Source organism: Nicotiana tabacum, chromosome 11, assembly GCF_000715075.1.
Source record: "Nicotiana tabacum cultivar K326 chromosome 11, ASM71507v2, whole genome shotgun sequence".
NCBI classification, from domain to species: domain Eukaryota; kingdom Viridiplantae; phylum Streptophyta; class Magnoliopsida; order Solanales; family Solanaceae; genus Nicotiana; species Nicotiana tabacum.
The window spans coordinates 175,722,034-175,794,122 of NC_134090.1; the positions used below are offsets into that span (position 1 = coordinate 175,722,034).

Here is a 72,089-nt window from a genome sequence, read left to right on the forward strand (position 1 = left end):
ATATAGCGTACGAGAGCCAGAAGCTGCAGAGCGACACTATGCCGCCCATGAGAAAGAATTATTAGTTGTCGTCCATTGCTTACGCCTTTGGAGGAACTACCTATTGGGGACCCCGTTCGTGGTCAAGACAGACAATACAGATGTTAGCCATTTCATGACCCAGCCAAAGCTGAATGGTCGACAGGCTAGGTGGCAGGAACTCCTAGCTGAATTCCACTTCAACCTGGAGTACCGAAGTGGGAAGACCAATCATGTTGCTGATGCGCTCAGTCGGAGAGCTGATCTAGCATCGGTGTGCCTACTCGCCACCCTAAGGGGAAGAGAAATAGCCACCACCATCAAGGACCAGATACAGGATCTACTCATCAAGGATCATGTTGCATAGTATTTGGTTGATTTGGTAGGACAGGGCAAGACTCACCAGTTCTACATGGAAGATGGTTTCCTGAAAGTGAAAGGGAACCGGCTTTATGTTCCTAAAGGAGGAGATCTACGAAGGACTCTTCTGGCAAAATGTCATGATACTCTGTGGGCCAGCCATCCCGGTGAAGAACGCACCATGGCGTTACTTCACTTATTGGCCGATGACGTCGCTCAGTATGTGAAGACTTGTCTAGTATACCAGAAGGACAAGTCGGACCGCTTGACACAAGCGAGACTCTTGGAACCACTAGCTGTCCCAAAGAGACCTTGGGAAAGCGTTTCCCTGGATTTCATTGCCGGATTGCCCAAGGTCGGAGATCTCACAATTATCTTGGTTGTGGTGGATTGATTTTCCAAGTAAGCTACCTTTATAGTAGCCTCACAATATATATCAACAGAAAATACAATTCGACTCATCTTCTCTCATATCGTCAAATATTGGGGCCTGCCCAACATTGTTAGTGATCGCGACTCACGCTTCACTAACAACTTTTGGACCTAACTCTTTAAGTGTATCGGGTCAAAATTGAGTCACGACTCAAGTTTTCATCCGCAATCTGATGGCCATATGGAGCTGTTCAATGGTATGCTGGAGGAATATCTCTGCCACTTTGTAACCGGATCGTAGAAGAATTGGGTGAAGCTTCTGGATGGTGCTCAACTGTATTTCAATTCATAAAAGAGCTCTAGTACAAACAAAAGCGCTTTTGAAATTATTACCGGACAACAACCGTTACTCTCACACACTGTGAATGCACCAAATATGTCTAAATCTCATCTAGATGCTAGCTTCTCAAAAGAATGGAAGCAAAATTTGGAGATAATGCAGAGCTATCTTGTTAAAGCCCAAAAGCGGATGAAGAGGCATGCTGAACAAAATCGTCGCTTTATTGAATACCAAGTAGGAGATAAAGTAATGGTCAAAATCCCAAAGATGTACTTATTTGCGGGGTCCATGGCCCTCACCTATTGCAAAAATACATTAGACCCTTATCCATTGAAAGGCGCATTGGGAAAGTTGCATATTGGGTGGATACCCCAGCTTGGTGGAAAATTTATACTGTCTTCCATGTAAACCTTCTGAAACCTTTTCGGGAAGACACGGAGGATCCTTCACGGAGCCAGCTCACAATACTCAATATTCGAGGCCTCAATTCAATCGGGAAAAGGCGTGTTGAAGCTATCCTTAATGATCGAGTAATTCATGCCTCAAGGAAAGATCACTAAGAGTTCTTGGTGAAATGGCAGGGCTGTGATACAGAGGAGAATACATGGGAGAAGGGAACAAACCTCAAAGCCTACAAGAGCCTAATTGATGATTATCTTGCAAGTAAGGCGCCGAGGACGTCGCCAACTCAGGTGGGGGAGAATGTCATGGGCGTCTTTCCAGCCATGCCCCACGACCCCTTAGGCACGTCTCGTGTCGTCCTAGCAAGCCTCCCAACTCCTAGCACCACGAACGGCTTCGTAGTCTTGGCTGCGCCAAGTGACAAGCGCGCATGTGCCTCTATCGCCCCACCGTTATCCCTCGCCAGCGCCCAGCCGCAGGTACATGCCAACAGCACTGCACACGCAGACCATGATGCCAAAGACAATGTTGCTGACAACGTACCTATTTCTGCCTTGTAGAAAACTAAGTCATTTTCATTGTAAATATAGAGTAGTTTTATTTAATGTACTTCAATTATGTTTCTCTAGCTCAGTTAAGTCTAGTCTTGTAACTTTGGCTTTTTTTTAAGCACTATTAGGGGGGATCAAGCAATCAAACTTTTTAGCAAACAAACAATTCTCTGTACTGGTGTCTCTCCCCCTCGACACCGCATTGCTTTTCTGTAATAACTTTAATTAATGTAATAAAGTTTTCTTTCATTCTCAATTCTCATTTCTGTTCTCTCAATTGCTCTTGACATTGGTTTTCCCGCACGATACTGACAATCTCGTCTAGCGTATAGAGGGGACCTCAGTTGGCGGATAGTAACTGCACTAGCATCAGTTGCTTAGCTTTATGTCGCCCTTCCAAGGAATCTTGGGAAGGCGCCGCGTAACAGTAAACACGTGAGATATCTTATTAAATTAGAAATGATGTTTTCTTTTTGGATTTTCACCCGTATCTAGTAGTATTCACTTTGAGCCCGACAATTCAGATTTTCGACGGAAAGTCTCACTTTAGGGGCAAACAACACTCTACCTAAGACGACTTCATCCTCATGACACGAATTTGATATCTCTACTTAACAATGGAGGAGTACTTATTACTCCACCAGAATTTTTGGTGGTAGAAATAATGTCTAATGTTCTTTCAACAATTAAACTGAATTTTACTGAATTATAAATTACTAAAAGTGTAACTAAGTCCCAACTTCACTCGACCTTTTGTGAAGAACAAGGAAGATCCTCCCTTACAATAATAACAACAACAACATACCTAGCGAAATACTAAGATATGAATTTGAAAAGAATTGTGTACACAGACTCTAGACTCTGTATCTATGTAAAGAGATTGTTTCCGATATACGCTCGACAAGATGCTCATCCTTGACTACAAAATCATTGAGTTGATGTGTATAGGGTCACAAAAGGGAATCTACTTTCCTTCTACTTCAATTTGAATAATACAAAATACAGAACACACAATATGACTTTTTTCTATACTGCATGTGACTATCACATGCAAAATGGGAGAGTAGTTGCAAGCATCTACCCATAATAAATCTAATCATAGAACTTCCAAAACATGGGTGGTCCCTACCAACGGGCAAATTAGCTCCACTGAAAATTATTTTAAAAAGCACCGGATCACAAAATAAAAAAAATAAAAAAAGGTAAGTCATTGGAGATATTCAATTTTAGATTTTCAAAACCATATTTAGACATTACACAAAAAAAGAAGAAAAAAACGAATAAGTCAAGAGAGTCAATGTTACGCTAAAACAAGTATTTTGGGGGTCGGTTCGGAAACAAGATATCCCATAATTAGTTATTTCGAGATTAATTATCCTGAGATTAGTTATTCCACTCTCCTATAGGGATAAAAAATACTATAATCCCGGGATTATTTATACACTACAATTTTGTTCCAACCAAATATAAAATAAACTCATCTCAAATTTAATCCTGGATTAATTATCCCTTATCCCTCATACCAAACGAGCCCTTACTTGTCAAATTTAATGTGGTAGAGTTTAGTAAGATTGTCAAAATACCTAATTTTCATACAAATACATACATTTAAAAAAAAATAAAACTCGCATATTTAAAAACTTACTTACAAGTATTATAAATTAAAATGTTAAAAAATCGAGAATATTCAACAAATGTTCAAAGGAAGAGAATTTTATATTCCGTAAAAAATAACAATGTCACATAAAATAAAATATATGATAGAGGTAAGGACGACGTATACACTATTCTTCGTAGACCTAACTTGTATTAATTTACTGCATATGTTATTATTGTTTATAATATCTCAAGAATAATCTAGCTTCAATTTTATTCATTAGCCATTTCTTAAAAGTTAAAATCTTGTTTAAACTTTTGATTCGAACTTTTGAATTTTTATTTTTTTTTAAAAAAGTCTTATTACTACATCATCGCCGCCACATGCGGTGTCGGAATAGTCAAAGATTTTTCCTATGTAATTTATCAAAGTTAATAACTTAATAACATACGTGGCTCTTTTTAATTGGTTACATTAACGTAATCATTCGGCGAGTTGCTTTAAGCGGCACTCTTGCTAATAATGTAAGATACATGTGTTATGACAATAATGCCCATAATCTCTTAATTATATACATTTGTATCCTACCTTCAAAAGTGGAACACACCATGTGAAGATTCTGTAATAAATAAAGACAATTAATCGTTATAGATTGTGGTGAGATAAATTAGATCTTGCATCTTTAATCGAGTTTTTCAATTCGAGTTCTATGTATAAAAGAATCTTAATAGGAAGTGTTTTTCATTTAACATGCCTTAGAGCCCGTTTGGACGTAAGAAATTTTTTCCTTTTTTCAAAATAAAATTCATTTTTTTTCGAAATTAGCGTTTGTTCATAAAATTTTTAATTTTCACTTGAAGATGTATCTTGAAAATTTTCGAAAATTTTAAAAATTCCAAAAAGTCGTTTTTTAAAATTTTCACTCACAAAACTTCAAAAACAACCCAAAATTTTATTCATGTCCAAACACAACTCTAAATTTCAAATACCATTTTTCTTGAAAAAAATTTTCACCATTTTTTGGAATTTTACAATTCTTATGTCCAAACGCCCACTTATACGACACGAATTCGAAAGGGCAAAATACAAGATTGACTGATCAGCTGAAATTAATTGCATTAGCTAACCAAAAAGTATAATATATATATTAATACATATATATACAAAAAATATATATATTGTCCACTATTATTTTTTGAAGCGATTAAAAATATAGTTTAATACAAATGATCCGGACACCAATACAGATATCGAACATTAGTAAAAAAAAAAACAAGAGACAATGCATATTCCTTTTCAGGTTCACGAAATGTTGGGTGTACGTTCACTCATAATGTACTTTAATTAGTACTATTTCTGGTCTTGTCGATTTGATACAGACCAATACCTAAATATAATTAATGGCAAAGCTATACCTACTTTTTTGAAATAAATAAATATAGACGAGAAAATCTAAGTAAAAATAAAAAACGATAGTTGTCCTAGCAAGATCTTTTTGGTAAAGAATAAATGTAAATCATATTTGAAATTTGAACTAGATTAAATGTTTCTATATCTTGTTTAGTATTAATTCTAATTTCACATTCACTTTCATATTAGAACCACAATTAACATTATTTAAGTACTCTTTTCGTCCACTTTTACTTATTCATGTTTGACTAAACACCTCTTAAAAAAACTAATAATTTTGACTATACCACCCCTAATTAAAATATTAGAAACTAAATTCAAAATGATTAATAGTATTTAATAATAATGGTAAAATAGATATAAAATGGTAAATTATCTCTTGATTTTCGAAACTGGACAAGTAAAATTGAACATCTCTAAAGTAGACAAGTAAAATAAATAGAAGGAGTATCTAACTTATAATAGCTACTCTCTCTGTCTCGAATTATCTGTCGTAACTTTTTAAAATAGTTATCTCAAATTAATTATCATTTTAGAAGTTCAAAACTAAATTAATTATTTTTTCCTATTTACCCTTAATATTAATTATTCTTGAAGACTATAAATGTCTCAATAATGAGTAAATATTAAATGAAGAGAGATTATATCTTAAAAGATAAATAAGAGTAAAACAGTTAAAAACCTCTCCTATTTAATATTTTATTAAGGAATGTGTAAAAGAGAAATATGACAGATAATTTGAGACGAAGGAATACCTTGGTAAAAGGATATTTTTGGTAATAGAGGAAATTGATGCATGGTTTAATAGGAATTTTTATTTCAGCATTCAATATACTCAATAATGATAATCTCATAATTAAGAACACAATTACAAATCCGTTACTGAATCAAGCCAATCTCACCCAAATTCTTGACTCAAACTTATCTCTTGGTCTAAAATCTTAAATGAAGAAAGTAAATGCAATTTTATTACTACCAATCTTCTTTAGAATATGGAAAAATAATTTTGCTCCAGTTTGTTCGAACAGACGTGGAGGATTTTGTAGTGAAAATAATATCCAACTTTACTATGTTTTTAGGTGGTTGTTATGTATCGTTTTATAATGGATCATATAATATTGTATTGTATTGTACCGTATCATTTTGATGTATATAATTTTTGGATAGATTGTATTATTTGCTGTCATTTTATGATGTCATGCACCAACAATATAAAAAATAAACTTACAATATTATAAAGAAAAAGTAAGATATGAGATAGAATTATTATATAAAAGACATGATAAATGATAAAATAGAATTATTTATAATTTACTAATAAGGAAGGGCGAGATGAAAGAAAAAAAATAAGGTAAAGACACGACACACCAAACCATAAACGGTAATGGCATGTTTAACGATATAATACAATAAAATTTAAGTAACAATCAAAATAAATATTGTATTTAAAAAACAATACAATAACAACAGGTAACAACCGTCCAAACAAGCTTTGTTCACGTAGCATAATGTGTTTTGGATATATAGCCACACAATACTATATAGTACTCCCTTCGTTCACTTTTACTTGTCAAATATTCTAAAAATATATTTTCACTTTTACTTGTCATTTTTAGCATATCAAGAGAAGACAATTTCTTTTTTTCTATTATACCCACAGTATTAATTACTCTCATTTCAAATTATTTTCTCAAATCCATTAAAAATAAGCATCAATTAATATATGTGTATCATGATAAATTATGCACTTCATTTATTATTTCTTAAGGGGTATGCAAAGTCCATAATGAACAAGTAAAAGTGAACGGAGGGAGTAATATTTAAGACGAACAAGTTTGAAGATTCTTTTATTTTTAAAATTTTGTGTCGAGTCAAATTACACAATATATAAGTTAAAATAAATACAATAAAAAGTTAGATAAGCAGGGTATCATTTCAATGTGCAAACGTAAAAGGAAAGAAAATAAAATTAAAAAACAAGCAAAAAATCAACATCCTCTTGTTGCCAACTTGCCATCCAAAAAAAAAACTTAATTTTATTGGTAACAATAATAGAGTTTAAAACAATATACCATAAAATTAAAGAAAGAGAGAGGAAAGAGATCAATCTCTCTCTCTCTCTTAAATCTCTTCTCACCCACTATTTCTCCCAAATATCTCTCTCAGTCAACAAATTCAAACCAACTCAAAGCCAAAGAACCAAATTAAGTTTCATTTTTTCTTCTATTCTAAAATTTTTCTAAGTTTTTTCTTTGTGTTTGAAAGAAATGAATATGGTCGAAGTTTTGGACTCAACAACTTGTTTTATGGTTGATGATGATATTTTGAATTTCTCTTTGGATGAAGAAAAACATCCTTCTATTTCTTCTTCTTCTTTGGATTCTTCTCTCCCGGATGATCATAGCCGTTCATTTCATGTAAGTCATTGATTGATATTTCCTTTTCGTAGTTTAATTTGACATAAAGTTTTAAAATAAATTTTTTAAGGTGAGCGATAAGATAACGGTAAAATTGTCTGTGTGATATATAAGTCACAAGTTCGAATCTTGAGGTAATTACTAATGCTTGCATTAAGATAGGTTATCTACGTCAATTCCTTTGGGGTGCGGTTCTTCCCATGCCATGCGTGAACGCGAGAAGTTTTGTGCATCGAACTGACTTATTTTTTTTTTATTTTTTTTAAAGGAACTTCTAAAATTTATGATTTTAAAGGTGCTATAATATATGTATGACTATATAAAATATTTGAAATTTGTGATTTTCAAAATATTTTAATGTTTATGTGGCTATTAAAGTTTTAATATAACATATCATTCTTTTTGGCGTAAGAAATTACTCAAACAAAATGTAACGCGACAATTTTCCGGCGGAGGGAACAAGATACCCTCTGATAAAAGTGGAGGGGTTTAAGAATTTTCCTATTTGGACTATTTTACCCTTGAAACCCTAAGAATTTATTCATGGCATGTTCTTTGGTAAATTCCATTCACAAAAGAAAATAGTAATTCTTGCATTTTTTGTGCTAAGAAATGATAGGGACAGTTTTGGAAATTAAATTTGAGGGTACTTTTGGAATAAAAAATATAGCCGACATATCTTTATGATTGGTACGTTGGTTATCACGAGGCACTGAGCTGTACGAATAATACGACGTATCCGATTTCCACTTGCATTCTATAAATATAAAAAGACATTTTGGTCCCTATGCACAAATTCATTTTGGAATTGACTTTTTTCTTATCAACATTAGCCCCACAAAATATTATACTCCCTCCTAAATATTATATTATATTTATCTTTAATGACGTGTCATTATAGTTAAATAAATATTATATTTAAAATCACACGCTCTATAGTTCACGCGTGGAAACAGTCTCTTGCAGAAATGCAAGTAATACTGCGTACGATAGACTCTTGTGGTCAGAGGCGTATCTAATCCTTACGGTATGGGTTCACGTGAACCCATAATCCTTTTCCTAAACCATGTATAATAATGTTATATTTCTTGATAATTACATAATTATACGCTTGTGAACCCGTACTCAAAGACTCCTATGGTGCAATAATCATTGGGTGCACCTCTACGAGTGAAATTGGTGGTTCAAATCTCACTCCGGACGGTCTTGTTTTCGGCACGGAGTATAGATATATATGTAAAAATCACTAAAAAATTTAAAAAAATATACTTTTGAACTTGTAATTTCAAAAGTGTAGTGGGTATATGGTAGATTCTAAAGTTAAACTCGTCAAATATAAATTCTAAATTCGCATCTTCACAATAGTGCACCCATCCTCTTGAAATCTTGGATCCGCCTCTACTTGTGGTCTGGCCCTTCCCCGGACCCTGTGCATATCGGGAACTTAGTGCAACGGTATATTAAAATCACACGTTCTAAAAGTTTTTTTTTCTTCAAATTTCGAGCCAATCAAACATCATTTAAATTGAAATATCATAGTATTAACAAAATGCATATTGCAGGAATATGTAGAGGAAGAATTGGAATGGCTTTCAAATAAAGATGCATTTCCAGCAGTTGAGTTTGATATATTCTCCGAAAATATCCCAAATGTCATATTTGATCACCACAGCCCAGTTTCAGTACTGGAAAACGGTAGCAGTATCAGCACTAACAATAACAGTTGCATTGAAAACGACAAGGAAAACGCGTTTATGATCGGCTGTGGCAGCCTACAAGTTCCTGTTAACTACCCCGCGCGTGCACGGGGCAAGAGAAGGCGAAGGATTAGCTTCGCTGACTTGACAAATGAGCGTTGTGTATGGGGAAGAAAATTGAAATTCAAGAACAATAAGCAAGAATGGGAATTGCTCTCATTACCAATGACCAAAGCTAAAAGAGCTAGCATTGGTAGGAGATGTCAGCATTGTGGGGTCGACAAGACCCCACAATGGCGTGCAGGTCCTATGGGACCTAAGACGCTCTGCAACGCTTGTGGGGTCCGGTATAAGTCTGGAAGGTTGTTGCCTGAGTATCGTCCCGCGAATAGTCCTACCTTTTCAGCTAATTTACATTCAAATTCTCATAGGAAAGTTATGGAAATGAGGAAACAGAGGATTGGAATATAGGAGGATTACTACATGAAGTATGTTGATATATAGGGCAGGTTAATTAGTGGTGAGTCTATAGCATATTTTCTTGACCTTTTTTCTTCTTTTAGCAAAATTAGTATGGAGTCTAGGTTTGTTGTAATGGCTAGAAGGTTACTGAACCATATTATTTGTTTTAATTTCCATTAAAATTCACTAGGGAATTTTAAAGTTTCAAGCTATACTTTTTGCTTCTTCATTTGCATGGTTTTGGAAATGATGAAATTTTGTGTATTGAGACGAAGTCTGGTTTGACTAGTTGATGGAGAGTTACTACCAATGAGATGTTTTGATGGTTGGGGAAGCTAGTTGTCTTCGTGTGCCCTACAGGTCACAAGTTCGAGCCGTAAAAGCAATCAACAATGCTTGTGTCGGGGTAGCCTCTCTTACATCGTACCCCTTGGGTTACGCCCCCTTTCCCGAATCTTGTATGAATACGGAATGCCTTGTGCACTGAGCTGCCTTTTTGACGGTTGGGGAAGTTGCAGTTTGCTCTGATAGAAGTTTTAACACTAGTTCTAATTCTTACAGGTGTTTGATCATCTTTTACCTTTTCTGGAGTGTTTACCTGATGTACTTCTTGTTGAGGTCTTCTTTTTGTTTTCTTGTTATGCAATGTACATTTTGTTTGCTAGATCATAAAATACTAATGGAAGTTATATGGCAAAGTTCTCAATTTAGTAGACGTCTGAAATTTATAATTCTACCATTGGATGCTGGAATTTCTCATTGTTGCATCTAAGCTGTGAAACTTTTCATTTTTTGAATTTGTTTATGGAAAATGTCCGTCTTGAAATTAAAGAATACTATGGACAGTTCTTAAGATGAGTTGAGATTGATCCTCATCTCTCCTTTTTGATTTATAGATAAGGGATTACCAAGGGATTTGGAGATGGATAGGATTGTCTACTTAACTAGAGGTTTCAAGTTCGAGTAATAAGAGTGGAGAAATTCAAGATAGGGTACACTTCCCCCTTAATAGGTTCTACACAATGCAAATCTGATTTAGTCGGTTAAAAACAACATAAATTGATTACCGATAAATTGATTACCGTGATCGTTGATTTTGGTAAAAATAGCATATGCTGGCCAATTTTCGGACTGATAATTGAAAAATAGCCATCGTTTACAAAGTCATTGAAAAATAATCATTATTTGCTACAACACAAAAAGTTAACAGTATATTAGAGATTGGAGCACCTGTGTATGAACTTCCAACATATTATACTGGACCGGTATATTATACTAGAACTCCAATAAAATATACTGGAATTCCAATATATCATGATGGAGTATTTTTTAAATTTCGAGCAGTATTTTCATTCAGATTCATCTTTAAATGAAAAGTGGCTAAATTTCGATTACTTTTAAAATTGTGGCTATTTTTCAATTACCACTTGTAAATCTGGCTATTTTTGAACTTCTCCCCCATTTTAGAGGTCAGAAGTCAGAACCAGGTCAACCTGGAAAAAAGATGCAGAGCCCAGAGGTGTAGTTTACATATAAATTGGTCTCTCATAATTTCATATGAAAAGAAAAACAGGAAGAAAATGGGAAGGAAACAACTACATCACTTGACTTTTTTGGTCAGTGCTTACATTTCAACTGGCGAAAACATCAAAACTAATTCACACCACATATCGGTAAGTAATATAACGGCCTGCAGTCTCACTTGGTCTGATAATCTTCACGACTTGGCCACGTTTTAGCCCATAATATCTAGCAATAGGATCAGTGATCTGAATTCGAGGAAGCTGTTTTAACAGAAGAAATTATTAGGCATTCGATTAGATAGGAAGATGCAATAGTAATCAACTACGCCTATCCAAATAGCTCAAGTTAAAAGTGGCAGCGCTAATCAAGATGAAGGGAACAAAACAATCCACCAAAAGGTAGAAGCATAAGATAACTACGCCATGACAGCAATAACCAATGCATGCTGGTAGTTTTTTCATCAAAGCTACTCAATTAACAAACATTAGGTTCATCAAAGCATAACTCAATATGGAAACTGAATTGTTCAAGCCGTAGATACGTTTGAGCAAGCCTCCCAGCTGGACCCTAGTTCCTTATAAAATTTCCCCTCAGCCAAACCCCAAGTCATAATAGAGTCAAGCTATAGAAATGCATTAACATAGACGAATAGCTATTCGACACAAGGTTTCAAATGATCTTTCACACAAAAAAAAACGCAAAGAAAAAATTGGTTAATTTCTAGACTACTAAGGGAGATCACGACAATTTTGGCTTCAACACTATAAGGAAGCATGCTGCTTTATCTTCTTCCTTTCTCTATCTTCAATTTCATTCACAATAGGTTGAAGGGAATACAAAGCCATCGCATTAATTCTTTCACTCTTAACCACACTAGCACTAAAAGATTCTGCCTTCAAAATTTTGAAGGCACCATGTGTCTCCTGGTCTTTTATGTATTATATGAGGTCAAAAGTTTAACAAGTGCAATAATGTTATCGACACGAACCTGTGTTTCTTTCACAGTATATCGTTCCAACAAGGTCTTCTTTTCTTCAGGAGTAAGTGGCTGGTGCTCCGGAACTAGAACATGATTTTTTATGTTTACCAAAAGCTCTGCTTCCTGAAATATTAAACACATAGCACGACGATTAAGCACCAATTTTCACTATCTAAATGGATAATTATCAATCACATAAAACAACTAAAGGTGCAAAATGCAAGCTCCCCGATTACCAAGTCAAACAAAGAACAAAAATGCTGCCCCTCCCACACCACAAAAATGAAAAAGGAGGAATACCAAATAATCCTTCATATGAGTGAAAATGCCAGTAGAATCACTCTCGGTCAAAACCCAAAGAAGATGAATTGATAAATTTCATATATGTATAATCCCCCTATCAATATGCACATGGATGCAAATCACAATAACCTCTGATTTTGGTGGTCCTACTACTTGAGATGTAGTGTCAGGTGCTCAAATAAACAATAGTTAGACCAATATAGTAAAAACCAAATAGAAAAGGTAACAAAAAAATGATCACAAAACTAGAGTAAACTAAGCTCCTCAGCTATTTTATAACAATTGCAATCCTTCGTTCAAAGTAGTAAGGACAAAATATTTGTAGAAATAGTAAGTAGTCACCTGGAAAACCTCCAAATGGAATTTTGTAGATATTTCAGAAATGCAGGTACGAGCAAAGGGAGTCAAATTTTGTTGTACAACGAGGATTGCCTGGAAGACATCTTCTTTTTTCATGCGTTCCGTATAAGTTTTCATTGTCTTAACACCAACCTTTGCCTCCTCTGGAAAGAACACATATATCTGGATTCAATAAACCAAGAAAATGGCTCAGACATGGGTAGCAAATAATTTCGCTGAGCAAATTATTCCAAGTGAAATGCAAGAAACTCAAATGTTGAAGCAGCTAAAAGTATCTGAAAATTTTTATGCTAAACATAGAGCAAAACAGATACAAAGGACAAATTGTCATATCACATTAGTTACTATATTACAAAAGCATTTTTACAAGCAAAATTCTGTTGCTTTCATATTGAACATTTTCAATTCCTTTGGTACGGGGATTACAGTGAAAAGTCGGGTAGGGAGGGAAAGGAAGACGCAGGAAAAGCCTCCACCGAGATTGTAACTTTACACCTAAGTGATGCAAGGTAGAGTTGCAACTACAACTACAACTACAATTCCCAACTTTGGTGTTCCTGGATTCTGAACTATATGCATATCGTTTTCCATTATTGAACTAAAAGATAAGGAGACATTATTTCCCCTTCCAACATTGAACTCATTGCTATGTATATAGAAAATCGGAAACAACCTCTCTGCCGTTCCAGGGGTAGGGGTAAGGCTGCGTACATCTTATCCTCCCCAGACCCCACTTGTGGGAAACTACTGGATTTGTTGTTGTTGTTGCTATATATATAGAAAATATGTCCAAATGGAGTGACATGGATAATGAGTATTCATACCACCGGCACCACCTAGCTTGGTACTGGGGCATAGCTGTTATATCCTACATAAGTACACTTCTTATTTTTTCTGATAACTGAGAAATCCCCGAGGGTAAAATGGTGTGTGGTTCTAAAATTGGTGGGGGTAATAGGTTCGTCCCTCTACCCTTCTCCAGTCTCCACTTAAATACCAGACTTTTATCCTCGGCAGGATTCGAACATTTGACGTGCGCCTAACCTACACATCACGTGTTACAATCTTACCGCTAGACAAAAGCTCTGGGGTACAAAAATACACTTTTTATCTTTAAGTCTTTTATTTATATTGTAGATATTGACGAGCTTTTTCTTCTTTTCATTCTCCTAGGTCTCAAAAAAAGTTTGATTCACGTTGTTATTGGTAACAACTTGTATAACATTTCTTCATCAAAAAAATTGATTCACGGTCAAGATTTTTCCAATTGTTTTGGAGAAGTCCAACTTTAATGTCCTTCCTAATTACATTTGCTATATTGTTTTCATTTATCCATAATTAACCTTTAATGTGTTTTCATTTTCTAATTGAAAAACTTTTTTTTTTCTTCCTTTTTCTTCATGATAATGGACAACATTGTTTAACATAAAATATGTTTACTTCACTATGTGGTGGAAAGAAATAGTCATCTTTCTATGATACCCCCTTAACTTGTCTTCGGCAAGATAGTTTATTCAATGTCAAGAGCATCTATTACAACAATGACAAGATACTCTGAGACTTTATCAAAATGAAATCTTCAGTTATACAATGAAGTGACAGAGTATACTAACATACTAGTAGAAAAGGAGTAACTTAACCCATAAAACCTGGAAAAGAATCAATTCTTAGACAAGAAAGGACTGCAAATAAACTGACAGTAAGCTTAGTTAAGATTAGCCAACAACAACTAAGCTTCAGCCCAACTATTAGCGAATACTTTAGTTGAAAATTAGGCAATAAAGGAAATTGAAAGAGCACAGACCAGCTCAGAACTGTTGTTGCGCTTGGCTTTCTGAATAACAAGGTCTTCTCTCTTCATATTCTCACCATACTTCTGAAGAAACTGATGTTTTGACATATTTATCTCAAACTCTCCAACAAGGTAACCCCTATCTGCCAACATTTCCATCAGTGTCTTACGAACTCTGAAAAGTCTCGAGAGCTCCTCTTCCGATAGAGTCATCTTTGCCCTACTAAATTCACAAATATAAATAAAAAAAGGCTATGTTACCAGGAGTTAATGTACCCTTTAAGATATGGGTTCGAACAAGTAGCTTACCTGGGTCCTCCTTTGGCCCCAACACTGTATATGTGTTAAGAAATCCAAAACCTAGTTAGTTACTAGCAATTGATGTCGCTCTCCTAGAATAAGAACCCTGCTCCTCTGAAATTTATAGCAAAATAAAATGATAGAACTACTAGTTAGAGATATACCTTGAACACAAAACACATCAGACAAGAATTTTGACACAATCAATTTACATGTACAATCCACCCTTTAACAATTAGTAATTTTGACACAGAATTTATTACAATATAAAAGTACAATCACACCGCACTACCATCACAACTTTGAGCTACTATCATATGAGAAGCGAATAAAAACATATATTAACTCGCAAAAATCATATATTTAACTAAAAAAACTCGCAAAATCACAAAGTAACAATATATAAAGGTTGATGCATTCTTTGAGAAAGTAAAGCAAATACATAAATATTGATACAAAATCAGTAAAATTTGTTGTTTACAATTAAAGATCAGGGGTTAGGGTTTTGGTCGAAGCAAAAAAAGTACATACAATTGATTCCGGAGCAAAGCGAAGTTTGTCGTCCAGAGAGAGATATGGAAAAGGGAGGGAATAGCAGTAGAGGGTTGGGTATTTAAGGCAGAAAGCTGGCTTTCACTTATTTTTTTGGGCTAAGGCCCTTAATTTCAAATGGGCCATATAGACCATCTGCTTTGGGGCCCAATACTTTTTTGAGGAATTTTAACATGTTATGCTGGAAGTTCACATGTAAAAAATTCGAACTGCCGCATATTATGCTGGAATATTTTTCAAATTTTGAACAGTATTTCTGTTCAAATTTATCTTTACATAAAAAGTGGCTAAATTTCGGTTACTTTTGAAACTGTGGCTAATTTCAATTACTATTTATAAATATGACTACTTTTGAATTTCACCCGATAGAAAAAGGATTATAATGGTGGTCTTAAACTTTTAGGCTTTGAGATAGGTTAGCTAACCATTGGTAAATCTTCAAGGTCAAAGCGAGTATTAATAGTGAAGGGTTGGGTATTTAAGGAAGAAAACTAACATTAACTTATTTTTTTGGGCTAAGGCCTTTATTTTCAAATGGGCCACTATAGACTCCATTTGTTTTGGGGCCACATGGGCCCAATACTTCCTTTGTTGAGATTTTTCCATGTCTAATCCTTTATTTAATATTATTTTCATTAATAATATTATTCTTTATTTATTCTATAAATGACAATTTCTTTTGCAATTATAGCACATTTTAAAAATAAGTTAACCCTCAGATTAAGGAGTTAGTTTTATTCTAATAATATTGATATCATTTCTCTCTCATCATTATAGTAAAACTTTCCTTTTTTCATTCTTTTGTAATGGCACCCCTCCCTCCCTCTTCCTTTATTGTTGCTACCTAAATATTTTTACTTATTTTTATACAAGTAATATATATACACACACCACACGACAAATATACCTTATATATTTTCAACTAAACATACATACATTTTTTATTTTCAATTAAACATGCATACATTTTGTTTATATTTTGTATGTTAATAATGTGATTGGCAGGAATTTTTTTGGTAGGATGTTCATGGTGTAAGCACGTGATTTTTGACCCTCCCCGAGGATTTTCACATTTTTTTAGCATAAATATGTAATTGGGTCTAATATAGCCATTTTAACTATTTTTACTTTATTTCGTTGCAAAAAGAAAATCACAAAAATACATATATAAATTTTAGTTTATGTATTTCTCATAAACTTGAAAAAAATACAAAAATTGCACTTTATTTTGTATTTTATATAAATTCGAAAATTACAAAAAAATATATAGTTCTATTAATGTTTGCAGTCATTATAATTTTGAAAAATACAAAAAAATATTACTTCATATTTTATCTTTATATATAAAAACGAAAATTACAAAAATAGTTTTATTAATATTTTGTAGCTATTTTAAATCTTGAAAAAATATTCAAAAAAGAAGATATAGTTTTGTTTAAATATTAGTCTTATTTTTGGTAGTTATTTTGCTTGCATAGGACTACTAGTTGAGCAACGTCGTGTTCCTATTTCTCGGGTCCGGGCAAAAGAATAATATTCGGGTTCAAACTACCCGGTTTTAGGCCTAATTTTCGGACCTAGCCCATAATAAACCGAGTCCACGACACATGGGGAACCCCACCACTCGTGGGGGACACAAACCTTGAACCCCACCACGCGTGGGGCTCATTTTTTCTGGACAAATGGGCTAATATACACAGACAGAAAAAATTAAAAGGAGGGGAGATTTTGAAAAACCTGAGGCACTGTTCATCCTTCTTCTTCAAAAAGAAGAAGGAACAAAACCCTACAAAAAAAAAAACTAGCAAGCCCCCCCCATGCCTCGACACTGTCCAAAGACGACGACCAACAATCCTACCCCCCGGACTGCCCCATCGGCACCGTCCAAACACCACCCCGTCTCCTCCCAACTCCGTCGACCACCTGCCCCGACGCCATAACCACCAACCTTCGACGAAAAACCAGTCGCACCCCCGTCGCAACCAGCTCCCGCCATCGTCGTCACTGTCCCGCATGCCTCACGTCCGAACACCACCACAAACGACGCCCATCTCCTCCGAATGTTCACCATCATCGTTACCATCTCCGAACATCCCCACCTCCGTGAAACCACCATAGTTGCTCCTTCCTCAAGCCAAACGACCCCCCACACCTCAGCTGCTATCTAGCAGCATCTATTGCTGCATCCAGCAAACGAAAACCACCCCCAACCCTAACCCAAAACCACCACGAAAACCACCAGTCCGTCACCTTCCCCATCACCCTCCTATCGTGAAATCCCCATTCCCTCACGTCGGACCCCAGCTCCTCGACCTCACGTCCAGTGACCATCCGAACTACCAGCCCACGACGACTTCTTCTCCTTCGTCGTAACAAAGGAAAAAATAGTCCGGCGATCCTCCAGTAAATCCGACTATCGCTGCTTTCCGTTCAGCCCCCCTCACGTCCAAATGACCACCTGGAAAAACCAGTCGCAGTCATGACTCATTTTGGTCCGTTCGTGTTCGAGTTTCTGGTGTCAGCTATTCAGTCCGAGCTCTGACGACCTTCTCTATGGTTTTCCGTTCGAGGTTATCCGTCGAAGTCGATGTTGAGGTTTGGTCCATGGCTCTATGCGTTTCTGTTTATTCATGTTAGTAAACATCGATGTATTAGATAAAGAAACTTTACATTAAATGTTCGAAGATGCAATATAGAAATTGGTATGATAATTTTCTGCTTATGTTTCACCGTATGCATTTTAAGTTCATTTTTGTGTTATGTTATTATTGTTTACTTGATGTCATTTGATTTAGTTGTATTAGTAGTCCTAAGACACAGTTTGACGTTGATTCGCTCGTCCCTTCATTGTCTCAGTTTATTTGGACAAAATTAGTATTAGTACCTGTTGTTACTACGCCCGAAACACTCATTCGCTTAACTTCTTTTATTAAATCTTGACAAGTTATGAGATTGTAGTTGTAAAGAAGCCGTAAGGTTTAGTATTGTTAAAGGCGTAAAAATGGCATCCTTTTAAAATATAAAAATAAAAATAAATAATAAAATAAAAAAAACGGGACAAGCTTCGCCAAAAATAAAAAATGTACAGATTGCGGAACCCTCACAAAAATATATGCATTAAATACTTAGATTCCGGGACGGGCCGTTTAGCAAATTTCACGGCCCTACCCAAAATAATAATGCGCTAGTTGCTTTAGGCGCGCCTTTAATAATGTTATCTCCCTAAACTCGGGTGCACATTTATGTGACCCAAATCCAAATCTCAACGGGATCGAAATACGCCTCTAATCACGGGCACATTGATTGTGGCGTGGCCCGAGATGCATTTCCATGACGTTGCAAATTCCTTTAAAAAAAAGAATGAGATGAGCCTCGCCGAATAAAAATACAAATTGCGGGGCCCTCAGTAAATACTTGTTTTAAATTACTTAGAATTCAGGAGGGCCGCTTAGCGAATTTCGTGGCCTTCCCAAAATAATAGCGCGATAGTCTCTTTAGGCGCGTGTTTAATAATTTACTTTCTTAAACATGGGTGTGCATTTCATGCGACCCAAATCCCAATCCCAAAACATCAAATAAAATGTGTTCCGGATTATGGGTGCATTTCATGTGACGCAGTCCAAAGACGTGTTTTAAATGATGTTCACATTCTTTTAAAATAATAATTATAAAAGCGGTAAAAAGTTAAAATTTGCACATAAGTTCATATTTGTATAAAATCAGATAATCAAGCCGAATGTGACAGTTGAGCGACCGTGCTAGAACCACGGAACTCGGGAATGCCTAACACCTTCTCTCAGGTTAATAGAATTCCTTATCCGGATTTCTGGTACGCAGACTGTAGTATGGAGTCATTCTTTTCCTCGATTCGGGATCAAAATTGGTGACTTGGGACACCCTAAATCTCCCAAGTGGCGACTTTGAAATAAATAAACAAATCCCGTTTCGATTGTCCTTTAATTGGAACAAACTCCCTTGCGCCCCCGGGTGCGAAAAAAGGAGGTGTGACAGCTCTGGCGACTCCGCTGGGGAGTAGACCCAGAACCACTGGTTCAGGGTTAAGAATTCGAGCTTAAAATAATTGTTATTATTTGGCGTTATCTATTATCTGATTTTTACATGTTTGAGCCTAATGTGTTAAATGCTGCTTTTACCGCTTTGATATTATTTGAACTGTATATAAACTGTGCCGAAACCCATATCCTTTCTGAGTCTTCTAAATCATGAAGAAGGGTGTACTTCGTACGACTTCTTTTCTGTATAGTGTCAAATCCCAATTTAGAACGAGGTTCGGACAAGTTGCTAAGCCGGTGAAGCTTCTGTATTCCCGGTACGCTGCCCCCCTCGGCTCGAGCTGTCCGCTCTGGTAAGCCAGGTCTAGAACAAACACCCAGGTTCTGAACCTAGTATAACAAAGTCACATGCCGGATCCCTAGTAGGAACGTTTATTTGCATCATGTGCATTTGACTTAGGGGACTCAACACAGGGGTTGGGTTCGTCTAGGACAAGCAACCTGAAAATAATAGACCAGCTTTTGGCATCCTATGTGCTACATGTTGTATTTAGTCAAGGGCGAATGGGTCATTTGGTCATTTCCAGCATGATATTATTTTAATCAAAGCATGGGGAACATTTGTGGAATCCAAGGAGCCTTGGAATTCCCTATGTCCCCCACGCTTCATTTTTGGGAAAAGCACCTAGGGAACATTTGTGGAATCCAAGAAGTCTTGGAATTCCCTATGTCCCCCACGCTTCATTTTTGGGAAAAGCACATGGGGAACATGTGCGGAATCTAAGAAGTCTTGAAATTCCCTATGTCCCCCATGCCACATTTTTGAAAATATAATAAATATAAAAAATAAAATGTATATGTATATATATATAAAAAAAAACATTGAAAATTCGAAAAAAAAAAGATTGTGTATGTTTTCATCATCATCCATAAATTAGAAAATAGTGGAAAATAGGAGAAAATAACAGTGTAAGAGATATAACTACTTATTGTTAGAAAAAAAAAACAAATGTCCAAGTAGTGTCGAAACTCTGCCGAAATTTTGAGGATATAAAAAAAATATATATATGTCTTATTAGTTTGTTTTATTAAAGCAAAGGAAAAGTAGAAAAATAATCATTGTTTTGTCTTCTTTTTTTTTCTTTTTTTTTTCTTTTTTTTTTTAAAAAAAAACATTAATAGAAAAGAAAATAGTTTGTCTTGCCATAAAAATGAAAAAAAGAGTCTTGTTTTTAAAATTTGTGTTATTTATTTGTTTATGAAAATGACAAAATTAAAATAATCCAAAAATATTTTCTCCATTATTGACTTCTTTAGGAAGTCTTTCTAATTGTTTTCAAAAAATAATATAATATAAAAAATAAAAAAAACAGATCCGAAAATATTTTGATTCTTTTTTCAAAATTGAAAAGAAAATTCAAAATTCAAAAAAAAACATTTTGAGAAGCATTTCTTTTATTAAAAGAAAAATTCCGAAAAATATTTTCTTCTTCTTCTTTAGAATAAAAAAAAAAAAGCAAATGAAAATTCAAAAATATATCTTAGAAGTGTTTCTTGTAAAAAGAAAATCAATCAAAAAATGCTTCCTTTCTTCTTTTAAAGTAGTTCTTTTACCCGAACTACGCGGGTTTGATTCTCACCGGATGTGAGATACGTAGGCAACCCTCATCGGGTCCAACCCCACCGTTTTGCTAAAAAGCCAAAAACAAACAAATAATAATCATCAAAAAAAATATATATGTCAAATTTTAATTTTTGTCATAAAGAAGTCGGGTGACGCTGTTTTATCAAGACATAGCCGAATGTTCCCGAAAGGGACGCCGGAAGGCTGACTTTGCATAAACAGCCACCTTTGGGTCATTTTTAAGATTTGGTCCGATTGACCCACACAGCCTTAAAAATCTTCGTCCCCGAGACGTTGACAGGCAGTGTTTGCAGTATTGGGTTTCCTATTTTCGAAAAACAATAAAAGAGTCATAACTAAGTCAGGAGATGCTGTTTGTCATAAATAGCCGAATGTTCCCGAAAGGGACGCCGGAAGGCTGACTTTGCATAAACAGCCACATTTTGGGTCATGTCTAGGAGTTTGGTCCAGTTGACCCACACAGCCTTAAAAAGCTTTGTCCCCGAGACGCTGAAGGGCCGTGTTTTGCAACACCAAGTTTTTATTATAATTTGAAAAAAAAGAGTCGACGGTCAGGTGAATACCGTTCAAATTTTGTCATAATAAGCCGAGCCAGTTTCGGCCGCGTCTTAAACCGTTCTTGCCGAAATAGCCTTAGAGTATCTTTCAGTTGTCGAAAGGTTATTTTCGTAAAAGAATGGACAAGTTTGTAAAGTGTCAAAATAATCCTCCCCGGCCTCAAAATTCATGTGAAAATTGGAAGGGGCCACATTTGCAAAAATAACTGTTTGGTTGCATTTGTCGAACAGAGAAAGGGAGCTAGCCTTTTGTTTTTGAGTTTATAAATCTCTTGATTAGAATAATGTGGGTTGCTTGAGTTTCAAGTTTGTAGGTCATATTCAAACCTTTGAAACCCAGTTTGTTCTAATATGAAAAATGTTTAGTATTGTTTATCTTTCAGCGGTCTGAACTACGCAAGGTCTGATTCATGCGGGGGCATGATACGTAGGCAATCTCCATAAGATTCGACCACAATAAAAAAATAAGAAAATTTTTTTTGAAAAAAGAAAAAAAAGAGAAAAGAAAAAAAATGAAAAAATCTAAAGAAAAAGAAAATACAATATAATAAAATACAGGGGTTCCCAAAGTACTTCAAAGGGGCAAAATAAGCAAGCCGGGATGACGCATGTTGTTTGAAGCAGGGATGACGCATGTTGTTTGAAGCAAAGCATGTTAGAAACGGTTAACTGCCTAGGGGCATTGCATCCTCAATGTGTTGTTATCAAATCAGTTAAACTCTAAACGCTAACAAGTTTGTTGTTTTCCGAATCTCAAACAGTTAGTTGTTAAAGAATTCTGGCAACACACCCTTACCAAACTAGATCCAAAGGACCGATAACAACAAGCATGACTACTTCAAAGAATAGTACCGAGGAAGAAAGGCCGATGAGCCAGTTGTTAAAGGAAGCGATGGAAAAGATAGAAAGGATGAGACTAGAGATGAATGCAATGCAGCTAGCTCTAGCCAAAGCACAAAAGAGCCCTGAGCCACTAGGACACGTGCCCGAATACCCCCACTCCGGCCCTTCAACAAGCCTCCCAAATCACCGTTGTCTTCAGGAGAGAAGCCCTCATGATTCCCAAGCTCCACCATCCCATCAACCTCTCCCAACACCAAATGTTCCCACTTTTGTGGGACCCACATCAGCCATCTTGCACAGAACGACCAGTGAGCCATTGTTTCAGGCTCACGATACGCAATACTATCCCCTTGAGCCTACATTCCATGCCCCCGAGCCACATGCTTACAATCCACACTTGGAGGTACCGGCAGAGATCGAAAAGCCGGTTAAAGCCCCTGAACAGGATGAGGTGTTGAGAAAGTTCAAAAGCCTGGAGCAGTCCTTCAGGAACCTGCACGGTTTGGGCAACCAGGTCAGCGTAGCATACAAAGATCTATGCCCTTTCCCAGACGTCCAACTCCCAGCTAGGTTCAAGATGCCTAAGTTTGATTTATATGAAGGGCACGGTGATCCCATGGCACATTTGCGGGGATTCTGTAGCAAAATGAGAGGGGCAGGCGGCAAGGATGAGCTGCTAATAGCTTATTTCGGCCAGAGTCTGAGCGGATCTGCACTAGAATGGTATACCAGGCAGGATTCCAGTAGGTGGTATACTTGGGATGATCTGGCGCTGGCTTTCGCAGGTCATTTCCAGTACAATCTCGAGATAGTCCCTGACCGTCTCACATTGTTGAGGACTGGAAAGAAGCCTGGGGAAAGTTTTCGTAAGTTTGGTTTCCGCTGGAGAGAACAAGCGGCCAGAGTTGATCCTCCCATGAAAGAGGGAGAAATGGTGGACTACTTCTTGCAAATACTTGATCCAACTTACTTTGGTCACTTGGTGACAACGGTTGGGAAATCCTTCAATGAAGTGGTAAAGATAGGGGTCATGATAGAGGAGAGCCTAAGGTCTGACAAAATCCTAAATTACTCAGCGCTCAAGGCAACGACCCAAGCTATTCAGAGCAGCGCGGGAGGTGTGCTCGAGGTCGCATCAGTCGAAGCAGGTACTGGGTCCAAATTCAGAGGTCCTTCCCCTCACTACCAGCCCAGGCCCAGTCATACAAATTATCCACACACTCCATACAACCTTCCACAACCCTACTACCCACCATCAGAGCCACTCTTTTCAGACCATCATGCCCAAGCCTGCCCCCGAGCTCCACATAATCCGCCTCAGTATTATCCTTCGAACAAGGTCCGATCGCAGGGTCAACCATCAGGTCACCCCCGCTGGCGAGAGCCAACACCACGTAATGCATTCTTGCCTTCACATCGTTTCCAAGCACCCAACGACCCTGGAAAACAGGGGCATGGGGGAAAACAAAGTCAAGGAAACAATTTCACGCCAATTGGGGAGTCCTACGCAAGTTTGTTTGAAAAGCTAAAGCTTTCAGGACTGATTGAGCCGCTCCTTGGCTATACTCCAGATCCATATGCAAAAGGGTTCAATCCTGCTGTACGATGCATGTACCACTCTAATGTCCAAGGACATAGCATTGAAGATTGTCGTTCTTTGAAAAAGGAAATCGAAAGAATGATTCAGGAAGGGGCAATTGTGATCGACGACAGTGACAGGGAGCAGGCGAATCATCTTGAGAACTTGTTGATTGATGTTGATAATACTGAAGTTGGGGATGGTCTTGGCAATGTTGATATAGAGCTCAATGGCTAAAATGTCATGCTTTGCAGTTGGAAGATACTCCATTTTGGGTCAGCCGGAGATGCCGTGCTTGGATAGTTGGAAAGACACTCCATTTTGGGTCAACTAGAGAGGATCTTTGATGGTCTATTTTGTTGTCATTTCCGTTGTTCAGATTAAGAGGATTGTAATTCGGATTTGTTTTGTGTCAATATCTTTCCGCTTATCTTTCCGTTTTGTCATAGCGGTTCGTTTAAGTTTTGTCCAAGTTGTTTAGGATTTTATTCCGGTTTGCTTTGTTTTTAAAACCATTTGTTCAGTCCAATGCAAAAAATTCAGTCTTGGATTATTCCCAGTCATCTTTCTGTTTAGTCATTTTATCATTTTTATTCAACGCCGATTCTAGTGACATGACATGCGTGCACAGTTTGGGCCTAGCATTTAAAGTTAATCATAAAACCCCGAAAAGGTGATCAGACCATTTAAAGGAAATAAGAACGGTTTGAGATTATTCAGAGCCCGAGTCATGTGGAACTAGGGGGCAAGTGAAAACACAAAGAAAAACCGTTAAAAGCAAGATTCGCCAAATTGACATGAGGGCCGTTCAAGATAATGAGGGTGAGAGTGTCACCCAACTGTGCTTTTGAAATGACATGTTTAACATAATTATCAAGTCCAGCACCATCGGAAGAGACTATAAATCTATTGTTTAATTGTGTTGTTTGCACTTGGCATGTTTTTAAAGACTGGAATGACGAAGGCATTTTGTTCTACTACCTAAACACTTTATTCTTCGTTACCCCTTTTGAGCCTTATTTATTTTCTTTCACACCCCTCGTTCGGAATCAGTAGCAACGAAAAAAAAAGAAAAAAAGAAAAAGAGAAAGAAAGAAAACAACAAAACGGAAAAAAGAGAAAAAAAAGAGAAAAAGAAAAGAAAGGAAAATGATAACAAAGAAAAAAAAGTCAAATGAAACAGAGGAATTGGGAACTACGTTTGACCTGATTCCTCAAAGAGGATACGTAGGCGCTTCACGGCTCGGTCATAGTTTTGAAAAATGAAAAAATCAGTTACAATATCCCCAAGCAAGAAACTGGGGCAAAAGTTGCGTTTGTTGTAAATAAATCTGGTTCCGAAAGTTGTAATTAATAACCCAGAATCGATGCACTTTTGAGCCTTTAATACCCTTTCTTTCTAGCCCTATCCAAAACCCACATTACGGTCCAAAGAAAGACCTTCTGATCAGTCTTCAAAAAGATGCCAAGTCAGACAAATGAAGAGTCTTACCGGCGAACATAACATTCTGTTTCGCAGCAGAAAGGACTCTAATCTCCAACAGAAAGAGTCATACCGGCAACACTCCAAATCCCCCAGCTGGAGAGAGATATAAAACGAGAGAGTCTTATTGGTGAAAACCTTCACAGGTACCATAAGGCGATGAAAGCTGAGAGAAAAACCAAAAATGAGATAGACTTTATAGTGAAAACCCTCCGGGCACTACAAGTCGAATAAGATTAAGATGGGGAATCGCTAATTGAAGATCTTGAAAGATGATTGATGGTAAAGGATAGGCCACATACGCATGTCATGGCCATTAGAGTCAGTATCTGCATTTGATAGGTTTTATTTATAGTTTCTTTTGTTAAAGAGTCATTTTTTTCCTTGGTCTTTTTATTATGTTCCCTTTTATCTTTTTCCTTTCATAGAAAATCCCCAATAGAGTCTGTCTGGTCAGAACAAGTGTGAATTGACTTCAGAATATGCCATCAGCTTTCCAACTATGCAAGATAAGATCTGACTATTACATCCAAGTGGTATAGTCAGCGAGGAACAAGCGCGAGGCCAGTGTCAAAAATATATCCCCAGCAAAAGGGAGTTGACGAAAGGATTGACGAGTGTCAAGAGGGATATCCTTGCCAAAACCAAGGTTATAAACCTCAAAGCCAAGGCCCATGAACAAAGCAAGGAAAGCGGTGAGCATGATTTGGGGAAATTCATGCTAGACTAAAAGGCCTCGGAAATGTCGGTTTCCGAGCTATGCCACAAAAGAAGAGGGATATCCCCAGCAGAAGGGGATTATCCCCAGCAAATGATATCATCCCCAGCAAGTTGTGGAACACAGCGCAAGGAAAGAGAAAGGGAAAACCATCACAATAGGAGTATCACAGCCAACCACCATGTTTTAAACTAACAAATTTTGTTTGATTTGAAACAGGTAAAGGAAATGGCATTGATGCAGAAACGCATGCCACAAGGGATATTATCCCCGAGCAGGTAAGTAAATAATCCCTAGCAAGTGTTGAGGTAAGACATTTTCAAGCCTTAAGGATATTTTGGGTTCATCCGCCCTCGAATAGGATATTTTGGGTTCATCCGCCCTCGAATAGGATATTTTGGGTTCATCCTCCCTCAAATAGGATATGTTGGGTTCATCCGCCCTCAAATAGGATATTTTGGGTTCATCCGCCCTCGAATAGGATATTTTGGGTTCATCCGCCCTCAAATAGGATATGTTGGGTTCATCCGCCCTCAAATAGGATATTTTGGGTTCATCCGCCCTCAAACAGGATATGTCGGGTCCATTCGCCCTCAAACAGGATATGTCGGGTTCATCCGCCCTCGAATAGGATATGTCGGGTTCATCCGCCCTCGAATAGGATATGTCGGGTTCATTCGCCCTCAAATAGGATATTTTGGGTTCATCCGCCCTCAAATAGGATATGTCGGGTTCATCCGCCCTCAAATAGGATATTTTGGGTTCATCCGCCCTCAAATAGGATCTTATTTTTAAAGTTATTGTCTTGCGAGGCGCCTACCTGTATAATTAGAGGAATACATTCAGTCTTTACTTTCAAGTGTTGAAGTTGGGAGCCCGCCCAGATAACAGAGGCATACATTCAGTCTTTACGTTTCAAGTGTTGAAGTTGGGAGCCTGCCCAGATAACAGGGGCATAAATTCAGTCCTTTTATTTCAAGCGTTGAAGTTGGGAGCCCGCCCAGATAACAGAGGCATACATTCCCCGTCTTTACCCATAGGAGACGCACTTCCTAAGTTCAGTTTCACCAACAGGAGACACACTTCCTAAGCAAGTTTTTACCAGTAGGAGACGCACTTCCTAAGAATAGTTCACCAGTAGGAGACGCACTTCCTAAATTCAGTTTTACCATAAGAGACGCACTTCCTAAAGTTCAGTTTTACCATAGGAGACGCACTTCCTAAAGTTCAGTTTTACCATAGGAGACGCACTTCCTAAGTTCAATTCTACCAATAGGAGACGCACTTCCTGAGTTTATTGTACCCAATAGGAGACGCACTTCCTAAGTTCAGTTTTACAATAGGAGACGCACTTCCTTAAGTTCAGTTTTACCATAGGAGACGCACTTCCTAAGTTCAGTTCTACCAATAGGAGACGCACTTCCTAGATCCATTGTACCAATAGGAGACGCACTTCCTAAGAAGTTTCACCAATAGGAGACGCACTTCCTAAGAATAGTTGTACCAATAGGAGACGCACTTCCTAAGTTCAGTTTTACCATAGGAGACGCACTTCCTAAGTTTATTTCACCCAATAGGAGACGCACTTCCTAAGTTCAGGTACCAACAGGAGACGCACATCCTAAGATCAGTTTCACCAATAGGAGACGCACTTCCTAAAAAATAATTTCACCAATAGGAGACGCACTTCCTAAGATAAGTTTCACCATAGGAGACGCACTTCCTAAGATAAGTTTCACCATAGGAGACGCACTTCCTAAGTTAGTTTCACCAACAGGAGACGCACTTCCTAAGCAAGTTTCACCAGTAGGAGACACACTTCCTAAGCAAGTTTCACCAATAGGAGACGCACTTCCTAAGCAAGTTTTACCTGTAGGAGACACACTTCCTAAGATAAGTTTCACCGATAGGAGACGCACTTCCTAAGTCAATTTCACCAATAGGAACGCACTTCCTAAGATAAGTTTCACCAATAGGAGATGCACTTCCTAAGTTCAGTTTTACCATAGGAGACGCACTTCCTAAGTTCAGTTTCACCAATAGGAGACGCACTTCCTAAGGAGACGCACATCCTAAGCAAGTTTTACCCAGTAGGAGACGCACTTCCTAAGAACAGTTTTTCCCAATAGGAGACGCACTTCCTAAGTTCATTGTACCCATAGGAGACGCACTTCCTAAGTTTATTGTACCCACAGGAGACGCACTTCCTAAGTCTATTGTACCCAATAGGAGACGCACTTCCTTAAAGTTTAGTTTTGCCCATAGGAGACGCACTTCCTAAGTTTACTCTTACCCCATAGGAGACGCACTTCCTAAATTAAGATTTCACGCATAGGAGATGCACTTCCTAAATTACTTTCATTCATAGGAGACACACTTCCTAGTTCAAAAGCATTAAGGTTTCGCCCATAGGAGACGCACTTCCTAAGACTATTTCACCCCTAGGAGACGCACTTCCTAAGTTTAATTCCATGCACAGGAAACACACTTCCTGAATTAAGTTTTCATTATTAGGAGACACACCTCCTAGTCTGGTTCGCTCAGGTTATACTTTTGCTTCAGGAGATGCACTTCCTAGTTTGATTCATTTTAAGTTCGACCATAGGAGATGCACTTCCTAGTCTAGTTTTTTGAAGTTTACCCGTAGGAGACACACTTCCTAATCAAGGGCTTTCAAGTTTTTAGGAGACGCACTTCCTAAATCAAGATTTTATTCATAGGAGACGCACTCCCTAGTTCTAATCACTGAAGTTTTCACCCTTAGGAGACACACTTCCTATTTTAGCTCATTCCGATTCAACCATAGAAGACGCACTTTCTAGTTTGAGTCATTGAGGTTTTTATTTTAGCAGACACATTTGCTAGCAAGAGTTTTGGTTTTACTCATAGGAGATGCACATCCTAGCCTAGTCTTGAGTTTACTCTCAGCATTGCATCAATAGTGTAAGTAAGTTACAATTTTGCTAACGACTAACAAATCTTCCCAGTACAAACTGGGTTAGGAAATTTTGTTTGTTTTGTTTGTTTTGGTTGTCAGGGACCCGACTGTAGAACGGAGGTTGTTGTATGTCGAAGATCGAAGAAGTCAGGAGTCCGCCTGTAGAACAGAGGAACATTCTTCAAGATCAAGCAGTGACCCACTGGAAAGCAGAAGGTTATAACAGAAATCCCAGCATTCAATCCCAGTTAGAAATAGTAAAAGCTCGCCTCAAGAACGCGAGTCAATAGTCTGGGATGATCAACAGAAGCTGGTCACAAGAACAAAAAAAAACAAGAAAAAAAAAAAAGAACCCAAAATACGGAAGTGGAGAACAAATGTGGTCTGCTCAAGAACTAGCACCTACAACTAGCAAGTATCAAGGTTCAAATCCAAAGTCTGTATGAAGCACCATTCAAGACTCAAGACCAAGTTTCAGAAGACTTAAAGATAGGAATCCTTGTAACTAGTAGCTGATAGGCTTAGTTAGTCTTTTTCAGTTTTCATTTTTTGTTGTAATGACAGGACCGCGGACCGGAACCTCAACGGAACGACACCTCGATCGGCTCCTCACCTCGGTACACTCTACCATCTCTCTCATTTCCGAACTACATGTGGCCTGATTCCTGTATAACCAAGGATATGTAGGCAGCTCAGATACCAGGGCTCGGTCACATTCCTTCTTTTTTTTCCCTAGTGTGGTCCCTCCAAATAATGATCGGGTCAAAAACACGTCTAGTCGTTCTTTGTCGGAAAACTCTTCGTGTTTCCAGTCAAAGAGGGGCAGCTGTAAGTACGTGATTTTTGACCCTCCCCGAGGATTTTCACATTTTTTTAGCATAAATATGTAATTGGGTCTAATATAGCCATTTTAACTATTTTTACTTTATTTCGTTGCAAAAAGAAAATCACAAAAATACATATATAAATTTTAGTTTATGTATTTCTCATAAACTTGAAAAAAATACAAAAATTGAACTTTATTTTGTATTTTATATAAATTCGAAAATTACAAAAAAATATATAGTTCTATTAATGTTTGCAGTCATTATAATTTTGAAAAATACAAAAAAATATTACTTCATATTTTATCTTTATATATAAAAACGAAAATTACAAAAATAGTTTTATTAATATTTTGTAGCTATTTTAAATCTTGAAAAAATATTCAAAAAAGAAGATATAGTTTTGTTTAAATATTAGTCTTATTTTTGGTAGTTATTTTGCTTGCATAGGACTACTAGTTGAGCAACGTCGTGTTCCTATTTCTCGGGTCCGGGCAAAAGAATAATATTCGGGTTCAAACTACCCGGTTTTAGGCCTAATTTTCGGACCTAGCCCATAATAAACCGAGTCCACGACACATGGGGAACCCCACCACGCGTGGGGGACACAAACCTTGAACCCCACCACGCGTGGGGCTCATTTTTTCTGGACAAATGGGCTAATATACACGGACAGAAAAAATTGAAAGGAGGGGAGATTTTGAAAAACCTGAGGCACTGTTCATCCTTCTTCTTCAAAAAGAAGAAGGAACAAAACCCTACAAAAAAAAAACTAGCAAGCCCCCCCCACGCCTCAACACTGTCCAAAGACGACGACCAACAGTCCTACCCCCCGGACTTCCCCATCGGCACCGTCCAAACACCACCCCGTCTCCTCCCAACTCCGTCGACCACCTGCCCCGACGCCATAACCACCAACCTTCGACGAAAAACCAGTCGCACCCCCGTCGCAACCAGCTCCCGCCATCGTCGTCACTGTCCCGCATGCCTCACGTCCGAACACCACCACAAATGACGCCCATCTCCTCCGAATGTTCACCATCATCGTTACCATCTCCGAACATCCCCACCTCCGTGAAACCACCATAGTTGCTCCTTCCTCAAGCCAAACGACCCCCCACACCTCAGCTGCTATCTAGCAGCATCTATTGCTGCATCCAGCAAACGAAAACCACCCCCAACCCTAACCCAAAACCACCACGAAAACCACCAGTCCGTCACCTTCCCCATCACCCTCCTATCGTGAAACCCCCATTCCCTCACGTCGGACCCCAGCTCCTCGACCTCACGTCCAGTGACCATCCGAACTACCAGCCCATGACGACTTCTTCTCCTTCGTCGTAACAAAGGAAAAAACAGTCCGGCGATCCTCCAGTAAATCCGACTATCACTGCTTTCCGTTCAGCCCCCCTCACGTCCAAATGACCACCTGGAAAAACCAGTCGCAGTCATGACTCATTTTGGTCCGTTCGTGTTCGAGTTTCTGGCACGAGCTATTCAGTCCGAGCTCTGACGACCTTCTCTATGGTTTCCCGTTCGAGGTTATCCGTCGAAGTCGATGTTGAGGTTTGGTCCATGGCTCTATGCGTTTCTGTTTATTCAGGTTAGTAAACCTCGATGTATTAGATAAAGAAACTTTACATTAAATGTTCGAAGATGCAATATAGAAATTGGTATGATAATTTTCTGCTTATGTTTCACCGTATGCATTTTAAGTTCATTTTTGTGTTATGTTATTATTGTTTACTTGATGTCATTTGATTTAGTTGTATTAGTAGTCCTAAGACACAGTTTGACGTTGATTCGCTCGTCCCTTCATTGTCTCAGTTTATTTGGACAAAATTAGTATTAGTACCTGTTGTTACTACGCCCGAAACACTCATTCGCTTAACTTCTTTTATTAAATCTTGACAAGTTATGAGATTGTAGTTGTAAAGAAGCCGTAAGGTTTAGTATTGTTAAAGGCGTAAAAATGGCATCCTTTTAAAATATAAAAATAAAAATAAATAATAAAATAAAAAAACGGGACAAGCTTCGCCAAAAATAAAAAATGTACAGATTGCGGAACCCTCACAAAAATATATGCATTAAATACTTAGATTCCGGGACGGGCCGTTTAGCAAATTTCACGGCCCTACCCAAAATAATAATGCGCTAGTTGCTTTAGGCGCGCCTTTAATAATGTTATCTCCCTAAACTCGGGTGCACATTTATGTGACCCAAATCCAAATCTCAACGGGATCGAAATACGCCTCTAATCACGGGCACATTGATTGTGGCGTGGCCCGAGATGCATTTCCATGACGTTGCAAATTCCTTTAAAAAATAAGAATGAGATGAGCCTCGCCGAATAAAAATACAAATTGCGGGGCCCTCAGTAAATACTTGTTTTAAATTACTTAGAATTCAGGAGGGTCGCTTAGCGAATTTCGTGGCCTTCCCAAAATAATAGCGCGATAGTCTCTTTAGGCGCGTGTTTAATAATTTACTTTCTTAAACATGGGTGTGCATTTCATGCGACCCAAATCCCAATCCCAAAACATCAAATAAAATGTGTTCCGGATTATGGGTGCATTTCATGTGACGCAGTCCAAAGACGTGTTTTAAATGATGTTCACATTCTTTTAAAATAATAATTATAAAAGCGGTAAAAAGTTAAAATTTGCACATAAGTTCATATTTGTATAAAATCAGATAATCAAGCCGAATGTGACAGTTGAGCGACCGTGCTAGAACCACAGAACTCGGGAATGCCTAACACCTTCTCCTGGGTTAACAGAATTCCTTATCCGGATTTCTGGTACGCAGACTGTAGTATGAAGTCATTCTTTTCCTCGATTCGGGATCAAAATTGGTGACTTGGGACACCCTAAATCTCCCAAGTGGCGACTCTGAAATAAATAAACAAATCCCGTTTCGATTGTCCTTTAATTGGAACAAACTCCCTTGCGCCCCCGGGTGCGGAAAAAGGAGGTGTGACACATGGTATGTATAAGATATAAATATTTTATACTAGTAATATACTATAAATATAAAAATCTTCAAGAAAAAACCTATGCATATACTAGTATATTTGTAGAATATTTGCAGTATAATACTTAATCACTCTAAATATACACTATATATATATTTAATATATTTGTAAAATATTTACAATGTCAATTAATATACGTTTTATATATCATTAAGATTTAAATATACAAACATGAAAGAATCAAAAATCAAATAACATAAAATTAGTCAAATTATTGTTCAGCGTTAATTTAGGAAGTTAAGGAGAAAAATCGGAACTGCTTTGGATTTTTTTTTGGAATTGAATGCTTTAGATTTTTTAAATCGTGATTCTGGGTCCATATTTATAGCTTCATGCTAAACATATAATTATTTAGGTGCCTTTTTTGTAGAATACCTATTACTACTAGGTAATTGAATTTTTTTCTTAAATATGGCGTACTTATGTTTTTTTCTCTTTTTTGTTTCTGAAAATGCTAGAAATATAACACTATGAGGGTGATCTTTAACTTTTGGCCTTTGAGGTAGGTTACCCTACTATGAGTAAACCTTCAACGTTAAAGCGAGCGAATTAGTAGTAAAGGTTGGGTAAAGGAAGAAAGCTATTTAACTTCTTTTGTAAAAATAGCACGTGCTAGCCAGTTTTCGGACTGGTAATTGAAAAAAAGTCAACGTTTGTAAAGTCATTAAAAAATAGTCACTATCTTATTGCTACATGGGAAGTTCCAGCATAATATACTGGAGATTGGTGCAACTGTGTATAAACTTCCAGCATATTATGTTGGAACTCCAACACGCGGAAAGTTTCAGCATAATATACCGGAGATTAGAGCACTTGTGTATGAACTTCCAACATATTATGCTGGACCGATATATTATACCGGAATTCCAGTATATTATGCTGGAAGTCCAATATATTATGCTAGAACTCCAGTATATTATGCTGGAACTCCAGTATATTATGCTGGAACTCCAGTATATTATGCTGAAACTCCAGTATATTATGCTGGAATATTTTCCGGATTTTGAACAGTATTTTCGTTCAAATTTATTTTTACATAAAAATTGGCTAAATTTCGATTACTTTTAAAACTGTGGCTATTTTTCAACGACTACTTGTAAATCTCGCTATTTTTAAATTTCTTCCTTTTTGGGCTAAGACCCTTACTTTCAAATGGGCCCACTATGGACTCCGTTTGTTTTGGGGCTAAATGGGGCCCAATGTTTTTTCAATGACAGAAATATGACACTTTAAGGATGGTCTTTTAACTTTTGGCATTTGGGGCACGTAATCACCTGCCCGAAGGACCACTTTCAATGTCATTTGTGACATTGAACTTTCTTTTTTAAAGTTATATATTTTGCCGCTCGACCAAAAATATTTATAATTCCTAGTTTATATATATATTATACGCTAGTTATGTGTATTTTACACACTATTGACTGTTTTTTTGGAGGCCGCCCAAGTTGTCTTCTTTTTTAAGATTTTTATGATATTTTCAACCTTAGAGCATATATTAACTCAAATTTCCTTTTCGATTGTTTCAATTGTAATTACAATTCATTTGATAACCTTTTTAGTCGATGAAATCGTAAAACTATACGATTCATCAGAAAAGGGCATAATAGTTACTTTTTTTTTTCTGTATAACAGGATTATTAGTTACTCGTTGGATTTCTTCTGGACATTTCCCACTAAGCGATTTATATGAATCATTTGCATTGTGTTTGAATGGTGAAGAGTCGCCCAATACACCATTAATTGTCTTAAGTTCATTTTTATATGATGGATTAACGATTCACTCCATTAATTGTCTTAAGTTCATTTGTATAACTATCTCGTTTGGTCTTATAAATTGCTTGCCAAAAGGAAGAAGGCAATTATATTATCATAAATAAATCGGGCAACGAATAAATTAAAGAGAAGATAACAATCTAGAAGCAATTTGTAATTCTTCTTTCTTGTAGAACGAATTTATAGAATTTATGCTTGTAAAATCAATATCATGTGAACTAAAGCGACATAAAACAACAATTTGCAAGAAATAAACAAAGGAGAAGCTAATTAATTAATCAACTATCATATTTAGGGGCCGAGCTAATATGTCGATTACGGGTTCAAATCCTAACTCTATCTCTGATCATATACCACGATCCCACCCCGCAATCAACTTCCAATAAACCTTATTCCAACTTCGATAAATACCATGTTCTTTCACCAACCAATAGATATTATGATGACCTTTGTCTCTTTTTGGTTGAAATGCTTTAATAGAAGTGAATTGCAACCCCCAAATGGCTACACAATAATATGTATTTTTCAATTTATATGCTTTAAATAAAAAAATTTGACCTGATTGAAGAGCTTGTGAAATCCTAAAGAATTTGCCCGCTTTGCAATTAATTTGGACTGATTCTGTCCCATTAGCCAAATTGCTAATAAAATGAACAATTGGTGTTTTGTGTGCAAAAGAAGATGAGAATTGAGACAAGGTAAAACACACAACAAAAATGAAAATCAAGAAATGGTTTGTAATGGAAGCCATTTTTTGTATGAAAGTTTGTTATAATTTATTCGTTTTGCCTTCACCACTCTCCTATTTATAGTTGAAATAATGAGTTTTTTAAGGAAAAATAAAGTATTTAGGAAGATTTAACATTTCTGAGACTTGGTAGTTTGGTAAGACATCGTTATCATATTTCCAGATTTGATAAGTTATTAAGTTTAGTACTTTAAACCTTGCATGCGAAATCAATAATTTCTTGAAATAACTGCATGCAAAGATAGAATAAAATTGATGCTTCATTAATGATAATTATTTAGCATAAAATCATATGCGATATTAGTCAAAACCAACAATCTCAACAATAATTCAATCTCCTTCTTTTCATTAACGCTAAACTAAAAAATGTACAAGTTACGTCACTACAAGAAATAGTTTTTTTGTGGCGACTCCCAACGTCTCGTCTCATAAAGTAAGCATTTTGTTGACGACCCAACAAAGTTGCCACAAAAAATCATGGTTTGACGACTGTAATCGCCAGGCTCGATTGCCATAGATGGTAACATTTCACTGGCAACTAAATTGTAGTGATCCGGCCGGTTGTTTCGTGAGTTATAGTCCCGTTTATTCCATTTCTGCTTCCTTATGTATTCCTCAGCTGTATTTCATCGTATCGTGTTGGTTGGTTGGGGTCCGGAGTGGTTTCGGTTTGGAATGAGACACTTAGTCTGCTATTTAGAAGCTTAAGTTGAAAAAGTCAACCGGATATTGACTTATGAGTAAACGATCTCGGAATTGGATTTTTATGATTCAGTTAGCTCCTTTAGGTGATTTTGAACTTGGGATCGCGTCCAGAATGTAATTTGGAGGTCCTGTTAGAATTTAGCTTGAATTGGCGAAATTGAAAATTTGAGCGATTTTGGTCGGTAGTGAAAATTTTGATATCGGGGTCAGAATAAGATTCCGAAAGTTGGAGTAGGTTCGTAGTGTCATTTGTGACGTGTGTCCAAAATTCAGGTTATTGGGAGGTGATTTAGTAGGTTTTGGCATCGTTCGCGGAACTTGGAAGTTTAGAAGTTTTTAAGCTTGAATCCGAGGGTAATCAAGTGTTTTGATATTGTTTTGAATGTTTCGAAGGTTCGACTAAGTTCGTATATTGATATGTGACTTGTTGGTATTTTGGTTGAGGTCCCGAGGGCCTCGGGATGAATTCAGATGGTTGACGGAGAGTTGGGAAGTGGAATAAGGCAGCTGAAGTTGTTGCTTCTGATGTTTCAGCACCTGCAGGACCCGCAGGTGCGATGATCGCAGACGTCGGAAGTGAACCGCAGATGCGGAATTTGGCGCAGGTGTGCGGGATTGCCTGCACCTGCGAGCCCGCAGGTGCGGAAGCTGGTGAGTTAAGTGCAGTTTGCAGGTGCGGCACCTTGACCGCATGTGCGGTCCCGCAGGCATGAGAAATAAGCCGCAGGTGCGAGAAGCCTGGGCAGAAGGTATAAATTGAACCCTTCGCGAATTTTGGTCATTCTTCACCATTTTTATCCGATTTTGGAACTTTTGGGAGCAATTTGAGGAGGGATTCAAAGCGATTTTCATTGAGGTAAGTAATTTGAGCCCTAATACTTGTTTTTATGGTAAATTTCCGTTATTTAATCATGTAGTTAGCGGTGATTAAGGGTGAAAATAAGGGGTTAGAGCTTGAGATTTTGGAGAGTTTGATTGACAATTTGAGAGGTTTAATGGAGTCGGATTTTGATAAATTTTGTATGTATGGACCTGTGAGCGAAAGGGCTTTCTAGTTTTGTGATTTTTGTCGAATTTTGTGACATGGGCCCGCGGGCCGGGTTGAGAGGATTTCGAGATTTGTGCCTAATTTGATAATTTTTCTTGTGGAATTCATTTCATTAGCGTATATTGATGATATTGTTCTGGTTATGGATAGATTCAGAGCGATTGGAGGCCGAGTCGAGGGGCAAGAGCATCGTGGAGCAGGGATTTGACCGGTTTGAGGTAAGTAACAATTGTAAATCTAGTCCCGAGGGTATGAAACCCCGAATTTCGTATCGTTTTACTATTTTGAGGTGACGCGCATACTAGGTGACAGGCGTGTGGGCGTGCATTATTGGGATTGTGACTTGGTCCATCCCATGGCAACAATAAGTTGCGTATTTGGTTAAAACTATATGATACTTATGTGTTTCGGAAAGGGCCTTTTTCTTATTATCCTTTCACTGTTTTTGGTTGAAAATCTATACTTAGTCATGTTATACTTATTGATTTTATAACTCGTCTTTACTACTCTGTTTTGATGCATATAAAATGTTATAATGGGCTGAGCACCCTGTTTTTACTGATAGCCCGAGTGGCTTGGGAGGTCTATGACTGAGTGAGGTCGAGGACCTGTTTTGTGAGGATATTTGTGGGATCGGTCTGCACGCCGCAGTATGTTGTTACTGATTCATGATTTAGTGAGGCCGAGGGCCTGATTGATTTATGCCACGAGGTGGCTTGTTATAGCGATTTGGCTGAAGGAGCCCCTCCGAAATCTACACACCTCCACTGAGCGCAGGTACCCTGAGTGAGTGATATGAGATATGCCGAGGGGCTGTATACGAGCGACTGTGAGGTTTTCCCGAGGGGCTGTATATGAGTGATGTTCTGCCCGAGGGGCTGCTTATGAGTGATGTTTGCCCGAGAGGCCGTTTAAGTTTCCATCATTTTTCTCACTGTTGCATTGAGCCTCTGTTTGAGAACTGTTGAAAAATATCTTCAAATGATTTTACTGAAACTGAGTTTAAAAGAAATGATTTGATTCAAACTCTGATTTTAAAAGCATATTATATTTTTACTGAGATTGTCCTGATATGAACTTATTATGCTTTATTGCTCGTCACTGCTTCTCGGTCTTTATTTACTTTGGTTACTTACTGAGTTGGCGTACTCATGTTACTCCCTGCACCTTATGTGCATATCCAGGCACATCAGGACCCGGTAGCGGCTGTTGACTAGTCCAACTGTAGATTCTTCTCGGAGTTGGCAAGGTAGCTGTTGGCGATCGCAACCCTGTTCTTCTCCCTCCTATCTTCCTGTGGTTTGTTTTGTAGTTACATTTCCAGACTATGTTAGTCTCAGTATCTTGGGATAGTGTTTAGTAGATGTTCATGACGAGTGACATCCCGATGTCGGGTTTTTCTTTCCGCACTTTGTTATTCAAATTTTTCTTATGAAGTTTTATTATTAAATAGCTTGAAGTTATCTTTAAATTGAAATATCGGGTTATTTTTGGCAAGGAGTCGGCTTGCCTAGTACCTCGATAGGCGTCATCACGACATGGGAGTTTGGGTCGTGACATAAATTTAGTGGGCGTTTGAAAATAAGAATTGTAAAATTTCGGAAAAACTTAATTTTTTTTTCAAGTGAAAATAGTATTTGAAAATTAAAGTTCTATTTGGACATGAATATAATTTTGGGATGTTTTTGAATTTTGAGAGTGATCTGAAGTGAAAATTTTGAAAAATTTCGAAATTTATCTTCAAATGAAAATCGAAAATTTCATGGCCAAACACTGATTTCGAAAAAAATGTAGAAAGAATTCGAAAAAAAGAAATCTATTTTTATGGCCTAACGGGCCCTTAGGTTGCCATGAAAAGTGCAGCTCTTTTGACGTCCATTTAGAAGTTAGTCAAGTTACTACTAATTCTATTTTACTTTAAAATAAAGAAAGACAGAACTTCTTATAAGAAATTAAAAATAAAAGAGAGACTAATTTTAATATTAGTCTTAAAAATAAAAGAGAGACTAATTTTTTCTTCTTATAAGAAAAAATACATTTTGACAAAAATGGCCTAATTTGACTGATACGATGCGAGATACATGATGGCATATTTTGATATATTTAGCTGTTAGGGTATATGTAGATATTTTTAGTTATTCACGGACATGCTTCAAATTATTGTAGCGAGTTTATACGACAAACCAATTTAATATTTTATGGATAAGTTTGGCTCTTATAATATTTGTCTACGTGACTCCATCGTAACAGATGCCAGAGCTAAGTTGGACAGAAATTAAATCGAGCAAAATTAATGATACGAGATTTTTATAGACCGAAATAAAAATGAAGGGCAAATGTAAGACAAATCGAATACTTCAGAGATAAATTTAAACTTTCTCCCTTATAAAACCAAATCAAATAACAATTTTCAAGAAATTAACAACAAGGGGGAAGTTATTCAGACTCCCACTCTACTATCAATTTCCAATCAATTTTATTCCAACTTAGATAAAAACCATCTTTTTTTACCCACCAATAAATAATAGAATGGCCTTTATCTCTTGTTGGTTCAAATGCATCAATTAATCTACCCCAAGAAGCTTCACAATTATATTTACCCTTCACATTTGTTGAGTTTATTTTTAATATAGAAAGGTATTAAAAAGAGGGTGAATGAGAAATGGAGGGAAATGAAAAATTTTAAGTTTCTTTCTCATTTTAATGAGACATTGTCCCTCATTGGCAGAGGAAAAGAAGTTTGGTGGGTTTATATATAAATGCACTTCATGTAGCTCTTAGCTCGGCTCGACTTCGGCTACGGCTACGGCTACGGCTTCGGCTTCGACTTCGGATTTGGATTTGGATTTGGTCAAATGATCGATTGATTGATTAATTTTTTGGACCAAATTTATTTGTTAATAGTGAATATTAACGTAATATTATCCGTGTTTGTAACGGATGTTTTCCAATCCGTGAATATTAATGAGCAAGTGCTCATTCCACCATGAGTAGTGCTCCAGCCACCATTGCCATATTGATTGCTCCATTAGTAAACAGCCTGGTGCTCTGTCCACCATGGCCAAGTGCTCCACTTCATGAGTGGCAGCGGGTCCATTTTTAGCAGCTAATTGCACTATAAATAGAGGGTGCAAGCAGCCTGTTGAAGACACACTGAAAACTTGAGAGCAATTGATCTTCCATAATCATTATTTTACAAATACAGGAGGAACAACAAGCTTAGGGAATTTAATAATATTAATTTCTGTATTTGTGTTACTTTTATTATTATAGAAACTTAAAACTTTTGTGGTTTTGTGTACTCCCATTTGGAGAGTAAAGCCTTCGTGGCGTTTTGTTGGAGATTAAAATCTACGTGATTTTTCACTCCAGTTTTAAACGTTTATTAAACGTTTGTTTGTGTCATTTTTACAGTAAAAATGGCGAATGACGGAAATCAAGCTGTTCCGATGATGACTGCCAACATATCGACAAGTCGAACTCTGGCGTTGGCACCGGCAGAGAAACCCAAAAAAATTTTCGGGATGGATTTCAAGCGCTGGCAGCAAAAGATGTTCTTCTACTTGACTACGTTATGTCTACAGAAGTTCATCAAGGAAGATGTTCCTGATCTTCCAGATGAAACTCCAGAGAATGATAGCTTTCTCGTGATTGAGGCGTGGAAGCATTCTGACTTCTTGTGCAGGAATTATATTCTTAGCGGACTGGAGGATAATCTGTATAATGTATACAGTGGCGTGGAGACGTCAAAAGAATTGTGGAATGCGCTTGAAAAGAAATACAAAACTGAAGATGCCGGGATGAAGAAATTCGTCGCTGCAAAATTTTTGGACTACAAAATGGTAGATAGCAAGTTTGTTATTGCCCAAGTCCATGAGTTACAAGTGATTATTCATGATCTACTTGCTGAAGGTATATTTCAAATGAATGCTAATATTGAAAGTAAAATTTTTAGTAATTTTACTAACGGAATTTTCATTGAAGGTCTTGTCATCAATGAGGCATTCCAAGTAGCAGCAATAATTGAGAAGTTGCCTCCATTGTGGAAGGACTTTAAAAATGATTTGAAACACAAACAAAAGGAGATGTCCCTTGAAGATCTCATTGTTCGATTGAGAATCGAAGAGGACAATAAAGCTGCTGAAAGGAGAGGCCGTGGAAATTCAACAATAATGGGAGCAATTATTGTTGAAGATAACAAAAAGAGAAATAAGGATTCTGGTCCGAATTACAACCCAAGCAAGAAGCGGTTCAGTGGAAACTGCTACAACTGTGGGGAAACCGAACACAAATCTACGGAGTATCGTGCTCGAAAGAAATACAAGCAAAGTGGTCAAGCAAACATGGTAGAAAAGCATGATGATGTTGATGACTTGTGCTCCATGCTTTCTGAATGCAACCTGGTAAGGAAACCCAACGGAGTGGTGGATTGATTCTGGAGCCACTCGCCATGTTTGTGCTGTGAGGGAAGCATTTTCTACATATGTTTCTGCTGGACCCGAAGAGACGCTCTCTATGGGAAATGCTGCTACATCAAACATTGAAGGATACGGTAAGATATTTCTCAAGATGACTTCTAGCAAGGTCATGACTTTGAACAACGTCCTTCATGTTCCCGAGATTATGAAGAACTTAGTCTCTACTGGACTTCTTGTAAAGCATGGTTTCAAGTGCGTTTTTGTATCTGATAAGGTAGTGATTAGTAAGAATGAAATGTTTGTAGGAAAATGTTACCTTACTGAGGGCCTTTTCAAGCTGAATGTAATAGTTGTTGAAACTAATAATAAAACTTCAGCTTCTTCTTACTTACTTGAGTCAAATGATTTATGGCATGTATGTTTGAGTCATGTCAATTATAAAATCTTGTGAAAAATGATTAACCTGGAAGTATTGCCTAAGTTTGAATGCGAAAAATCAAAATGTCAAATATGTGTGAAATCTAAGTATGTTAAACATCCTTATAAGTCGGTTGAAAGGAATTCAAATCCTTTAGACTTAATTCACACAGATATTTGTGACATGAAGTCAATACTATCTCGCGGTGCAAAGAAGTATTTCATAACTTTTATTGACGATAGTACTCGATATTGCTATGTCTACTTACTTAATAGTAAAGATGAAGCAACAGACGCATTCAAGCAATACAAAAATGAAGTTGAAACACAACTTAACAAGAAAATCAAAATGATAAGAAGTGATAGGGGTGGTGAATATGAATCTCCTTTTGAACAAATATGTTTAGAATATGGAATTATTCATTAAACAACAGCCCTTACACGCCCCAATCCAATAGGATTGCGGAAAGAAATAATCGTTCATTAACAGAGATGATGAACGCATTATTGATAAGTTCTGATTTGCCACAGAACTTGTGGGGGGAAGCCGTTCTTACGGCCAGCCGAATACTAAATCGAGTACCCCATAGCAAAACACAATCCATTCCATATGAAAGATGGAAAGGAAGGAAGCCCAACTTGAATTATTTTAAAGTGTGTGGGTGTTTAGCAAAAGTGTAAGTTCCTAAACCCAAAAGGGTAAAAATAGGACCGAAAATAGTTGATTGCATTTTCATTGGATATGCGACCAATAGTAAAGCATATCGATTTCTGGTTCATAAATCAGAAAATCCTGACATTCATAACAATATGGTTATAAAATCAGATAATGCTGAGTTCTTTGAATATATATATCCGTATAAAAAGGAATGCGAGTCGATTGGTGAAGGATCTAAACGACCTCGGGAAGAAACAAAAGAAAGTACATTTAATCAGGGGGATCCAAGACGTAGTAAAGGTCAAAGAACGCCTACTTCGTTTGGACCAGATTTTGTGACTTTCTTATTGGAAAATGAGCCTCAAACATTTAAAGAATCTATGTCTTCTTTGGAATCATTGTTCTGGAAAGAGGCAGTCAATAGTGAAATAGAATCCATATTGAACAACCATACATGAGAATTGGTTGATCTTCCTCCTGGAAATAAACCTTTGGGTTCTAAATGGATTTTTAAGAGAAAAATGAAAGATGATGGCAATATTGATAAATTTAAGGCAAGACTTGTTGTCAAAGGGTATAGACAACGAGAAGGTCTTGACTACTTTGATACATACTCCCCAGTTACAAGGATTACATCCACACGGATGTTAGTAGCATTAGCTACAGTGTATGGTCTTGAAATTATCAAATGGATGTTAAAACGACCTTCTTAAATGGAGAGTTGGGGGAAGAAGTTTACATGGAACAACCTGAAGGGTTTGTGGTTCCAGGTAAAGAAAATAAGGTATGTAGACTTGTTAAGTCCCTATACGGACTAAAACAAGCACCCAAACAATGGCATGCGAAATTTGACTAAACAATGTTGTCAAATGGTTTTAAGATAAATGAATGTGATAAATGTGTGTACATTAAAAATGTTTCAAATCACATAGTCATTGTTTGCCTATATGTGGATGATATGCAGATAATGAGTAATAACATTGCCAACATAAATGCTACTAAGCGTGCTAACTAGCAAGTTTGATATGAAGGACTTGGGAATTGCGGATTTAATTCTGGGGATTAAGATACAAAAGTCTCCTCAAGGTCTGGCATTATCACAATCTCATTATATTAAGACAGTACTTGAAAAATTCAAGCACTTGGGCTTTAAAGTTGCAAAGACTCCAATTGACGTAAATCTTGCACTAGCAAAGAATAAAGGCCAAAGCATATCACAATTGGATTATGCTCGTATGTTGGGATGCTTAATGTACATCATGAATTGTACACGACCAGATATAGCTTGTGCTATAAGTAAACTAAGTCGATACACGAGCAATCCAGGCCAATCTCATTGGATGGCAATGAAATGAGTTTTGGGATACTTAGAACATACCCAAAACTTTGATTTGCACTACAGTAAATATCCTATGGTGATTGAAGGATATTGTGATGCAAATTGGATCACCGGTTCAACTGATTCGAAGTTTACAAGTGGATATGTATTCACTATTGGTGGAGGAGCGGTATCTTGGAAGTCGTCCAAACAAACATGTATTGCCCGCTCTACAATGGAGGCTGAGTTCATAGCCTTAGATAAAGCCGGTGAAGAAGCTGAATGGCTCCGAAATTTCTTGGAAGACATTCCATTTTGGCCCAAACCTTTGGCACCAATATGTATACACTGTGATAGCCAAGTGGTAATTGGAAGGGCTAGGAGCGTTATGTAAAACGGTAAATCTCGTCATATACGACGAAGACATAAAACCGTTAGGCGACTTCTCTCTAGAGGAATTATCACGATTGACTATATAAAGTCAAGTGATAACGTGTCGGATCCACTTACAAAAGGCCTAACTAGAGAGGTAGTTGAGAAATCATCGAGGGGAATGGTACTATGGCCGAGAATAAGTCATTGTGGCGGTAACTCTACCTAGAAGACTGGAGATCCCAAGATCTAGGTTCAAGGAGATCAAACAAAGTCATTAATGACGGTTCAACATTGTCAACAAAATATTTTTAGTCCATTCTCGTGATGAGACAATGTTCAGTACCAAGGATATAACATTAAGGCTTTTTAATGATTTCTAAATTTGATACAGGGTATATCAAATAGTGTATCTACAGGATGACACATTTAGGAATCACCTATGTAAGTGTGAAGTGTTAGCCGCTTCAAGGAGAATTTTGCAAGGCCAATTCTCTATGCACTTATGAAACCAGACAGTGTTCATGGCTGAAACGAACACAACAATGTAAACCAAAGACAGTTAAGGGATTGATTGTGTGACTTATGGTTGTCTAGGTATACACTAAAGTTCGACGGTTCAAAGATATCAAATCTACCGATTGACCGAGTATATCCGACATAAGTTCACTACGGAAAGTTCAAAGGTAAACCTACTTATCCAGATGCAATTAATCCTTGCTTGCAAATCACACAAGTTTTTCATGCATACTTCCGTGATATAGCCATTCCCCATTCATGTGGGGGATTGTTGAGTTTATTTTTAATATAGAAAGGTATTAAAAAGAGGGTGAATGAGAAATGGAGGGAAATGAAAAATTTTAAGTTTCCCTCTCCTTTTAATGAGACATTGTCCCTCATTAGTAGAGGAAAAGAAGTTTGGTGGGTTTATATACAAATGCACTTCATGTAGCTCTTAAAGAGTTAAGAAGAAGGCAAGCCTCGCGCCGTCATCGTCGCTCGCTCGGCTCGATTTCGGCTTCGGATTCGGATTCGGATTTGGATTTGGATTTGGTCAAATGATTGATTGATTAATTTTTTGGACCAAATTTATTTGTTAATAGTGAATATTAACGTAATATTATCCGTGTTTGTAACAGATGTTTTTCAATCCATGAATATTAATGAGCAAGTGCTAAGTGCTCATTCCACCATGAGTAGTGCTCCAGCCACCATTGCCATATTGATTGCTCCATTAGTAAACAACCTGGTGCTCTGTCCACCATGGCCAAGTGCTCCACTTCATGAGTGGCAACGGGTCCATTTTTAGCAGCTAATTGCACTATAAATAGAGGGTGCAAACTGTTGAAGACACATTGAAAACGTGAGAGCAATTGATCTTCTCTTCACCGAAAACTCAAATGTTAGCTATACTTTGCACTCCTTCCTCTCAGATTTTCCATACGAATTTCTGACTTCTCCTCCCTTGTTCTGCATTATTTTAAATTACTAAGAAAGCAACAGTAAGTGTGATTTGCTGCCTAACTTTGTGTTCGCTGAAACATTGGGGTTTGAAGTACCGCTACACCAGTATGTAATTCGTTCTATCCCGGAAGGAAATAATCCATAACCTTGGGTACTAGGAGGGGATTAAATTGTTTAAGGAAACACTGTGAATTCAGTGGGCTCAAATTAATTTGTGTTTCATTTATATCATTTATATTTACATTAATAAGCTAACGTTTTAATTTCCATAATCATTATTTTACAAATACAGAAGGAACAACAACATTTGCTGTAAATTGAAAATCTTGGCCTGATTTAAGAGTTAAATCAGCACTAATTGCTCCATTTATTTTGCATTTAATTTGGACTGGGTTTGTACCATTATCTAATTTGCTAATTAACTGAACAATTTGTGGGGTGTCTTCAATAGAAAATGAGAAGGTGAAAAACAAAGCAAGAATGAGAATCAAGAAAGCGTTTGTAATATTTAAAGCCATTGCTCCAATAATATTTGTTATATAATATATGTATTTTGCTTACAATGTTCTCCTTTTTATAGTCTTGAATTCTAGAGTTTGTTACATGACTTAATTTATTGCAAGTTGAGAGTTGGATTTAATGTAATCTAATTATCTAAAATCAGATTTTAGGAGATGAATTTCTTCAAATGTATTAATATGTTGACAAGATTTGAGGGATAGAATTTTTGAATACATGTAAACCCGGGGTCAGGGGCGGATGTATTCACGAAGCAGTGTCACGTGACACAATTTTGTCTGAAAATTTTACATAATATGTGTAATAATACTGTACGGAAATAATAAGATAAAGAAAATGACACCACATAATATATATTGTTGCTTGGCATGCTAGTTAAGTTCCTAATTTTGCTTTAGGGGTTAGAGGTTCAAATCTCAACCAGATCATTTTTTCTTCTCGAATATTTGAGAAAGTCTCTATTGGTAAATATTGTTGATAGGTAGAATTGAACTCATGACCTCTTCTAACTTAAGACTCAACAAAATCAATTGATTAAGACTATCTTATTAGATAATATGAAATTAATATTATTTATTATTCTCCGTTCTTCTTTAAATATCGATTGTTTACAAAAAAATCTTGTGTGTGCCCCTCCATGTGGTAGGCTGAAAAACTTTCTTTAACTTATTTCCCTTTTTTTGTTTAATTTTTTCATCAAATGTTTTGCAAATTTCTGTAGACCTTTTGATAATAAGCGAAATCTGGGTGATTTAGCTATTGTTTATGCTTCTGCTTGATGATATTCCAATGATATATTGTAATTAATTGATAAATTATGGCCTTTAATAGTGAATTGTATACATATCAGGTAAAGAAGCGTATATTATGTAAATCAAATATGATTGGAACCATTTTGGAGCAATAAATGAAAAATCCCTCGAAATTAATTATGGTGGAAGAACAAGAAAAGAATCAAGAATATGGGACAACTGGACTAGCGCGGTCAGGTGCGCGTCCAGATGCGCGGCCGCGCTAGTCCAGATTTCGGGAAAGGTTGTTTAAAGGGGTAAAATTGGAATTTCTTCTTAATCCCACTCAATTTACATAAAGCAAGAACTCCATTATTGGAGTTAAAGAGATGGAGAGCGGAAGATCTGATTTTTAGAGAGAGAAGGAGGAGGAAACTCATCTTCAACTATCAAAAATCAATAGGAACATCAACTTGAAGCAAAGATTGAAAGAGTTTTTCTAAACCTTCTCCTAGTATTTACGTATATTATGTTTAAAGATTTTTATTGTTGTTATTTGTATAATTATGAGTAGCTAAAAACTCTAATATTCTTGGGTCATGGATATTAGATGATCTTGTTATTTGAAGCTTAGATTGAAGATCTTGAATCTATCGTTATGGGTTGTTTATTTGATTCTGCTTCTAATTATTTTACTGCGTAGCTAACAGTGAAATATTATTTATGAATCTTGAGTTAAACTTGAAAAAGGAAATTCTTGATTGCATATAGAATCAAATAGATCAAGATCCGAATCCTGGGCATCGGGTGAAAGATTTGCAATTAAGATAGACATATACTTAATTGCCTTGTTTGGTTGAAAAATAGGAGTTGTAAATGCATTCTTGCTAATATTAATACCATAGACATATAGGTATTAGTTTAACTTGAATAGATGCATAAGAACTCGAAAGATTCTTATGAATATTATTAACCCTATAATCAATAACCCGGATAATTTAATAAATCAATCTTAAGCTAAAATAGTAGCATGATCTCTAGCAAGTCCATGACCCTGGAATATCTTTACCCAAATTTGTAAATTGGTTCTTTATATATTTTGTGATAATTTAGCTTGAATTGATAATTGTTTGAGTCTACATCAGTCGATAAGTTGATCACAATTCCTCGTGGGAACGATACTCTACTTGACTGTCGATCAAGTCGATCGCGTGCACTTGCGTGAGTGTTTTGGTCGCAACAAGTTTTTGGCGCCGTTGCCGGGGTATTGAAATTAGCTACTTGACTGTTTTAAGATTTTATTAGCTATTAATAACAACCTAAATTTTCCATCTACTTTGTTTGTGTTGCGCAGGCTTTTCTCTTGAATGCGGAGGAGTAGAAGCACAAACAACCTCTTCCCTTTTGATCCTGAAATTGAACGAACAATTCATAGAACAAGGAAGGAGTGGGAAGCTAGAAACAAAACAGAAAGAGAGTTAGACATTCAAGTTCAACCACAGCTAACAGTGATGGCAGGTAATCAAGAACGTGCGGTGATAGAAGCAGCAAGGCCAAACCTTGCTAATATGACTCAGGCCATTATGAAGCCTGAAATCACCGGCCACTTTGAGCTTAAACAGTACATGGTGCAGCTGATACAGTCCACTGGGCAATATGTTGGTCTAGCTCATGAAGACCCACAAAGGCACATTCAAATTTTTTTGGAAATAACGAATACTTACAATTATCCAAATGTTTCCAAAGATTATTTCAGGCTGACCTTATTTCCCTTTTCATTATTGGGGGATGCTAGAGAATGGTTGCAAAAAGAGCCAGCTAATTCAATCCACAATTGGGATGATTTAGCAAAGAAATTCCTAATCAAGTTTTTCCCCAACAAAAAGACAAAGTTTTTGCGGAGTCAGATTCTTGGGTTTCAACAACGGGATGGTGAAACTCTTCGCCAAGCCTGGGAAAGATACAAGAAACTACTTTGGGATTGTCCTCATCATTGTCAAACTGATGAAGTACTGGGTCATACTTTTGTTGATGGATTAGACGAAACTTCCAAAATGAATCTTGATTAAGCTTGTGGAGGTAGTTGCATGGCAAAACCATACAATGAAATACAACTTCTGCTAAATAACTTTACTGCTAATGATCATAATTGGCAAGATAAAGGAGAACCAAGGAGAGCAATGAAACAGAAAGCAGGGTTACTTGAACTGGATGACATTTCCGCCATGAGAGCAGATTTAGCAAAATTGGCAAATCAAATGACCAGAATGACAATGGGACCATCACAACCAATGCAGCAGGTTCAACAAATGTTAGTTTATTGTGAAATGTGTGGAGATAATCACACAAGTGGCATGTGCCCAACGAATCCTGAATCTATTTATTATGTGGGGCAACAAAGCAGAGGGCCGATGAACCAACAGGCACAATATGGGAACACTTACAATGCAAATTGGAGGAATCATCCTAATATCTCTTGGGGTGGAAATCAATCAAATCAGAATTAATATAGACCCCAAAAAAATTTTAATCAACCTCAAAGGCCGCCACAACAAGCAGAAGAAAGTACAAATGATTTGTTAAAAAAATTGTTGCAAGACAATCAACAACTCAGAACGGACTTCAGAAATCTTGAAAGGAAAATGGGACAACTGGCTGCAAATCAAAATACTAGACCTGCAGGGGCACTTCCTGGTGATACAGAGAAAAATCCTCAAGTGAGTGCAATTACACTTAGAACAGGAAGGGAGTTAGAAGAAGTTTCATTAAAGAAAAAGAACAAGCAAATACCTGAAGGTGAATTAATTCCCAAAGAAGCACAAGAGGAAAAGAGAGATGATACAATTCCAGCACCTGTAAATATTCCAAGACCACCACCACCTTTTCCACAAAGATTGCAGAAAACGAATGACGATCGCATGTTCAACAAATTTCTCTCTATGTTGAGTCAGATTCAATTGAATATTCCGTTGGTAGATGTGATTCGTGATATTCCAAAATATGCCAAATACATAAAAGACATTGTGGCTAACAAGAGGAGACTGACTGAATTTGAAACAGTTGCACTTACTGAAGAGTGCACTTCAAGGGTCCAAAATAAGCTTCCTCAAAAGCTTAAGGACCCTGGCAGCTTTACTATCCCTGTAAGAATAGGCAATGTTGATGTAGGCCATGCACTTTGTGATTTGGGAGCAAGCATAAATTTGATGCCATTGTCTTTGTACAAACAATTGAGTTTGGGAGCTCCAAAACCCACCACAGTGATGTTGCAACTAGCAGACAGGTCCATAGCTTACCCAGAAGGGGTGATAGAAGATGTGCTACTGAAAATTGGGAAATTTATTTTCCCAGCTGATTTCATTATTTCGGATTTTCAGGCCGATGAAAAAGTTCCTATTATATTGGGAAGACCTCTCTTGGCTACAGGTGATGCTATAATTAAAGTAAGAGAAGGAAAAATGATCATGAGAGTTGACAACGAGGAATCTGTTTTTAATGTATATAAAGCAATTCAACTTCCTCGGCAGTATGAAGAATTGTCTATGATATATGTCATGGAGATTGAAGAACAACTTGTTACCTCAAGTGTATATTTGCAGGATTCTTTAGAAAAAGCAATTGTGTTGTTTGAAAGTTTGGAGATTAATGATGAGGTTGAGGAGATGAAACATAATTTGAATGCAACATGTGAATATATAAAAGGTTTTAATCCCTTTGAACAGGCCAGATGGTCATCCTCTGAAGCCCTCAGTTGAAGAAGCTCCCAAATTGGAATTAAAGCCTTTACCTTCTCATCTTCATTATGCTTATTTGGGTAGTTCTGAAACGTTACCTGTTATTATTTCGGCTGACTTGTCTGAATTGCAGGAGGAGAAATTGTTAAGAGTACTACGTGAGCATAAAAGAGTAATTGGGTGGACAATGGCTGACATAAGAGGTATTAGTCCAGCTTTTTGCATGCATAAAATTCTCATGGAGGAAGGACACAAGCCAAGCATAGAACAACAACGCCACCTAAATCCGAACATGAAAGAGGTGGTAAGAAAAAAAGTGATTAAATGGCTTGATGCAGGTATTGTATTTCCAATATTTGATAGCAAATGGGTAAGTCCAGTCCAATGTGTTCCAAAGAAAGGAGGAATGACCGCAGTAACAAATGAAAATAATGATTTGATTCCCATTAGAACTGTTACTGGGTGGAGGATTTGCATAGATTATAGAAAATTGAATAATGCCACCCAGAAAGACCATTTTCCCCTTCCCTTCATTGACCAAATGCTTGATAGATTAGCCGGGCAGGAATACTACTATTTTTCGGATGGCTACTCGGGATATAATCAAATTGTTATAGCCCCAGAATACCAAGAAAAGACCACATTTACATGCCCCTATGGGACATATGCATTTAAAAGAATGCCATTTGGTCTTTGTAATGCACCTGCGACTTTTCAAAGGTGTATGATGACTATTTTCACTGATATGGTTGAATGATTTGTGGAAGTATTTATGGATGATTTTTCTGTATTTGTATGTTCTTTTGATGAATGTTTAATGAATCTTGATAAGGTCCTTGCTAGGTGTGAAGAAACAAATTTGGTACTAAATTGGGAAAAATGCCATTTCATGGTACGTGAAGGCATAGTCTTAGGGCATAAAGTGTCCAAGAATGGATTGCAGGTGGATAAAGCAAAGGTGGAAGTAATCGAAAAATTACCTCCACCAACATCTGTTAGAGGCATTCGTAGTTTCTTAGGCCATGCGGGCTTTTACCGTCGTTTCATCAAGGATTTTTCAAAAATCTCATCTCCTTTGTGCAGGCTTCTTGAGAAAGATACATCTTTCAAGTTTGATGATGCTTGTCTGAAAGCATTTGATGAGCTGAAACAAAGATTAGTTACTGCACCAATTATCATTTCTCCAGATTGGAAACTTCCATTTGAATTGATGTGTGATGCAAGTGATATAGCCATTGGAGCTGTTTTGGGGCGGCAGAAGGAGAAAATATTTTGTTCCATTCACTATGCGAGTAGAACTCTTAATTCATCTCAAATGAATTACACTATTACTGAAAAAGAGTTGCTCACAGTAGTATGGACATTTGATAAGTTTAGATCCTATCTAGTGGGGACAAAAGTCATAGTTTACACAGATCACTCCGCTATAAGGTATTTATTTGCAAAGAAAGATGTCAAGCCAAGGTTAATTCGATGGGTTCTTCTTTTGCAGGAATTTGATTTGGAGATTCGAGATCGAAAGGGAACAGAGAATCAGGTTGCAGATCATTTATCCAGGCTGGAAAATAGAGGCCATGTCACTGAAGGAGAATCAATCAAAGAAACATTCCCTGACGAACATTTGCTAGCTATCACTTCGGATGAAACCCCGTGATATGTTGATTATGTGAATTTCATTGCAAGTGGGGTGACTCCACCAGAATTCATAGCTGACCATAGAAGAAGGTTCTTACATGATATGAGATTCTACATGTGGGACGAGCCTTTTCTATATAAGCAATGCACAGATCAATTGGTAAGAAGGTGTGTCCCTGAGGAGGAGATGAATGCAATATTGCATGACTGTCATTCTTCTCTTTATGTAGGTCATCATGGGGGAGACAGAACTGCACAAAAGGTTTTGCAATCAGGTTTTTACTGGCCAAAATTATTTAAAGATGCACATGCTTTTGTTAAAAATTGTGACAGGTTCCAAAGAACCGGAATGATCACGAAGAAGCACGAGATGCCTTTACAAAATATTTTGGCAGTAGAACTCTTTGATGTCTGGGGAATAGATTTCATGGGACCATTTCCATATTCTAATGGGCATAGATATGTTTTGGTTGCAGTTGATTATGTGTCTAAGTGGGTTGAGGCCATTGCTCTTCCTACTAATGATGCGAAGGTAGTGGTAAGTTTCGTAAAGAAGCATATTCTCACACGCTTTGGAACTCCAAGAGTGTTGATAAGTGATGGAGGAACACACTTTTGCAACAAATTATTGAAAAATGTCCTAGAAAAATATGGTGTGAGACACATGGTTGCTATTGCATATCACCCTCAAACGAGTGGTCAAGTTGAAGTGTCAAACAGGGAGGTAAAACAGATTTTGGAGAAAACTGTGAGCGCAAATAGGAAGGACTGGTCCGGTAAGTTAGAAGATGCATTGTGGGCTTACCGAACTGCATACAAGACTCCAATAGGTACTTCTCCATACAGGTTGGTTTATGGAAAGGCATGTCATTTGCATGTTGAGCTATAACACAAAGCTTATTGGGCAATCAAAAAGCTAAATATGGATATGGACTTAGCCGGTGAAAAAAGACTGCTACAACTCAATGAACTTGATGAGTTTCGGTTGCATGCTTATGAAAATGCCAAGTTATATAAAGAAAGAACCAAGAGGTGACATGATAAGCACATCCAACGTCGTGAGTTTGTGCCGGGTCAAGAAGTTCTTCTGTTTAATTCAAGGTTAAAGCTTTTTCCAGGAAAGCTTAAGTCTCGTTGGGCAGGCCCTTTCGTTGTAGTAAGCGTGACTCCTCATGGAACAGTTGAATTACGAGACACAAATTCAAGTGGTACTTTCTTGGTAAATGGGCAACGAATTAAACATTATTGGGGTGGTGACATTCAACGTCACAAAACCTCAGTAGATTTAATTGATGTATAATGCAATATGGCATCGTGTCGCGACGTAAAATAAGGTGCTGGTTGGGAGGCAACCCAACGATCATGGTATTTTTTTGATTATGATGTTTATTGTGTACTAATAAATACAGGTGAACGAGGGCTGATGCTAAGGTATCTAAAAAAAAAATTCAGAAACCGCTCAGGTGCGCGGCCGCGCACCTGACCGCGCATTTGACCGCGCTACTTTGGGGTGCTCTCTGTCTTGGCCGCGCATCTGACTAGCGCGGCCACGCATTTGACCGCGCTAGTTCAGTGCCTCTTTGTCTTGGCCATGCATCTGACTAGCGCGGCCGCGCATGTGACCGCGCTAGTTCAGTGAAAGTTTTCGTTTTTTTTTAGTTTTTTTTTGTTTTTGTTTTTTTAATTTGTTAATTAAATTACTATCCTACCCCCCTAATTTCCCTTATCTGAACTCCCTCTCCCCAAAAACCCCCCATTCCAACAAATTATCTCTCTCTCTAACCCAATTTCCCCTCTTCAAAACCCTTCTCTTCTCCAAACCTTTCTTCTACCATTCATCTTCTTCTCCCAAACAATCCCCATCAAATCTTCTTCTCTATCTTCATATTCATCTTCTTCACCATTTTCTTCCAATAAAGGTATGAATTCTTGTTTTGTTTTCTTTTATTTTTCTATTTTTTCCCCAGATTTTTGTTTATATGCAAATAAAGTAGTTATAGTTGTTAAAGTTGGTTTCTAAGAATGGTGTTGATATTATAAGTTGAAATGTTAGTAAGAAATTAGTTTTAAGTTCTAAGTTCTTCTCTTCTTTTATTTTTCTTGTTATTTTTCAGATTTTGTTTTTATGTTTTAAGTAAATATAATGATATTATTGATGGGTATTGTGTAATAATAGTGAACTATTCTCGTATAATTCTTTTATACAGAGAATAATGTTAGTGATAATTTATTTTTATTTTTTATGGCTATTTTTCGAAATTCTATTGAAGTGTTTATACATATGTTGTGTTAATTGTACATAAATTATATGTATAAATTAGTGAAATACTTGGGGGTATTGTTGGTTGATGAGTGTGGGGAGGAGAACCACTTGATTGGTGATGTTTTATGGGTGAATAAGGGTGATTATTGTTCTAACAAGTATAAAAGAGGTTATGATAATACAATTTATGCAATGTGTTTGTGAAAAAGCCCCCATGAATAAGAAAATGTAGTTTGTGACCAATGATGAGTGTGAAGTCTAAGTAACCCCATTGAGCCGCGAATTTTGGATTGGGCTATGTTAATATGTTATTGTCTTGCAGGTATAATGACTAACTCCAGAAAAAGACGTACCACAGGTCCTTCCTCAAGCAACCAAGCAGGCAGAGCTAGGTCACGAGAGGCAGCAATTGCACGCCCATTTGATAATACAAGGTTTGTTTCGGCCAAAGCTCAGGACCGATTTGTAGAAAAAGCTGAAAAGAAACCAATTCCTGAAAGAGGTGTTGACATGAGAAAACTTCAGCGGTTGTGCCCTCATATGCACGATGAGTTGCTGAGAAGGGGCTTACACACATTCGTCAACGAACCAGGTGAGGCAAATCTCATGGTTGTAAGAGAATTTTATGCCAATGCTACAGAGCATATAAATGGAATAGTCACAGTGCGCCAAAGAGTAGTGAATGCTTCACTTGAGGCAATTCGTACTGCTTATCAGCTGCCTGTACCTCCAGAGGAGCATAATGACTTCTATAACTATGGTAAGGCACCCACATACGAAATTTGGGAAAGATTCTTTGAGACCATTTTGGCACCTGGCAAGGAAATTTCCTGGATGACTGATGGGCAGAAATTTCATTCTAATGCACTCACATTTGAAGCAAAGTGCTGGTTGCATCTCATATGCGCCCGATTGATCCTATCACACAATAAAACGAAAGTCAATGGACCCCGAGCTTGTCTTGTCTGGTGTTTTGTTAATGGTCACGACTTTGACGTAGCTAAAATCATGTATGATGAGATGTTCACTCGCTGCAAAATCAAGAGGTATGGATTCTTCTTCCCTTCACTAGTTACTCAACTATGCAGGGCTGCTAGTGTGCCATAATATCAACCTGCTGATGGGTTGGTTGAAAAGGAAAGCAAGTTCCGAGCTGATAAAGTGACAACGGGGAAAGAGCCGGAGGTAGTAGAGGTGGTAGAATCAAGCAGCTCTGATGATGATGATGACGATGATGATGAGGAGAAAATGAGGCAATGAATGTTGCAAGTGAGGCGCAGCCAAAAGCACCCCGTGCATCAGCTGCAAGACTGTCATCAGTTGCGAGACTGTCAAGATCAGCATCACAAGCAGCACCAACAACAACATTATCACGAGCAACTTCATCTTCCCGATCTACCAGATTGCCTCGTCAAAACACATTGGAAAAAGAGGTGGAGGATCTTCGCACCACTATGACTGGGTTGGGCAACCGTGTGGAGGAGATAGCTGACCGACAAGTCAAGTCGGAGAAAAAATTTATGGGTTGGCTTAGAGCATTGGGGCGTGCATGTAATGTGAATCCTGACACTGTCTTAGATCAGGAATGAAGTTTCGGGGAAGTATCTTTGCCTATTTTCTTTTTAGAAATGAAAGTCATCGGGACATGCCTAACGTTTAAGTGTGGGGTGGAAGGATGGTAGTAATTATTATAGATTTTTAGGTTGTTTTAATTGTTTTGGATTGTTGGAATGTTTTGGTGGTGTGGTACAATATATAATGTTTTGGGATTGCGTGATTATTTCACTTTTGTTTTTAAATGTTTTGGTGATTTAGTATTGTTGGAGTAATTGTTCTTAAAACATATTTTTTTTAGTAGTAATATTGGCGCGGCCCGATGACGGATTCTTTTGGATAGGAGTTCTTGAGGGACTGAGCTTATTGAAAATAACAAAAAGACTTTTGTTTTTATTTTTGGTATTTTTAGGTAGTATAACAAATCTCCCTTGGTTTTTCTTTAAGCCACGATTCTTTTCCAAGGGTTTATTTTGAATCGGGCATATGTAGTTTTTTAGTGAGCATATATAGAAGAGAACTCATAGCGTTGACACACCTAAACACAATAGAACTTAGAGTGTAACGCTTAGTCTTAATTGTTGAATCTCACCGAAAGTGCCTTAAATTGTATGTTTGTACTGAATTGAATGCTCGTAATGGAGTGTCTTGATGAGTTGATCTGGAATGAGTCATATGCCATGTGTGGTGAGTAATTGTGTAGTCCATGTATTGTATTTGTGTCTAGAACTTGCCCAGTATGTGAATTAAAGCGAAATATTAGGTGATGCTCGATTTGAAAAATGATGTTAGGCTTTCTTTGACCTTTTTGAGCTTAATTGCTTATTAAAAATAAAATTTGTCCCTAGTTAACCCTTTTGAGCCTTCAGACTTTTTGTTTGGCACCCGCATTACAAGCCTATACACTTTTGTTCTTAATTGACAATGTTTTGATCCTTTTACCTCTTAAAGTACTTTAATTGTGAGAAGAACGCTAAAAGAAGTAAGAAGGAAATAAGTGTGAGGTGGCTTTTGAGTGGAACCAATAAAAGGATGAAAGGTGCATTTATGTTGTAAATGAATACACCACTAACAGAAACTGAGTGACAAGAAAAATTACATTGTGTTTTGCTCTAGTTAGTGAGAATGAATTAATAGAGTGCTTAAAGAAGAATGGCGTATTTGTGGGATGACATTGTGTATAAATGAGAAGTAGGTTGAAGAATTTATGCTGAAAATTGCTCGTGTGATGTGTTAAAGTGCTTAGGGGTTGAGTCACTATTCCTAAATACATCTTACCCATCCCTTAGCCCACATTACAACCATAAAAAAGTCCTAATTGATTTTGGATTGAGCTAGCCTACATTAGTAGAGATTTACATTAAGGGCAAGCTTATGGTACCAATTGCATGCATGTGACTTTTATTGTAAGAGTGAGTGCTTTAATTGATTATTATAAGTATATGACTGGAATGTGCGGAGTAATTACCAAATATTTCTTATTGGCATGATGGTGAGGGCATATGACTTGTGACAGAAAAGAAAATCTTGACTTCTGTGAAGAGCAAGTTGAGGAAGTTTGAATATGCATGGCACTTGAGATTCAACTTTAAAGCTAGGATTGTTCACTGCTAGGAACAACATATGTACATTATTCTCGGTGTAATGCGTTAGGGGAAATAGTTGAGTGAAGGGATCTTTAGAGATAGTTGTAATATAATAGTTTGATTGCTCGAGGACTAGCAATAGATTAAGTGTGGGGTGTTGATAATAAGCGAAATCTGGGTGATTTAGCTATTGTTTATGCTTCTGCTTGATGATATTCCAATGATATATTGTGATTAATTGATGAATAATGGGCTTTAATAGTGAATTATATACATTTCAGGTAAAGAAGCGTATATTACGTAAATCAAATATGATTGGAACCATTTTGGAGCAATAAATGAAAAACCCCTCAGAATTAATTATGGTGGAAGAACAAGAAAAGAATCAAGAATATGGGACAACTGGACTAGCGCGGTCAGGTGCGCGGCCGCGCTAGTCCAGATTTCGGGAAAGGTTGTTTAAAGGGGTAAAATTAGAATTTCTTCTTAATCCCACTCAATTTACATAAAGCAAGAACTCCATTATTGGAGTTAAAGAGATGGAGAGTGGAAGATCTGATTTTTAGAGAGAGCAATAGGAACATCAACTTGGAAAAGATTGAAAGAGTTTTTCTAAACCTTCTCCTAGTATTTACGTATATTATGTTTAAAGATTTTTATTGTTGTTATTTGTATAATTATGAGTAGCTAAAAACTCTAATATTCTTGGGTCATGGATGTTAGATGATCTTGTTATTTGAAGCTTAGATTGAAGATCTTGAATCTTTCGTTATGAGTTGTTAATTTGATTCTGCTTCTAATTATTTTACTGCGTAGCTAACAGTGAAATATTATTTACGAATCTTGAGTTAAACTTGAAAAAGGAAATTCTTGATTTCATATAGAATCAAATAGATCAAGATCCGAATCCTGGGCATCGGGTGAAAGATTTGCAATTAAGATAGACATATACTTAATTGCCTTGTTTGGTTGAAAAATAGGAGTTGTAAATGCATTCTTGCTAATATTAATACCATAGACATATAGGTATTAGTTTAACTTGAATAGATGCATAAGAACTCGAAAGATTCTTATGAATATTATTAACCCTATAATCAATAACCCGGATAATTCAATAAATCAATCTTAAGCTAAAATAGTAGCATGATCTCTAGCAAGTCCATGACCCTGGAATATCTTTACCAAAATTGTTATCAAAATATTGTGTAATTGGTGTAGTAATTTTGTGTTGAATTATTGTGCAATTATTAAGTAAGTTATAAATTGGTTCTTTATATATTTTGTGATAATTTAGCTTGAATTGATAATTGTTTGAGTCTACATCAGTCGATAAGTTGATCACAATTCCTTGTGGGAACGATACTCTACTTACTACTATATTACTTGTCGATCGCGTGCACTTGCGTGATTGTTTTGGTCGCAACACCTTTTTTTGCTCTTCAATTTTCACTTCAATACGTTTTCCTAGTTAACATAGTAACAATATTTGGCATAACCGAATGGTATTATTTGAAGGCATGTCGGTCATTTTGTTTTGTCTTTTTCCTCCCTTTCTCGAAACACGAAATACTTCGTACAATAATTTTTTTTTTATAAATAAAAAATAAATCTAGTTTTGTAGTCAATAACTCAAGAAATGATTTCAAAATCCGATAAAGGTGGTCTTTCTTTTCTCTTCCTATAAAACAATTTTTAAACAATAATTCTTAGAATAATTTAGTTAATTTTTAAAATAATTTCGACAGATTTTCCGCGGCCAGCCTTCTAAAAATCCAGTGGATATACATTGGTAGAATATTCCTTCTATTATCAAAGGCTAGCGGTCGAATTATTTTCGGGATTAAATCATGACATTAAAAATATGATTTTAACCATAAATCCGGCAATAAATAAAGAGAAGATAAAAATCTAATAGAGACAATTAATCTCAAGCAATAAAAGGAGAGGATCGTCGTAAGCTGACAGCTAGCATAAACTACAACTTGTTTGGACGGTTGTTATGTATCGTTTCATAATGTATTGTATAATATTTTATTGTACTGTATTATTTTGATTATACACTATTTGGATAGTTTTTATTGTTTGTCATCATTTCACGATATCATGCGCCAACAATATGAAGAATTAACTTGCAATATTATAAAAAAATCAAGACACGAGATATAAAAAGGCATGGTAAATGATAAAATAAGATTATTTAATAATAAGGAAGGGCAAGATCGATGAGAAAAATAATAAGGTAACGACGTGTCCACACCAAATCGATCATTTCATAAAATGACACTTTTCGCCTATAACGTAACGACCGATATAATATGATTGTTTCATAATGTATTGTATGTTATAATGTACCATTTTGATGTATATAGTATTTGGATATATTGTATTGTTTGACATCGTTTCATGATGTCAGCTGAGACTTCAGCGCCGGTTACTTCACCACCCACCCACCCAGCTAGGGGTGGAGGTCAGTCAGCTAGAGGTCGCCCCAGAGGGGGAGGTCGATCAGGTGGTGGTCAGGCCCGTTTCTATGCACTCCCAGCCAGACCCGATGCTATTGCTTCAGATGCTGTGATTACAGGTATTGTCTCAGTTTGCCACAGAGATGCCTCTGTGTTATTTGATCCTAGTTCCACTTTTTCATATGTGTCATCATATTTTGCTCGTTATTTGGATACGCCCCGTGAGTCTCTTGTTTCATCTGTTCATGTATCTATTTCGGTGGGTGATATTGTTGTTGTGGACCTCGTATATCGGTCGTGTGTAGTGACTATTGGGGTTTTGGAGACCCGAGTGGACCTTTTGTTGCTTTGTTTGGTGGACTTTGATGTGATATTAGGCATGGACTGTTTATCTCTATGTCGTGCTATTTTGGATTGTCATGCTAAGACATTGACGTTGGCTATGCCGGGTGTGCCACTGATTAAGTGGTGAGGTTCGATTGATTTTGTCCTCAGTAGGGTGATCTCATTTTTGAAGGCCCAACGGATGGTTGGGAAAGACAATCTTTCATACTTAGCTTTCGTGAGGGAAGTCAGTGTAGAGACTCCTACCATTGATTTAGTCCCGGTAGTGAGGGACTTTCCGGATATGTTTCCTGCAAACCTGTCGGGCATGCCACTGAACAGGGATATTCACTTTGGTATTGATTTGGTGCTGGGCACTCAGCCTATTTCTATTCCACCGTATCGTATGGCACCGACGGAGTTGAAGGAATTGAAGGAGCAACTTGAGGAACTCCTTGATAAAGGGGTTTATTCAGCCTAGCATGTCACCTCGAGGTGCGCCAGTTCTATTTGTGAAGAAAAAAGGATGGCACTATGAGGATGTGCATTGACTATAGGCAGTTGAACAAAGTTACAATCAAGAACAAGTATCATTTGCCTCGTATTGATGATTTATTTGACCAGCTTCAGGGAGCGAGAGTGTTCTCCAAGATTGATCTCCGTTCAGGGTATCACCAGTTGAAGATCAGGGACTCGGATATTCTTAAGACGACTTTCAGGACCCGCTATGGTTATTGAGTTCCTTGTGATATCTTTTGGGTTGACCAATGCCCCAGCAGCTTTCATGCATTTGATGAACAACGTGTTTCGGCCTTATCTCAACTCGTTTGTCATTGTATTCATTGATGATATTCTGGTATACTCGCGTAGTCAGGAGGAGCACGCGGAGCATTTGAGAGTGGTATTGCAGCGGTTGAGGGAGGAGAAACTTTATACAAAGTTCTCAAAGTGTGAGTTTTAGCTCAGTTCAGTGGCTTTCTTGGGGCACGTGGTGTCCAGTGAGGGTATTCAGGTTGATCCGAAGAAGATAGAGGCGGTTTAGAGTTGGCCCAGGCCATCCTCAACCACAAAGATTCGCAACTTTCTTGGTTTGGGGGGTTATTACCGTCGGTTCATTCAGGGATTTTCATCTATAGCATCACCCTTGACCAAATTGACTCAGAAGGGTACGCCTTTCATGTGGTCGGATGAGAGTGTGAGGCGAGCTTTCAGAAGCTCAAGACTGTCTTGACCACAACTCCAGTGTTAGTTTTGCCATCAACTTCAGGTTCATATACTGTGTATTGTGATGCTTCGAGAGTTGGTATTGGGTGTGTGTTGATGCAGGAGGGTGGAGTGATTGCTTATGCTTCTCGTCAGTTGAAGCCCCATGAGAAGAACTACCCGGTTCATGATTTAGAGTTGGCTGCCATTGTTCACGCGTTGAATATTTGGAGGCATTATCTTTATGGTGAGTTGTGTGAGGTATTTACTAATCATCGTAGCCTCCAACACTTATTATTCAAGCAGAAGGATCTCAATTTGAGGCAGTGGAGATGGTTAGAGCTGCTAAAGACTATGATATCACTATCTTGTACCACTTGGGGAAGGCCAATGTAGTGCCCGATGCCTTGAGTAGGAAAGGGGTGAGTATTGGCAGTTTGGCATATATTCCTGTTGGGGAGAGGCCTCTTGCAGTTGATGTTCAGGCCTTGGCCAATCGGTTTGTGAGGTTGGATATTTCGGAGCCCAGTCGGGGTTTTAGTCTGTGTAGTTTCTCGGTCTTCCTTGTTTGATCGTATCAGAAAGCGCCAATATGATGATCCTCATTTGCTTGTCCTTAAGGACAGAGTTCATGTGATGACCCAAAAAGTCATCACTTGATTTAGAAGTAATTTTTGTGTTCCGAGGCCTTAAAAGCCTCCTTTTATCTCATCTCAATTTGCGTGCATGTCCGGGTGTATATCCAGAACGCTTTTATGTGAAAATTTGATAAAAATGCTAATTTGGCCTTTAAAATTTAATGTAAGTTGACTTCGGTCAATATTTTGGGTAAACGGACCCGGACCCGTGATTTGACAGTCCCGGAGGGGTCCGCAGAAAAATATGGGACTTGGGCATATGCCCGGAATCGAATTCCGAAGTCCCAAGCCCGAGAAATAAATTTTTGAAGAAAATTGTTTAACTGAAATTATAAGAGTTTTTGGAAATTTAAATGTGTTTGAATTTGATGGTATCGAGCCCGTATTTTAGTTTCGGAGAGCAGTACAAGTCTTATATGGTGTTTAAGTTGAGCCTGAAAAATTTGGTAAGAAACGAACTTGATATGATGTAAATCGGACCCTCAGTTGTTAAAATTTAAACTTAAGAGTTATGGAGATTTTTCTTTGATTTTGATGTTAAACTCGTAGTTCGAGATGTTAATTTGGAGATTAGATCGCACGAGTAAGTCCATATGATTTTTTGAGTTAGTATGCATGTTTGGTTTGGATCCCCGAGGGCTCGGGTGAGTTTCGGATAGGTTTCGAGGTGGTTTGGACTTAGGATTTTCTGCTATTTTGCTGCTTCTGGTGTGCTATTGTATTGTTCTTCGCGTTCGCGAAATAAATCTCGTGAACGCGAAGAGTAAGTTAGTCTGAGGGGGATTTTCTTCTACGCGAACGCGAGGCTCAGGTTGCGAACGCGAAACATTGGGGGTGTTACCCTTCGCAAACGCGGCCTAGCTATCGCGAACGCGAAGGCCATTTGGCAGGGAACTGGGGGAAGGGATTTTACCCTACGCGAACACGATATAGGTCTCGCGAACGCGAAGGTCAGGGGGGTTAACCCTTCGCAAACGCGACCGGCTTCTCGTGAACACGAAGAAGACCTGTCCAGTGAATTAAAAACAGAACAAAAAACGGGAATAAGCTATTTTCATATCTCATTCCCTAAAATCAGGCCTTAGGCGATTTTTGAAGAAAAGTTCCAACACCAAATCATAGGTATGTGTTCTTAAACTCATCTCCTTCATTTTTTATTAACACCCATTAGATTTTTAGGACTAAATATTATTCTTCCATGGTAAAATTAGGGGTTTTGGGTAGAATTAGGGCTTTTTGAATAATTGGAATTTAGATATTGTTTTGGGGTCGGATTTCAAAACTAATTGCATATTCGGGCTTGTGGGTGAATGAGTGATCGGGTTTTGGTCAGAACCTCGAGTTTTGACCAAGCAGGCCCGGGGTCGATTTTTGACTTTTTGGGGAAAATGATGGAAAACCTATAATTAAGCATTGGGTATAAATTTTTTAGCATTTATTGATGTTGTTAAATTAATTTGGGATAGATACAAGTAAATTGGAGGCGAATTCTAAAGGAAAAGCGGTGTTTGAGGCTTGAGTTGGCCATGGACGTTCGAGGTAAGTGTTTGGTCTAACCTCAGCTTGAGGGAATGGGTATTGTGCTTTATTTACTATGTGCTAGTGTAGTGTACGACGTATAGGTGTGGTGACAAGTATCTATACGTTGTTTTCAAGCATGCTCGTGAGTCTTAAATTGTAATCGTTGTATTTCTTAATAATACTACAAATGCCTAAATTGTTGATTCTCCGTGTTGGGCAAGAATTATGATTACCTTCGTGGTATTTGTTTATTGTTGAACATTGGCTCTAGTTAAGGTTTCATTTGTGAAGTTAATTGTTGGTACAAGTTTGGTTATAGCTGATTCCCTTGTCATGACGTATTTAATTCTTACTGTTGGTTCCATTATCGGGATGTGCTTATTCTTATTGTTGATTCCCTTGCCGGGATAATATTATTTCCTTATTGTTCCCTTGCCGGGATTCTTTTGTAATTGGTGTTGATTGGTATATTAGGATCGGGTTACACGTCGCAATAATATTATATGGGATCGGGTTGCACGCTGCAACAAGGAGCAATAAGGGAGGACAAGAGGGGTCGGGTTGCACGCCGCAATAATGATATATGATTTGGATCGGGTTGCACACCGTAGTAGTATTTTATGATTTGGATCGGATTTCGCGCCGCAACAATAAAGAACAAAAGTGGACATTGATTAGTTACTGTGTTCCTTATTCTTCCTGATGCGAAATTTAAGATGTTCTTTATGTTTTTCTCCTGAGATTCTGTTGGTACTTGATATCCCCTGCAACATGTTCCCCTTCCCGTCTTTAACTACTAGTTCCCGTTATTATTACTTCCCGTATATGCTTTAATTGCATAGGTTTAATTGGTAGTCTTGTCCTAGCCTCATAACTACTTCACCGAGGTTAGGCTCGACACTTACCAGCACATGGGGTCAGTTGTGCTGATACTACACTTTACACTGTGTACAGATCTCGGTACCAGAGCTTTTGGACCATAGCGAGGTTGTTGCCTTCAGTCCAGCGGAGACCCGAGGTATTCCTGCAGATGTCCGTAGGCCTTGCCGTCCCCTTCTATCTTTTATATTCTGTTTTCATTTACTTTAGAGACAGACTTGTACCTTTCTATTTAGACCACTGTTTGTAGTATTCGTAGATGGTCTGTGATATTGTGACACCAGTTCTAGGTAGAGTTGTATTTTGGAGTTTTCGCACTAGTATTTGGTTAAGTTATCAGATTTTGTCTTCTACATTTCTTTAATTATTATTATTATTATTCTGATGTTGATCACATGTAAATTTGAAATTACTAAAAGGTTAAGGAAAAAGAGTAATAAGATCTATAACGCTCGGCTTGCCTAGCTTTTACGAGTAGGTGCCATCATGACTCCCGAGGGTGAGAAGTCTAGGTCGTGATAGTTCAACACGAAGATGCCAGAGATGTGACTATTGGTAATGACGAGGTATTGAGGATGCAGGGCCGGATATATGTGCCAAATGCAGATGGGCTTCAGGAGTTGATTCTGGATGAGGCCCATAGCTCGCGGTATTCCATTCATCCGAGTGCCGCGAATATGTATCAGGATTTGAAACAACATTATTGGTGGAGAATAATGAAGAAGGTTCTACTGAAGGTATCACCCATGAAGGGTGTTATGAGATTTGGGAAGAAGGATAAATTGAGTCCTCGGTTCATTGGACCTTTTAAGGTGCTTCGGGGGATTGGGTAGGTGGCTTATGAGCTTGCTTTGCCACCCAGCTTGTTGAGCGTGCATCCGGTATTTCATGTTTCTATGTTCCGAAAGTATATTGGTGATCCATCTCACGTCTTGGATTTTAGCACGGTTCAGTTAGACAGTGATTTGACTTATGATGTGGAACTAGTGGCTATTTTGGAGCGGCATGTCCGAAAGTTGAGATCAAAGGATATAGCTTCACTGAAAGTGTAGTGGAGAGGTCGGTCCATGGAGGAGGCTACCTGGGAGACCGAGTGGGAGATGCAGAGAAGATATCCACACATGTTTGAGGCTTCAGATATATTTCTTGACTCGTTTGGGGATGAACGTTTGTTTAAGAGGGGGAGGATGTAATGACCCGTCCGGTCGTTTCATGAGTTACCGCTCAGTTTCCTCCATTTCTGCTTCTTTATGTGTTGTTCAGCTGTATTTCATCATATCGTGTTGGTTTTTCTGTGTTCGGAGTAGTCATGGAGTGAAATGAGACACTTAGTCTCTTATTTGGAAGCTTTAATTGGAAAAGTCAACCGAAAGTTGACTTTGAGTAAATAATCTCGGAATTTGGTTTTTATGGTTCAGATAGCTTCGTTAGGTGATTTGGGACTTAGAAGCGTGTTCGGAATGTAATTTGGAGGTTCGTGGTAGATTAAGGCTTGAATTGGCGAAATTAGAATTTTGGCATTTTCCGGTCGGCAGTGGAAATCTTGATATCAGGGTCGGATTGGAATTTCAGAAATTAGAGTAAGTCCCTTGTATCATTTGTGACATGTTTGCAAAATTTTAGGTCATTCGGATGAGGGTTGATAGTTTTTTTGCACCATTTGTGGAATTCGGAAGTTTTGGAATCCTTAGGCTTGAATCCGAGGGTGATTTGATGTTTTGATGTTATTTCGAGTGTTCCGAAGGTTGGAATAAATTTGAATAGTGGTATGTGACTTGTTGGCGTGTTTGGTTGAGGTCCCGAGGGCCTTGGGATGGATTTGGGTGGTTGACAGAAGGTTTGGAGTGGAATGGGAGTTGCAGATTTTGCTGCTTCTGTAGTTTCCGCAACTGCGGATTGGGGAATGCAGGTGCGATGATCACAGAATAGGATATTGTCGCATGAGCGGATGGTTAACCGCACTTGCTAGCCCGCAGGTGCGAGGCTTGGGGCGCAGGTACGGAAGTAGGTTCTCTTAAGTGAAAACCACTGAAGCGGAGAATTTCCGCAGAAGCGGTAGCGCAAGTGCGCTTATGGGACCACAGGTGCAGAATCCCTGGAGCAGAAACTATAAAAGCTTCCCTTTGCGATTTTCAACCTTATTTCACCATTAGTGTTCGGACTTGGAGCTTTTTTAGAGGGTTTAGAGAGGGATTCGAGGGGTAACACTGGGAGGTAAGATTTTTGAACTCAATATTCGATTCTATGGTGATTTCTAACTGATTAGACATGAAATTAATGGGATCCAAGGGTTAAAATTGAAGGCCAGGGCTTGAGTTTTGAAGAGCTTTGATTAGGGATTTGAGGGGCCATTTGAGGTCCGATTTTGGTGATTTGGTATCTATAGACTCGTGAAAGGATAAGGATTCCAGTGATATAATTTTTATCGAATTCCGAGACATGGGCTTGGGGGTCGGATTTGGCCAATTTCAGAATTTTTGTGTTAATTTGATTATTTTCGCTTGGGCTTTGTTCCTTTAGCGTGTATTAATGATGCAACACTGATTTTGGTTAGATTTGAAGCATTTGGAGGCCGATTGGAGAGGCAAAAGCATCGCAGGCTATAGTTTGGACCGGTTTGAGGTAAGCTATGATTGTAAATGTTGTCACGAGGGTATGAAACCCCGGATTTTACATCGTTTCACTACTTTGAGGTGAAACACATGCTAGATGATGAGCGTAGGGGCATACACCGTTGGGTATTGTGACTTGGTCCGTCCCGTATGACTAATAAGTCGCATATTTGACTGAAAACTATTTGATATCACTGTGTTTTGGAAAGTATTACTATGTTTTGGGCTAAATGCCATATTTAGTACTCGTGCCAAGCTGTTTGGACCCTTAGAGACTTTTTACTATTATTCCTCATTGTTTTTCCGTGTTTTACTGATTTCATAACTCAATCTTATTTACTCCGTTTTGGTATTATAAATGATATTTTGGGCTGAGCACCATGTTTACTGTTGCCTGAGTGGCTTGAGAGGTTTCTGACTAAGTGAGGCCAAGTGCCTGTATTGTGAGGATATCATGGGATTGGGCTGCGCGCCACATCATGTTGTGCTGATTGTGATATATGAGAGGCCGAGGGCGTGATTTATTATGCCACGAGATGACTTGTTATAGCGTTTGGGTTGTAGGAGCCCCTCATGAGTTTGAACACCCCCAGTAAGCACGAGTACCCAGTGTAAGCACGTGATTTTTGCTCCACGAGCAATCACTCCAAAAGAAATCAAAAATAATAAATGGCATCGCGGTACAATTTTCACGGGACATGTGCTGCTAGTCATTTGTGGTTCAGCCCGTGTTGCAATTAATCTTACAAAAACACAAAAAATAAGAACGCCGTGTGTAATCAGGCCGTAGTCCGGTTTTAAGAGAAAATTGAAAAAAAATATGCAGCTTTTACTCTAGGCTGTGATTTAACCATTTTTAAAAAATTCTAATATGTGTGTTTATTGTTGTATGTGTTACCCAATATGTGTGTAGGTTCATTTTAATTATTTGCATTGTTTTTAGGAATTTTTGGTTAATTTGTTGAAATTAAAAAAAGGAAAGGAATCGGTTTGGACAACAAATGAGGCCCAAAGCCAATGCAAAACCAAGCCCAACCCAGGCTGCCCCAGCAGGACCCCAAACGACATCGTATCAATACCCCTGTTAGAACCGTTGATCTGATTCAAACGGACGGTCTTGATCAGACTGCTCGTTTACCCAAACGACGCCGTTTCAGGCAGGATGATCTAAGCCGTCCAACCCCATTGATCCAACGGATCCAGGCCCTCCTCTAAACCCGTCAACATGGCCCGATCCAATCCCCTACCCGGTCTTAACCCACTATCAGCCCCCGAACGACGTCGTCTCTCTTCAATGAGTAGATCCTGGCCCTGGATCTCACTTGATCCAACGGCCAGGATCTAAACCCTCAATACATATATAAACCTAACCCCTTACCCCCACGTCCCAAGCCACCCCCCCTTCAGCCACTGTTCACCATCTTCCCCAGGACCCCTTTCCTCTCAAACCCTAGCAGCCTAGGTTTTCCCCCGTGAGCCCGGTAACCACAGTTCCGATGACCACCAAAATAACATCCCCGATGCACCCAACCACCCTGAACATGAATCCGTTAACCGTTCACCTCGAATCAACCCGTAGCTTCTCGAATCTTCAAACGAAGATTCGAGCAAAAACTAGATCTACACCGATTGACCCCAAACTCACACCACAACCCCTCCTGACCTCCCTCACCCCCTGAATGGCTTTGGTTCCGTTCGAATCTGACTAGAATTGAATGGTTCCCAAATCGAACCTCAAGAGCCCTAGGATTCAGATCTATGGGTTTTTGTCCGAATCAGTGGCAGGATCAGGGCCTAGCAGACTTTTACCGAAGTGTTCTCAGTTGAGAACGCTTCGGTTAAAGTCCATTAGACCCCAAAATCACCTGGCCCGAGTTCGAGCATTGAGTCAGTCTTAGTTTCAGGTCCCGGAGGTATTTTCCCTTTTTTATTTTGTCATCTTAAACTCTATCTGTCGTACATGTTCTGGTTTGTTTTGGTTTCTGACTCGTCTATCCCTGTGTGTACATTTTGAGTTTAAAGTTGATTTGTTTGTTGATTTTGTTGGTTGTTTGCTGTATATTATAGTTCGCGTAGTCGTTTAAATAAGCGTCGTCAACTAAATTCACTTGAAAGATTAGAAAATCAGGAGTTGCATTTCAGTATTGATTACTATGCCTGTTTCTTGTTGGTGTTACTTGTGTCGGCATGACCAACTTGTACCCTTTAATTGGCACCCCTGTTTGATTAAATTGGAATCATTGGCTTGAATTTAGGCTGAAAATTGATTGTTAACTGTGGAAAGCTAACAGATTCACCTGAAGGCAGCATTGAGTTTAAGTTAAGTAGTCAGTAGTTAGCTGAAATCAAAGAGGTTTATATACTAATTATTAAGAGTTATGGTAATACAGTAACATGCCAGGTTAAGGGTAGTTTTGGCATAAGACAAAGTCTGATTAGGGGTTTAACTTAAGAATATGTCAAGTGTTAATTAAAATACTATTAACAATGGGGAACAAAACATAAGAGCATGGGTTCAAATGAATACTTTATTGCACCCATAATCCTTGATTAGAGCAATAGGACAAAGCATGGGGGGCTGATTAAGTTTACCGAGAAAGATGCCTTTAGGCATGGGGAGTTAAGGGGTATGGGCAGATTGCAACTGGCAGGATCCAGGCAGCTTGACTGCACTGGGTTGTTGGCTTATAAATAAGCTGTTGCAGAACTAAAAAAGGGCTGGACTTTTAGTCTTCAGAAAAAAAAAAGAAAAAAAAACAAAACAGAAAGAGATTTCAGAATAGTGTGAATGAGTATCATTTGAAAACTGTGTAAGAGTTCAAGTTGTTCAAGCTGTCTTTGCTGATTGTTGTTGGCTGTTTGCTCAGCTTTTGTGGTTATTGATTTTCTGCTGTTACTGCATTGAACATTCTGGGTTTTCTTGGCTGCATCTTATTACTCTTTTCTGGGATTACTTGTTTGGTGCTCGACCATCTGCTGGTTCTCTTTGTTCTGGAAATTGTTGCTGGTTGTCTGTGGACTGTGGAAAACACTTGTGGGTTTGGTTTGTTGCTGTGTGGTTGCTGTGTATCTGCTGTTGCTGTGTTTACTGCATACTGCCCAGCTGATCATTCCTTTCTTCTTTGTCCTCTATACCAGGTACACAACCAATGCACTGTCAAATGTAATTGGAAAAATTGAGCATGAATACAAATGAAAAGTCCTGAAGAATGTCTTTTATACATAGATTGTTACATTAAATATTCATGTAATGTGTAATAGTTTACATTCTTGTTTTGGATGCTGGAGATAGTCTTCATGCCTAATAAATGTCAACGTATGGTAGTTTAATGTTAGACTGTGTATATAGGTTGGTGATAAGAGTATGCCCAAGGCAGTAGGTTGTATCTCAGATTTAGTTCAATGGTGTAGTATAAGTCTGTAATGTATGCCAAGCATGAAAATCGTACACTACTAGTTAAGTTCTTTCCTTTCCGATAAATTGCCATATATAACTGTTAAACCATGTTTTAAGACAAAGAACACAGGGTTTGCAATCTCAACCCCACGAAGGTTGAGCCCAGGTCAAAACAGACCAAGCAGGCCTGCACCGGACAAATAATGGCCCAGGTCTGGCCCATCACGCACGGGCTGGATTTGGGCCTTTAATTTTTGCTCGGCTGACTGTGTACGTGGCCGTGCTTCTGATTTTGCGCAAGCACTCGGAATTCTGTTATAGATAACTTGCAAGCATGTAATTAATTAGGACTATCTACTGTTTTCAATTAGTAGAGACAAACGTGACAAGAAACGTAGTTGCTATAGGATACCCTTTTAAAATAAGAACGAGATGAGCCTCGACAAATAAATAAAAAACGCGCAAGCTGCGGGGCCCTCGTTAAATGTATATTATCGAAGCATTCAGTTTCCAGGATGGGTCGTTTAGCAAATCTCACGGCCCTCCCAGAATAATAACGCGATAGTCTCTTTAAGCGCGTGCTTAATAATGTTATCTCCTTAAACTCGGGTGCACATTTATGTGACCCAAATCCGAATCTCAACGGAATCGAAATGTGTCTCTAACCACGAGTACATTGATTGTGGCGTGGTCTGAGATGCATTTCCATGACGTTGCAAATTCTTTTCATAAGGAATGAGACGAGCCTCGACAAACAAAGATGTACAAAGTGCGGGGCCCTCTAAATGTATATGTATAAAAATACTTAGAATTCGGGACATGCCGTTTAGCGAATTTCATGGCTTTCCCCAAAATAACAATACGCTAGTTGCTTTAAGCGCGCCTTTAATAGTTTATTTTCCTTAACTTGGGTGCACATTTATGTGACCCGAATCCAAATTTCAACCAAGTCGAGATATGTCAACAATCATGTGTACATTGATGTAACGTGATTCGAGGTATGTTTTCACGACGTTGCAATTCCTTGTAAAAATAATAAT

General features: G+C 37.7%; 2 protein-coding genes across 3 annotated transcripts; one reads left to right on the plus strand and one right to left on the minus strand.

Moving 5' to 3' along the window:
- The first annotated feature begins 7,136 nt into the window (after positions 1-7,136).
- Positions 7,137-9,838, plus strand: LOC107782772 (GATA transcription factor 1-like). The gene is made up of 2 exons (XM_016603709.2): positions 7,137-7,467; positions 9,030-9,838. Exons 1-2 carry the CDS (start codon positions 7,318-7,320, stop codon positions 9,633-9,635), a joined length of 756 nt encoding a protein of 251 aa, XP_016459195.1. The 5' UTR covers positions 7,137-7,317; the 3' UTR covers positions 9,636-9,838.
- Positions 9,839-11,151: 1,313 nt separating this feature from the next.
- LOC107782767 (DNA-directed RNA polymerases II and IV subunit 5A) lies at positions 11,152-15,486 on the minus strand. 2 transcript variants are annotated; one of them, XM_075225751.1, is made up of 5 exons: positions 15,416-15,486; positions 14,597-14,804; positions 12,775-12,954; positions 12,139-12,252; positions 11,152-11,410 (listed from the first exon to the last, which is right to left on the minus strand). In XM_075225751.1, the coding sequence occupies exons 2-5, from the start codon at positions 14,795-14,797 to the stop codon at positions 11,285-11,287; spliced, it is 621 nt and encodes a 206-aa protein (XP_075081852.1). In that variant the 5' UTR covers positions 14,798-14,804; positions 15,416-15,486; the 3' UTR covers positions 11,152-11,284. The 2 variants fall into 2 exon arrangements, with proteins under 2 accessions (XP_075081852.1, XP_016459191.2); XM_016603705.2 differs by having other exon boundaries at positions 14,597-14,807; positions 15,416-15,481.
- Positions 15,487-72,089: the final 56,603 nt, after the last annotated feature.

What these genes read in the sequence shown, in the direction of transcription:
- LOC107782772 (XM_016603709.2), top strand. Translation starts at nt 7,318, where the DNA reads ATGAATATGGTCGAAGTTTTGGACTCAACAACTTGTTTTATGGTTGAT. An exon ending in ATCATAGCCGTTCATTTCAT is followed by an intron (nt 7,468 to 9,029) that starts GTAAGTCATTGA and finishes TGCATATTGCAG; the next exon opens with GAATATGTAGAGGAAGAATT.
- LOC107782767 (XM_075225751.1), bottom strand. Translation starts at nt 14,797, where the DNA reads ATGACTCTATCGGAAGAGGAGCTCTCGAGACTTTTCAGAGTTCGTAAG. An exon ending in GCAACAACAGTTCTGAGCTG is followed by an intron (nt 12,955 to 14,596) that starts GTCTGTGCTCTT and finishes TATTGAATCCAG; the next exon opens with ATATATGTGTTCTTTCCAGA. An exon ending in TCCATTTGGAGGTTTTCCAG is followed by an intron (nt 12,253 to 12,774) that starts GTGACTACTTAC and finishes TTAATATTTCAG; the next exon opens with GAAGCAGAGCTTTTGGTAAA.